The 72,089-nt window shown below is 38.0% G+C and overlaps 2 protein-coding genes and 1 pseudogene across 2 annotated transcripts in view; 2 read left to right on the forward strand and 1 right to left on the reverse strand.

The window, feature by feature from the left end:
• The first annotated feature begins 1,893 nt into the window (after positions 1-1,893).
• LOC121800937 lies at positions 1,894-14,570 on the forward strand (annotated as a pseudogene).
• A 22,258-nt stretch (positions 14,571-36,828) lies between these two features.
• On the reverse strand, positions 36,829-39,967 carry LOC121801571 (NADP-dependent glyceraldehyde-3-phosphate dehydrogenase). Its single transcript, XM_042201091.1, has 7 exons — positions 39,697-39,967; positions 39,288-39,610; positions 38,952-39,208; positions 38,613-38,768; positions 37,976-38,354; positions 37,782-37,898; positions 36,829-37,154 (listed from the first exon to the last, which is right to left on the reverse strand). Exons 1-7 carry the CDS (start codon positions 39,839-39,841, stop codon positions 37,041-37,043), a joined length of 1,491 nt encoding a protein of 496 aa, XP_042057025.1. The 5' UTR covers positions 39,842-39,967; the 3' UTR covers positions 36,829-37,040.
• Positions 39,968-70,749: 30,782 nt separating this feature from the next.
• LOC121799366 (probable LRR receptor-like serine/threonine-protein kinase At2g24230) overlaps positions 70,750-72,089 on the forward strand; it is a 3,169-nt gene continuing 1,829 nt past the window's right edge. The window contains exons 1-2 of the mRNA XM_042198714.1: positions 70,750-70,883; positions 71,006-72,089. The exon at positions 71,006-72,089 is cut by the window's right edge and continues 1,829 nt beyond it. Coding sequence (XP_042054648.1) covers positions 71,136-72,089 — 954 coding nt within the window. The 5' untranslated portion in view covers positions 70,750-70,883; positions 71,006-71,135. The remainder of the gene's footprint in view (positions 70,884-71,005) is intronic.

Raw genomic sequence — 72,089 nt, forward strand, 5'->3', positions numbered from 1 at the left:
TTTAATTTTGGTCCAAAACATTATCTTTTGAATTATTCGGTCCCTCACAAATAAAAATGGGTCACATTTGGTCCATTTTGGACGGTTCCATCAAAAATTTGACGGAAACATGTCGGCTTCCGACTCCCGGTGTTCTTTCGCTGCTGCTCACCGTCAAGTCGTCGTCTCGCCTCCTCTCCCTCTCCCTCACCCTCGACCCCTCCATCGACCACCTCCCCCTCGCCCTCGCCCTCGCCGTCGTCCAGACACCCTCCGCTACGGCTGCCTCCCCCGCCGCAGTTCCACCTCCTCCTCTCAAATCGTGGCTGTGGCAACACCGGAAGGCGTCGTCGTCGCTAATTTTGCCGGAGATGAAATCGATCGGATACACCCCCGATTGCGGCACCTGCAATTACCTATTTCTGACTCTTTCAAAAATCGGTCAATTCGTCGTCTCGTCTCCTCTCCCTCTCCCTCGACCCCTCCATCGACCACCTCCCCCTCGTCGTCGTCCAAGCACCCTCCGCTACGGCTGCCCCCCCTCGCCGCAGTTCCACCTCCTCCTCTCAAATCGTGGCTGCGGCAACACCTGAAGGCGTCTACGGGGGATTGATTGCTGAGTTGAGCGAGGCGAGGAAGGTGGATGCCGTGGGGAAGGTGGTGAGGGAGATGACGTAAGGAGGGGGTGAGGCTGAGGGATGAGACGGTGACGACGGTGGGTGAGGCTGAGGGATGATGGAAGGTGGACGCTGTGGCGGAGGTGGTGAGGGAGGTTTGGGTTTAGGGTTTCAGTCAAATTTTTGACGGAACCGTCCAAAATGGACCAAATGTGACCCATTTTTATTTGTGAGAGACTGAATAATTCAAAAGATAATGTTTTGGACCAAAATAAAAAAATTGCAATATGTTAAGGACCAAAGTGTGACTTTAGTCATTTTAAAATATGGAGTAGAAAGTTTGAGGTGCCTGAGCGGATATTACAAGTTTTTTAAGTTTTTAGGTAAATCTAAGTGGATGCCTTCAACTTCAGAATGCCATTAAGTGGTAATTTTATTTTCAATTTGATAAAATAGCTAAAAGTAAAATACATACATAAAATACTTTATAGTTTATTTTATTTTGTACTTTAATATATTAAAGTAATTAATTATTTTAATAAAAATAGAGATTCTTTTGGTATATGCTATAGTCCACTTTTATTTTTTGGTAATTTTTCAGTATTATATTTGTGATTCTCACGACACTTTTCAACTCATTTCTTACTTTAGAATTAACACCCACAGCTCAGTTTTTATTTTCTATTCAATTCTTATTTATTTTATTTATACGAAATCTAATTAAATTATTTTTTATGTAGAATTGAATTCAAATACGAATTTCGTTTAAATTTAAAATATTAACATTAAATTCATAGATGAACTATTTTCGTCAAGAAATTAAATTTTATGCTAATAAAATTCACATGATAATAAAAACAAACTATTAAAGAAAAAAAGAAAAGAAATTAAATGAAAAACACAATAAAAAGGAGGGTCGGAGATTTACATGTCAAGAATGCTGCTATTTTATTTAAATTGTGGTGGAGAAGTCAGAACTCAGAAGCCTCTTTGGAAAGAAATTGTATGTTCCAATCATAATATTAGACATTTCGACGACCTTCAAGAGGTAAGTGAGAGAACTAAGGGAGCATCTGGGGGCAGTTGACGAATTTTCGAAGCTTTAGAAATGAAATCCAACAAGTGGCTCGAAAAGACATTCAAATCAAAGTGGGAAACGGGGCACAAACACGTTTCTTGGCATGATATATAGATGGATGGAGGGAGAGACTCTCAAGGAATTATTTCCAAGACTCTACATGTTGTCAAATCAGAAGGATAACATAATCAAGGATATGAGAGCATGGGAAAATGAAAAATGGAAATGGATTTTTCGATGGAGAAGAAACCTTTTCTCCTGGAAGAAGAACTCGTTGGAAACCTTTACTCGGTCGTGAATCGCCTTGAGTTGAGAGAAAACACGAGAGATGAGAGGGTGTGGGCTTTTAATAACTCTATAGGTTTCTTTGTTTCTAACTTTGTGCTGCAGGTCACTAAGAGCTTGGAGAATGCTAACACCGCAATGAGTCAAAACTCCCTCGCTTGGAAGAACTCTGCCCCATCCCGAGCTCAACTACTTGTCTGCTTTATCTTGCAAGGAAGGCTTAACACTAAAGATAGATTAATCAGATGGGGCATACCAAGAATTGAGGATGATAGATGTATTTTCTGCAAGGAAGAGCCGGAGATATTAGAGCACGTCTTTTTTAGCTGTAGAATCTCGAGTGGTATATGGTATTATTGTTGTGCTCAATGGAATTTATCCATTTGCTTGCCTAAGGACCGGATGGCATGCCTTCTCTCTTGGCTGGGCACTCCTCTTCACAAAGCAAATAAAAAGGTGTGAAATTCTCTGTTCTTTTTTTATCTCATGTTCGATATGAGATATTCGGAATAAAATGATCTTCCAAGGTTTGTGCCGGATTGGGAGCTTGAGAAGAAAAAAATGATTTGACGACTAAGTGTGTGGACAAGATGTTCGCACCCAAATTCTCCCTTTCCATCATAGATTTTGGGTAAGGGTTGATCCTTTTTCTTGAATGCCTTAGTAAAAAAAAATCCTTAAGGGTTGTTTTGTTTTGTTTTGTTTTTGGTTGGCTTTCTCTATAGTTTTTTGCGTTAGTGTAATGGTCTTGTTAGCGTTAGAGCACTAAGGGAGTTTGCTAGCTAGATAGCTTTTGTACTTGGTTTTATCGCATTGGGAACTTTTGCTCACCATTCATGGTTTGATTCTTTTATTTTATCAAGAGTGAACTGTATGAAATATCCATAACTTTTGTACTTGTTGCACCAGTGACCCCTAACAAAAAAATAGCATCAGAGGGGTCTAATAAAATATATAATCACAAATGAGGTTTTTTCGGACGATAACACCTTCATGCCCTAAAAGGGCATTTTTGTCAAATTACCCACAATGATGATGTCGCCCTGCATGCAACCTGACACAACAACATATGATTTGACATAGAGTTGAGTGGGCTATCATTTTCTTACTTTTTTACATTTCTTTACTAAATGTATAGATTTACATTTCATAATAATAATTGAATACAGACATGAAGAATTATAGATGTAGTTGGATTACAACGGCAAATTTTAAACAAAAACTCAATATGATACACAGTTATTTAAAACTTTTCCTATTCATTTGTATTGATAGTAATTTTCGTACCATGCAGTATATTTTATATGGTCGAATAATTCCCATTGTGAAAAACTTTTCTAATTTAAATACTCAAAGATATTTTAAAATTCAATCTGGTAATAAGCTAAAATACTTATGAATTCATAATACTATCAAATATTATACTAGTATAGTACTAGTATATGTTTTCTTTTTTGTTTTACACTTTTTAATTTTTTGTTTAATATTTTTATTTTATTTTCTAAAAAACTTTTTTCCTTTAAATACTCAAAGCTAATTATTCTAATCTATAACTAATATTTGATGTCATAACTACAATTTATAAGTATATTAATTTACATAATTATTTGAAATTTATCATAATGTGTTATGATAACATCTTTTTATACTCAATAATACTTAGGTTTATACAATCACGCCATTAATATAAATATCTATAATGTAAATAATTCAGTAATTAGTGAAAAAAAATATTGGAATCAACTTTTATAATTATGTATTTATATAGGAGTATTATATAAATAAATTTTCTTTAGAATAAAATGGAGACATGCTCTAGTCTGCATATGATACACTTATTGCTGCATTATTAATACATATTATTATAGTAGTACCACATAACGATACTGAATTTTTTTTTTAATAATTGGTGACAAAATATAATATTAGAAATAGATTTTAGTATTAAAATATATTTATATGTTAGCACTCCGTATATGGAGAGAGTGGCCCACGTGAGGGGGGTGTGCTAGTATTGATTTTAAGTAGAGTGTAATTAATAAAGGGGAAAATGAATAAATTAATAGAATCATTGCTCTGCGTTTCATTTACATTGAACTGCGTTTCATGCACAGCATTGTGTGCTGTGTTGTATGATTTGACAAATCTCTTCATGCATGTGTAGTTGTGCAGAGTAGGTGTACAGAGGTGTGCAAGTTTGGCGGTCATCAGACAGAATTGCCCTTTAATTTATTTGGGCATTTTCGTCTGAAAATTGGCTTAAACATCTGGTTTGTGATTGTATATTTTGTTAGGCCCCTTTGATGCTATTTTTTTTGTTAGGCTTCACGGATGTAATAAGTGCAAAAGTTAGAGATATTTCATACAGTTCACTCTTTTATAAAAAATGACTCTACAATAGTAATCATAATGATAAAAGATGAAGTTAGGCTATATCCTTTATAGCCACTTTCAATATATATTTGGAAAGTTGGCATTTACTCCTTCCATCCGTCAAATAATATTATAATTTGTAATTTTGGGATGTCCGTAATTTAAAGTCTCATTTGTTTTTTTTTCAATTTAGGTAAGGGGACCCACCATTTACCTTACTCATTACTCTCACATTTTATTATGAAACTAATACTATATAAAAGTGCAGTCCAATATCCACTAACTCATTTCCTTATTATTCTTCACTTTTGGATGACTTCTGGTCAATCTCGTAACTTATAAAATCAACCAATTAAATAATAGCTTTAGTATATTTCTTAATTGTCTCATACAATTAAACTTGTGATAAAATTTGTTGTGACTTTTATACTTTTCGTCATCATATTTTTACCAATTCCATATAATAATTTAGAAATAATAGACCATCATAATATAGAACAATGCTAAATTATTCATAAATTAACCGAAAATTATGATATAAATGATAAATTTCTTCAAAACTTTAACTGTATGGAACAATTAAGAAATATACAAAAGCTATTACTTTATAGGTTAAAGGATTAATAGGAAATTAATTAAAAATTATGATTTAATTAACAAATTTTCCATATACTATATTTGACCATTTTTCATTGATTCTCTATCAAGCCCTTTCAAGCCTTTAAAGCCTATTTTGGAAGTTAATAATGAAAATGTGATATCCTTATAAGCTTTGATAAAATAGATATTATTATTGGATAAGTTGAAGGGATAAGGAGTTGAAAAGAGTAGAAGAAAAGGAGAATAAAAGTAGTTAGTTAAAAATAAAGAAAAATGCATAGAAAAGTGTGGACAAAAAAAAAATTAGAAGTTTATATGAAAGAAAAAAGGATGCACAAAATCAAGAAAAAGGTTAGAAAATAAAAGAAAATATTCCCTCCGTCCTATAGAAATTGGTCATTTATGGTTAGCATGAGTTTTAATGTGTAATTGGTGAAGTAAGAGAGAATGAGAAAAAAAAATAGTTAAAGTTGTGTAGTGTATGGTGGGACCCATACACTTAGGGACAGAACTAGAAAAACAAATTAGTCGGTGCTGAAATTTTATATTTAAATAATAATAATATTAAAAAAATAATTTATAAGGAGTATAATTCAATTTTTAAAAATCAAACCAAACTAAAAAAGAAAAATATGCAGTCAAATTTAGAAGAACTAATATTTTATTTGAAATCCAAATGTAAATGATTGTGGATATAGAGAAATACTTAATCCGACCTTTAAAAATAAAAACTAAATTCTATTTTAGTATTTCCCTTAAAATTATGCACTTTGATTTTATTTTTTTTTCTCTAATGATGTAAGCACTAAACAAAATTTCAATTACTTTTTCTTCTTCTCTCTTATTTTATCAATTATACATTAGAACTCTTACCGTTTTAAAAATTCTTACTATTTTTTTAGAGAGAGAGACAATAAAAAATTAACTTAAATGATGTATATTAGAATCAAAACAAATCTATAAAAATAAGTTTAGAATCAATACTAATTTAGTTGTTGTAATTAAGTTATTTATCTTTAAATTTAATTTTATTTCTTTAATATAATAAAAAAATAACTTAAATCATAAAATCTATATGATTGATGATTAGATCGATGATGGGGAATGTGTGCAAAGTAATTATAGTGTTGTACTTGAATTTTATCTATGAAATATTAAGGGTGAGGAGATTGAAATCATAGTATGGGCAAACTTTATAGTACTTTATACTCCTTGAAGAATTAAAATTTTGACAATATGGTGACAAGTGTCCAACCTTGCTTAAAAACTGAAAATAAAATGGGAAGTAAAAAAGGTAAATTTGAAGAAGAGAGCAAGGCTGATGAAAAATTCAATAGAAAATTGTTAAATAAATACGTGGGGTTTAATTTAAACTTGGTACTTATTTTATTATAGTATTAAAATTCAATAGAAAATTGTTAAATAAATATGCGGGGTTAAGGCCCAATAGAATATTAATTGAAGCCCATTTACTCTCATCTCAACTGTAAATATTTTGGATTTGGTGTCGGGGCGTCGGCGCGATTGGTGACCAATGGTGGCAGGGTTTTGGAACCGGCCAAGCCCCCGCTCGAGCGGTGTCTTGGCCGCTAGTATCTCCGTCCCAGCATACACTACACAATTTTGCCACAAGTGAATATAGATTGTTTTTATGAGATAGACAAAAAAAGAAATATGGCATATATCTATGGAACGGAAATAGTCCATAAGAAGAAATCAAAACAAAGTTTGAAAGTTGTTGCAAAGTTGAAGAGTAGAGTTTGTACTTAGAGATGCCCACCGGTTCCGGTTCCGGCGGTTAACCGTCGAACCGGAACCGCCGGTTCCGGTTCCGAACCGGAACCGTGGCAATATTCCCGAACTGGAACCGTCGCAATTCGGGTCGCGGTCCGGTTCAGGTTCAAGATATTTCGAACCGGAACCGTCACCGAACCGGCGGTTCGGGACGGTTCGGAACCGACGGTTAACTGCGGAACCGCCGGTTCGGGTGCATATATCGAGGCATGGGGGATGGGGCTGGCGGCGACAGCTTTTCAGCAGCAAAACCGGCCGGAACCGCCGGTTTTTCGGCGGTTAACCGGTGGTTAACCGTGAAAACCGGCGGTTAACCGCCGGTTCAGTGGCTTTCGAGGCAGCGCGGAACACGAGGCGACAATGGCGCAGCTTTTGCAGACGGTTCGTTGACCGAACCGGCGGTTTTATCCCGGAAACCGGCGGTTTTGTCCCGAAAACCGGCGGTTCCGGCGGTTTTCCGCCAAAACCGCCGGTTTTGTGAAATTTCAAATTTTTTTTTTTTCAAATCTCAAGTTCGAATTCTTCCATTTCCCCCCTCATTTTTATCTATAAATACCCCCCTCTATCCTCATTTACATTTACCCCACTCTTGTGTTAATAAGAGTTTCTCTCTTCAATCTCCCAATTCTCTCTCTTTGTCTCCAATTTCTCATTTGTGCTATTGTGCTTCCATTTAATTACTCAAGTGCTACTCTTATTAAGCATTGTTATACGCTTTATATTTGTTCCCGTAGTTTTTTTTTTTTTTTTTTTAAAAATTAACTTGTCTTTCGTTCTCAATTGCTAAAAAAAAAATTATTCCATATTTCTACATTTCTACTATATATCAAGATGTCTTCATCCCGAGAAGGTCGTGTTGATAAGGGAAAGGGAAAATCCAAGAGTATCTTATTACATTGTTGTATCACTGTATGTATTGTAATTGTAATGTATCGTTGTTGCGGCTAAGTTGTACTTGAAGATCATTAAAATATATTCCCCATTTGATAAGTATCTTATTGGTTAAAAAGTGGGTATCTTTGGGGCAGATGGTACTGGAACACAAATTTATATATGAAATCTGGATGAATGGGGATCAGATTATAGTTTAAAATGGGAAGCAGGGTTAACTGGCCGCCAATGAACCCAGCTTCCCATTTTAAACTATAATCTGATCCTCATTCATCCAGATTCCATATATAAATTTGTGTTCCAGTACCATCTGCCCCAAAGATACCCACTTTTTCACCAATAAGATATTTATCGAATGGGGAATATATTTTAATGATCTTCAAGTACAACTTAGCCGCATCCTGAATGATCTATGAAAATTCTTCTCGGAATCAACCCTTTTTTCTTGCAAAATGTTGCCCATTTTCTAAGCAAACACATATCAGCACGCCATATACACATTGCTGCATTTCTAATAGGGGCAATTTGATCTTCCAAAGCAATCAATGCATCTCGAACACACATAGTCAGAACATTATTCAAGCATCTAGCATGGAAAAAATCAGAACAAACTATCTATTAGTGCTAATTTTTTCCATGCTAGATGCTTGAATAATATTCTGACTATGTGTGTTCGAGATGCATTGATTGCTTTGGAAGATCAAATTGCCCCTATTAGAAATGCAGCAATGTGTATATGGCGTGCTGATATGTGTTTGCTTAGAAAATGGGCAACATTTTGCAAGAAAAAAGGGTTGATCCCAAGGTAAGAGAACTACGTGGGCTTTGATTCCTCAATAAAATTGTGGATACGTAGGCAACTCAACTTAAATTTGAAAAGTTTAACTTTGAAAGTTTAAGTTGATCCCAAGCCCTTTTCAATTTTTCCTTTTTCCCCCCCATTTCATGTTTTTTTTATTTACCTTCCGAGTCCGACGAGGCGACGACACTTGTAAATTATATTACATTGTTGTATGTTGTTGTATTGTATACTTATGTATTGTAAATTGTAATGTATCGTTGTCCGTTACAACTCAAAATCAATAAAATTTATTTCATTTTCTCCTTATTCGTCTTATTTGTGCTTGAATTATGCATTGTCTTGTTCCGATTTGTTGTATAAAGCCAAATTTCAAATTTAAAAAAAAAATAATAATTGAACCGCGAAACCGCCGGTTCGAAAACCGGAAGGCCTCATGGTCCGGTTCCGGTTCCGCCTCCGCCAAAACCGGAACCGCCGGTTTTCGAACCGTGGGCAACACTATTTGTACTAGACTTAATAAAACTAGGTTATCAATAATGATGCAATGCTTACGTGGGCCCCACCGTTGTAGTGGTTCCACCCAAAGTTGCATATATGGGCACATAAATTTAATAAAACTGGCGACTTCGAATACATATAACTGAATTAGCTTTTAGAGGCTATCAAGAATTTCACTTTGTTGCGTGTTAAATTGTTGTTTTGGATCATATGCAGATTTGTTTTAGGTGAAAAAGAAGAAGGGTCCCGCCGGAGTGCGAAGGAGTGGGCGGAGGAGTATAAAGGGAGCGTCACCGCTTACGTCGTCATTTCCTGCGTTGTTGCTGCAATCGGCGGTTCCCTCTGGCGGAAAATCAGGTAATTAATTTATGAGTAAATTGTTGGAAAAAAACGTGTAATTGATGGAAATTTTTGATATGACCATTCCTTTGGCTTTCCATCTCTTGTAACCACCTTTTGCGTAATGGTTTGCTTAATGGTGGATTATGTTCAAGACCTTTCATGTTCTCTTTTGTGCCTATATAAGGCATGTGGATTTGAGAGATGTGTACACACAAACAAAACATTCTATCTTATCTCTAGCTCTCAAGCATTCTAGTTAGCTTTTTAGGAGCATTGTCTAGCTCGATTCTCGGAACTCCATCAAGTTCGCCGGTGCCTAGCGGGTTTGAGGTGCTTCTACACGCTAGGAGGAAGTCGTTTTATCTTTGGGGGCAATACGCCATTCCGTGAGCACTAGCCGGGGCGTAATTTGTCTTGCGGAAAGAGGGCTTTCCTCGACTCGACTTATAAATTTGGTTTGCTTTATTTCCATTGTAATTTTCATTCCTCTTTTTGTTGCAAAGTTTCCTTTCGATTGTAATAGTTAGAGTACCGCCTGTACACGGCTTGGAAATTTCTTCCCACTATTTCTAACATTCGCAAGACAAATTAGTGTACTCTTCTAAGACAGGGTTATACCAATTGAAGTTGGAGGAAACATGAGCACCAAAGCTGGAATGAAGTAACGAACAGTCGCAATGTTCATTGGCTACGAAATGGTTAATTCCCTGAGATCAACTCTCTTGAGAATTGTATTTATCGTTTGTCATTTGACAAGCAAGACCAATTTAGACTTGGTAGTAGTAATTGGGATGCATGGGTTGTTGAATGTACCAATGCACATATGGTTCAATATAATTGTGTACTTATTGGTGGAGACAATATTGTGCAAATTATTTGAACGTGTTGTTATAAACTACAAAGATCACGAGGTGGTCGCAATGGTCTCCGACGTGAACCATGGTATCAATCCAAATGAATGGTTTGTTGATACGGGTGCCACATGTCATGTGTTCTCCGAGAGAAGCGTTTTTTCTACCTACAAATCTGTTGGAGGTAGAAAAGTACGCATGGGAAACCAAGCCTCTTCTAAGGTGGTTGGTGTGGGTAATGTGTTCCTAAAATTAGGATCTGGAAAAGTTCTTACCCTTAAGGATGTACTGCATGTCCCAGACATCCGAAATAATTTGGTGTCAGGCTCACTTCTAGTAAACCATGGATTTTCACTAGAATTTGAGTGTGAAAAGGTTTTATTAACCAAGTATGGAAAGTTCATAGGTGAAGGCTACCTAGTGAATGGACTTTTTGAGCTGAATGTTACGGTCATTCACCGTGGAAAAGGAATAAACAATAAGGAAGATGACACGTTCTCTTATTTGCTTGAGAGCTCTGATTTATGGCATAATATATTGGGACATGTAAATCTAAATGCTATAAAAAGACTAGTAAATCTTAATTTACTAAAAGTAGATAAGTTTAACTCACAAGAAAGATGTGAAGTGTGTGTTGAAGCCAAAACCTCTTGAATTGATCCATACAGACGTATGTGATTTGAAATTTGTGCAAACAAGAGGTGGTAAAAAGTACTTCATCACATTTATAGATGATTGCACAAGGTATTGTTACATTTACTTATTAAGAAGTAAAGATGAGGCAATTGAAGCGTTTAAAGACTTCAAAAATGAAGCCGAAAATCAACTTAATTGTCGAATTAAGTGTGTTCGAAGTGATAGAGGTGGTGAGTATGTAGCGCCGTTTGCAGAATTATGCCATGCAAGTGGTATAATTCACCAAACCACAACTCCATATTCTTCTCAATCAAATGGTGTTGTTGAACGCAAAAATCGAACACTAAAAGAGATGATGAATGCTTTGTTGATTAATTCAGGATTACCCCAGAACATGTGGGGGGAGGCTGTGTTAACAGCGAATCATATCCTGAACAAAATTCCACTAAAAAATAGGGATGTGACTCCTTATGAGTTGTTGGAAGGCAATAAACCTTCGTATTCACACCTCAAAGTGTGGGGGTGCTTAGCGAAGGTAGAAGTGCCTCCTCCGAAACAAGTTGCAATAGGCCCTAAAACAGTCGATTGCATCTTTATTGGCCATGCACTTAATAGTAGTGCCTATCGTTTCCTAGTCCATAGATCAGTTGTGCCTGGCGTGGCTGAAGGAACAACGATTGAGTCAACGAATGCTATATTCTTTGAGAATGTTTACCCTTGCAAGAGGCAAGTGGATCGTTCTAGTGAAAGAATGATGGATGAATCCACTAGTTCTAATCCTCCAAAAAGGACGAGGTCAAGTCCTAAGGATGTTGAACCAAGACGTGGTAAAAGAGTTAAAGTTGCTAAAACATTTGGTCCCGACTTCATAACTTTTATGTTGGATGACGAACCAAAGTCATTGGCGGAAGCTCTGTCTGGCCTAGATGCAGCGTGGTGGCAAGAAGCTATCAACAGTGAAATTGAATCCATCATGAGAAATAACACTTGGGTGTTAGTAGACTTGCCTGAAGGCTGTAAGGTTTTAGGGTGCAAGTGGATTCTGAAAAGGAAATATAAGCCCGATGGTACTATAGATAAGTACAAAGCTCACCTAGTTGTCCAAGGCTTTAAGCTGAAAGAAGGGCATGACTTTTTTGATACCTATTCACCTGTTACGAGAATCACTTCCATTCGGGTGCTTCTTGCGATTGCTGCTTTGCACAATCTCGATATTCACCAAATGGATGTGAAAACTGCGTTTCTGAATGGTGATCTGGAAGAAGAAATATATATGGAACAACCCGAAGGGTTTGTTGTGCCTGGGCAAGAGCGTAAAGTATGCAAACTGGTAAAGTTATTATATGGGTTGAAGCAAGCACCATTACAATGACATTTAAAATTTGACAACGTGATGTTGGCAAATGGATTCACTATCAATGAGTGCGATAAGTGTGTTTACATTAAGAACACAAATAACGGTTTTGTTATTGTGTGTCTTTATGTAGATGATATGTTGATTACGGGCAGCAATAGTGCCATTATCAACGAAACCAAAAATATATTGAAGAGAAATTTCGACATGAAAGATATGGGTTTAGCTGATGTGATTCTCGGAATCAAAATTAAAAGGAATCATGAGGGAATTGCTCTGACACAATCTCATTATATTGAGAAAGTGCTAAAGAAATTTCACTCGTTCGATTGTGAGCCAGCTAAGACTCCATTGGAACCCAACGTGCATTTGAGTAAGCACACGGGTGAGCCTATAGCTCAAGAAGAATATGCATAGATCATAGGGAGTTTGATGTTTATCACAAACTACACCCGACCAGATCTTGCGTGTACGGTGAATAAGCTGAGCCGATTTACGAGCAACCCAAGCAAGGAACATTGGAAAGCTCTGCGTAGGGTTTTGAGATACTTGAAGTATACTCTTAACTTTGAACTGCAGTACACAAGATATCCCCAAGTACTTGAAGGGTACTGTGATGCAAATTGGATCTCTGATTCAAAAGACTCGTTCTCGATGAGTGGTTATGTGTTCACTGTGGGGGTGGTGCTGTTTCGTGGAAGTCGACGAAACAAACGTGTATAGCTCGAACCACCATGGAATCTGAGTTTATCGCATTGGATAAAGCAGGGGAAGAAGCCGAGTGGCTTAGAAATTTCCTAGAATGTATTCCATGTTGGAAGAAGCCAGTGCCGACAGTAGTGATATACTGTGATAGCCAAGCAGCTATAGGGAGAGCACATAGTGGCTTATACAACGGTAAGTCTCGACATATTCGTCGGCGACATAATACCGTCAGACAATTGATCACAAGTGGTGTTATCACAGTTGACTATGTAAGGTCAGTTGATAACTTAGCGGATCCGTTAACGAAAGGTTTATACCGTGATCAATTGCATAAATTGCTAAAAGGAATGGGACTGAAAACCACATCTTAAAACAAGTACAACAATCAGGGGCTGGGCTGTCTGCGTTCACGTCGTCTCTGTATCTCGTCGTCCCTAGTTGCGTCTCCGATGGCGCGCAAGTACGGCCGCCGCAGCAGCATCCTCTGCGGCGGCGTGAGCTTCTTGATCGGAGCGGCGCTTGATGCCTCGGCGGTTAATCTGGTCATGCTCATTTTGGGCCGGATCATGCTCGGTGTGGGCATTGGATTTGGAAATCAGGTATCAATAATTCTTATTTGTTAATTGTTTATAGAATCAATCAAATTCATCATCCCTTCCAAAATTTGTTTCATAAAAGTTTAATTCTCGCATTTGGCCAAATTGAGCTGTTTCTTTTAATTTTTTAAATTCAAAACGAATTCATTTAATCATCCACGTCATCGTCACATTAAAACACAGTTACAACACTATTAGTTGATAACACTAACCTTTCTGGATATAGCCTTAAGATTTACCTACAAGTGGTGATAATTGAAACATCATTGAAATTCGCATCAAGAATTGAGAATGAAATACCATTTTGTATCCCTGACTTTTAAAATCCTCCAACTCGAGGGGCATAAAATAAAAAATACTTATTTCCCACTTGCCAAAACTTCATGGAAACCAAACACCTATGGAATGGTTTAATTTTGTGGGCCCATAAGCCACAATTCTAACAAACTTTCATTTCTAATAAAATCATCTCAAACACACCCTAATTATTTTTTTATAGGAGGGCACTAATTTTACACCGAATTATCATAATTTTTTTAATCAGACACCATTAAAAAAATTTGAATAAATTTGGTGATTTTATAGGCAGTGCCGCTCTACTTATCAGAAATGGCGCCAACTCACCTGAGAGGCGGCCTGAACATGATGTTCCAACTGGCGACGACGCTCGGGATATTCACCGCCAACATGATCAACTTCGGGACTCAAAAGCTCGAGCCGTCGGGTTGGCGCCTCTCCCTGGGGCTGGCAGCTGCGCCGGCCATCCGGCGGAATACTTCTCCCGGAAACCCCCAACAGCCTAATTAAAAGAGGATTCGAACAACAGGGCAGGAAAGTGCTAGAAAAAAATCCGAGGAACGAGCGACGTTCAAGCCGAGCTCCAGGACATAACGGACGCCAGCGAGCTAGCAAACTCAATCAAGCATCCTTTCCGAAACATTCTAGAGCGGCGCAACCGGCTGCAGCTGGCCATGGTCGTCCTGATGCCGGCCTTCCAGATACTAACCGGCATCAACGCCATTTTATTCTACGCGCCCGTTCTTTTCCAGGCTATGGGCCTGGAAGGGAACGCGCCGCTCTACTCTTCGGCCGTGACAGGGGCCGTGCTGGCCGCCTCCACGGTCATCTCCATCGCCACGAGACGAAGGGTTTTCCGATTGAGGAGATGAGTTTCGTGTGGAAGAAACACTGGTTTTGGAAGGACATTGTGATGTAGATGTAGATGTAGATGTAGATGTAGATGTAGATGTAGATGTAGTAGTGTTCAATGTGGTGATATAACAATAGATGGAGGAAATCATATCTGATTTTCCCAATTGCAATTTGGATGAAATGAAGAGATGAAATGGTTACTTAATCATGTTTTAAAATTAAGCAATCTACAATAGGGCTGGGGAAAAATACCGAAATACCGGCCTTATCGTACCGAAAAAATATCGAAAATACCGAATTTTTGGTATACCGTGACTTTCGGTACGGTATGATACCTTACCGAAAAATTTCGATAAGGTAACGGTATGGATTTTCAAATACCGCGGTATACCACTGCATACCGAAATTCTGTATATACCGTAAATTAAGGTATATACCGTAAACTAAGGTATATACCACAAAAATATAAACACAATTATATATAAAATATATTTTATATATTTTTAAATTATAAAATCTATTGTGAAATATAAATATAATTATGAATAAATTATATTTAATTTATTTTTAAAATTATAAAATATAAATAATATTCTAAAAACTCTAATTTTATATTTTAATTGATGTTGAAAGTCAGGTATACCGAACTTCGGTATGGTATACCGAAAATGAGGTACGGTATCGGTATGAAAATTCGTCATACCGAAAATAAGGTATACCGAAGTTCGGTATACCGAAAACTTTGGTAAGGTAAAGGTATGATTTTTTCGCATACCGTATTTACGGTAAGGTATACGGTATGGTGGTTTCGGTAAGGTATACCGTACCTACCCACCCCTAATCTACAATAACAGAAACTCTGAAAATATAAATGGTGAGTGAAACTTTAAATGGTCTACTAATTCTTTTGTGCATACATACTAGAGTTGTCAACTGGCCCAGCCCAGGCCCGGCCCACCAATACCAATAAAACGAAGTGGGCCTGATCTGAGCTCATTAATTGAGATGAGCTCTAATTGGGTCCTTTTGTAAATCTAGATCCAACCCAGGATCATCTGAAACCCAGCCCAGGCCCAGGTCCAGTCCTCAGATATGAGCCAACGTCGGGCCGGGCCGGGCCTCAAGTTATGTAGGCCTCGGCGGGCATGGGCTGGCCGGCCCACTTGACAACTCTAATATATACAAAGGGTTTTACTTATACCAAACATTATTTATAGTTTCATACTAATGATAATGATAAAATGCAAACTCTAAATATTGTACAAACTCCAAATTATGATTTGGATCGTCAGAAAATGTCAACAGATGACAAAATAACAACAACAAAAAATGTTAATACAACATCAGTCGTTGACACTGTGTTGACATTTTTTTTTGTTATTTTATCATCCGTTGACATTTACTAGCGGTCTTAATCATAGTTTACCGTTTTTACAATATTTTAAATTTGCACTTAGATTATATTCCTTTATACCAAACTAATTTTAATATAGGAAGGGTCTTCGGGCTCGTCATCTTGATATGATTGCTCTTGTGCTCGTATCCGAATATCAGTTTATTATTATCGAACAAATTAAGTTTTAGACTTCCTTGAGTCCAGTGGATGCTCTGATTTCATAATTTTTGCACTTTCTCTAAATATGGTGTAACGATTTCAACAATCAAATTAATAAAGGAATACTTATACCTGTGTTAAAGTTTAGTATCAGATTTTATTCATATAAACATAATTTTACTAAGTAATTTAAATACTAGCCATATTTAATATTGTTCAGTTTAATATGCAAGCCTAAGTTATCATGTATAGTGGCACACTTTATTACAATATGTAATTAATATTCATATATTTATTAAGTACTTACTCCGTCCCTGAAATTTTATCACATTTTTTCATTTTCGTCCGTCCCACAAAATTTGTCACATTTCACTTTTTACCATTTTTATAGTGAACCTCATATTCCACTAATTTATTCTCACTCAAATTTTACTACTACAAAACTAATACTTTAAAAGTAGGACTCACATCCTACCAACTTTTTCAACACACTTTCTATTACATTTCTTAAAACCGGTGCTCAGTCAAACTGTGACAATATTTAGGGGACGGAGGAAGTAATATACTATATGTATCATGACACTATATTATATACTTTAATAATTAATAAATAGTAACAAAAATTGTACTCCCTCCGTTCCATGTTAATAGAGTCATTTTTCTATTTCGGGAAGTTCCAAGTTAATTGAGTCATTTCTATTTTTGGCAAAAAGTAATTCTCCCTTTTACTTTATTCTCTCTTCGTCTCTCTTACTTTATTTTCTCTTACTTTTTCACCATCCATCTAACACACTATTCTTAAACTCCGTGCCGAAAAGAAATGCCTCTATTAACAAGGAACGGAGGGAGTACTATACATAAGTTCATTTTAATATAATACTCCCTATGTCCCAAAAAAATATCTTATTTTTATTTATGGAAAGTTCTCCCCAACTCAGTGAGTAAAAATTTAATGGTTGATAAGGCATATTTCATGCATCGGTTTAGGGGTAAAATGTATGCTACTTGATCAGTTTATCGCGCAAAGCAAATGTTAAAAATGCAGGAATGCCGCTTGACCAAGGCAACAAGGCCAAGCTGATCAAGCTGGTACAAAGGGCGAAAAAGACCAAAAATCGGGTGAACTAATCAAAGAGGGTGATCAAACAGTTAGGCGGGGACCACTGGTTTCTAGAAGAAGGACGCGTGAGCTAATGAGCTGGAGGGGAATCATCATTCTGTTATCAAGGACGCCGTTCTAGAAGGGGACACGTGCTGATACATAAGACGCGTCATTCTAGAAGGAATGCACGTATCAGTCGATGAGACGCTCGATCACAGCGTGAGCGAATATTCCCTTCCAAGATCGTCATCCAGCTGGAGGACGTCACAGCGAGCTTATAAATAGAGGATGTATCACCATAACCAGGGTACAAGAGAGAGTTTTTTGGAGAGTTCCTTTTCAGCATCTTCCTTTTAGTTTAGTTTCCAGTTCAGAGGTAGCTTAGTTAAAGAAATAGTTAGAGAGAGAGCGACCGAAGGGAGCGCGACAGAGTACTCAATATCTGTTCGGCGTCGTCCCAAGTTTCCAACCGAGAACTCCTCGGCCTTTAGTTTCCGGCCTTACTCACACTGTTCCAGCTATAAAAGTCGAAGTTGTATTGTTTTCATCATCCTGATTACTATTCCAGCTCAGCTTCGCTTTTAAGTCTTCGATTAATTGTCCGAATCTTTATCATGTTGAATGGCAAAATGTTTGTGTTTTCCATAGTATGCCTAGGTAGTTAAGATCTTATTTCAGCCTGTCGTTTACTTGATCCATTGATTGTGTCAGCATGACGAGAGCCTTGATCAAGTAGATAGTTTATATTTTGCCTAGCGTAAATCTAGTAGCTTAGAAACTCCCAGACTAAAGCGTGGCAGCTGCCGAACCCTGTTCACTACTCATACACTCGATACACCGGTTTCTCTGTGAGATCGACCCCGTACTTGCCGCTTTACTGTTAAAGTAGTGCGAGTCTGGGAGTTATAAATTACATTGGCGGCGAGCGAGAGCGAGAACGCCTTCATCAAGTGGCAACGACATTTGCTAACTGATCCATCCGGTCGGTTATCTTCCATATAACTTGATCAATCCCAATCACATTCTTCTCTCGATCAGTTTCTGACCAAAATGGCGTCGTTGCTGGGGAAGCATGGTGTTATTTTATGTTTGTGTGTAGTGCATAGGTGTAAATAGTTTTATTTTTCTTTCTTTTCTCATTTGTTTTTCTTTCTGTTCATGAGAAGGTACCAACGCGGTGGACACTGGAGTCAACCTCATATTTACAGAGACACTAACGCTCATTGGAGAGTCTAGGAAGCCGGTGTTGTTACCACGCGATACAGAGCCGCACTAGCAGCAGCCGCTAATCAACTGACCAGCGAAGAAGAAGGAGAACAGAACGCACCACCCCAACCACCACCACTAGAACAATCAGAAGCAGAGATGGCCCTCGTTGACAACGACTCAGGAATTGGCTCTCTACACGCTCATGACGAAAAGGAACCCACCCATGCCATCACCATCACTCGTGGGATGCGGACCATCGCGATCAAATCAGGAGTGCTGGCCGTTTTGTCTAATTTCTACGGCCTCTCGAAGGAGTGTCCTTACGCCTTTCTGGAGGAATTTTGCCGATATTGCGATATCCAACCCGTGCCGGCTGGATCCACGTCTGAAGATTATAGGCTGAAGGTTATTCCCTTCGTCTTAAAAGGCGATGCGGGAGTCTGGCTTACGAGGTTGCCAGAAGGGTCAATCAGAACCTGGGCCGATTTCCGAATGATATTTTTAGATCGCTTCTTCCCAGCGTCGAAGACAAGTGCCCTTAAGCGGGAGATTACAGAAGCCAGATAGGAGTACGATGAGCCCCTCGGCCAGTACTGGGATAGATTCCAATGGCTGCTTCAAGCATGCCCCAACCACAAAATGGGAGAGAGGGAGATCTACTCCACCTTTTACGGCGGACTCACAGTAGACAGCAAGAACGATCTCAACCCAGCAGCTCAAGGGGATTTCTCGAAAACCCCATTCAGCCAAGCAAAGAGTATACTAGAGAGGTTGATTGAAGCCAAGCGGTCGTATGAGACATCCCGTGGCCAGTACAGAAGAGGTGCAGCGCACGCAGCGGAGGCACGCAGTGATGAAAAGTTGGAGGCTCGGTTCGAGCAAATGGTGAAGAAGCTGCTAGAGGTAGCCGAGAAGTCTAGAGCGCCTCCACCGCCTACACCAAAGGAAAAGCATAATGCGCCGCCACCGCCACCGCCAGAAGAGTACCACTATTATTATTGCGAGTTTCCCCCTGAGGCGGAGCCGCAACCCCAGGTGAATGACGTCGGCCACTGGAATGCGAATGGCAACTGGATCCAGGAAAAGCAAAGGGAAGCCCCGTGGAGAGACCACCCCAATTTTAGGTGGACTGATCAGAATCAAAGCCATCCACCTCAACCATCGACGCCGCAGATACAATCCTCTGAAGGGCAGCCCAACTAGGCCGCTCGGAACCAGGAAAGATCCAACAACAGAGGAAACCGAATGCAGGGAGGTCAGGCAAGTTGGTCAAATGGATCTCAAGGGAACTGGTCCAGTGGAGGACAACCCAACTGGTCAAGTAGACAAAATGAAGGAAACTGGGGGTACAGACATCAAGGCCCCCAGACAAGCAATCAGGGAATGCAACCAATCAACCAGATGGTGAGTTATGCCCCGCCACACCAGAGAGGCAACCAGCAGCACAACCAGCCACATTACCAGCAAGAGCACTCTGGGCAGACCGACTACCCACAGCCCAACCACGGTGGAGGGGCCGCCAAATCAACGATATAACCGGCACCCCAACGAAGGTCAAGGAGATATGATAGTCCCGCACCATCCCAATGATGCGATGCGGGAAATTCAGGAGGCTCAGAAGGAGCAAAGGGCAGTGTTGGATATGCTCACGAAGCAATTGTCTCAAGTTGCGATGTCGCTGGGAGAGCTGAGGGGCAATGAAGGAAAAATCCCTGCCACTGTGCAGCCATTTGGTCGTGAAAATATTAGCGAAGTGTCCCTGAGGTCAGGGAAGGTTTATCAAAGCCCAAGCCAACCTACGGTGCCTCCAATGTGTATACCCGGACAGAGCCAGAATGAAAAAGGATAGTCTAGTTCCCCTGATCAAGCAAAAGGGAAAGACAAAGGCAAACTCAAAGTGGGAGGTGGATCCTCAGAAGAAAGCCAAGAAGCAGAAGCAGAGAAGGTCAAGCCATATCCATACCGTGGAATGGTGACCAGGAAAAGAGATGCCACGATTGACGTGGCGAGCATGTTCAAAGATGTGGAGGTCAAGGTGCCACTCTTGACTGCCTTGAAGATGCCCTCGATTAGCAAATTCATCAAGGACTACCTGGCAGAGAAGATCAAGGAGGAGGGAAGACTAATTGCAGAGGAGAATGTCTCTGCCGTGATCCAGATGAGCGACCTCCCCTCAAAGAAGACCGATCTGGGGATGTTCACACTCCCGATTTCAATCGGAGATATCCAGGTGGAGCACGCGATGTGCGATCTCGGGGCATCGATTAATGTTCTGCCATACTCGATTTACAAGAAGCTGGGGGAGGCCAAGCTCGTTGATACATATATAATGATACAGCTGGCCGATAGATCGTGTATTCACCCAGAGGGAATTTTGGAAGACGTGATCGTGAAGGTGAATAACTTTCTATACCCAGCCGATTTTTTCGTAATCAAGATGACAGAACCAGCAGCAAGAGAGTCGAGTAGAGTCCTACTAGGAAGGGCGTTCCTGTCTACGACCAGCACCATAATAGACGTCCGTAATTGGACGATCAGCTTGGACTTCAATGGAGAGTAGTTCACGTTCAACATTGATGAGGCTATGAAGAAACCAGCTGACAACGAGAACGTATACTCAGTAGATGTGACTGAGCCTTTAGTGCAAGAGTATTTGGAGGAGGCTATGAAGAAACCAGCTGACAACGAGAACGTATACCAGTTCACTAACTCCGCTGCTGATGAAGAGGTCGAGAGAGAGGTAGCAGAGTGGTACGAAACCATGAAAGTCGGAGAAATGGACGACCAAGCCATCGCGAAGGCCAAGATGGATTTTTGTGAGCGCCCGAGACCAGCTGGGTCAAGTAGGAAAGCTCAAGTATCTAGCCTAGCGAGAAAAATTTGTTGCCTGCTGAGACGCCAACACCAGCGAAGGAGTTGAAGCCCCTTCCAGCACATCTAAAGTACGCCTACCTGGGGGAGGAAGAAACGAAGCCTGTCATCATCAACAGTCAGTTGACCCAGGGGCAGGAAGACAGATTGCTGGAAGTGTTGAGGAGAAATCAGAAGGCTATCGGTTGGAAGCTGACAGGCTTGGTAGGCATCAGCCCAGACTTGTGCATGCATCATATCCGATTGGAAGAAGGATCAAAACCACACCGCGACCAACAACGAAAGCTCAACCCCAACATGAGGAAAGAGGTGCTTAAGGAAATTTTCAAGTTGGTCTCGATCGAAATTATCTACTCAATCCCGGACAGCAACTGGGTCAGCCCAGTGCACATGGTACCAAAGAAGGGAGAAATCCAGGTCGTGAAGAATGAGAAAAATGAATTGATTCCAACAAGGCCAGTTACTGGGTGGAGAATGTGCATAGACTACAGGAAGCTAAACGCAGCTACGAAGAAAGATCACTTCCCTCTGCCATTCATTGATCAGATGTTGGAAAAGTTGGCAGGGAAGAAATATTTCAGCTTCCTCGACGGATACAGTGGTTACTTCCAGATCGCAGTGCACCCAGATGACCAGGAGAAGACTACCTTTACATGTCCCTTTGGCACTTACGCTTATCGAAGAATGCCTTTTGGCCTCTGCAATGCCCCAGGCACTTTCCAAAGATGCATGATGAGCATTTTCTCTGACTTATTGGAAGACTGTATAGAAATCTTCATGGACGACTTCACTGTCTATGGGGACACATTCGATCAAGGGCTGCACAGCCTGAACAGAGTATTGGAAAGATACCGACAGAAGGACTTAGTTCTTAACTTTGAAAAATGCCATTTTATGGTTACCGAAGAAATTGTCCTAGGTCATGTGGTGTCGAGTAGGGGAATAGAGGTCGACCAAGCGAAGATAGTGGTCATTGCAAAACTCCCGTATCCCACCAACCAGAAGGAGATCAGAGCCTTTTTAGGACATGCTGGCTTTTACAGAAGATTTATCAAAGACTTTGCAAAGATAGCCCAGCCCCTGACAAGACTACTCCAGAATGATGTGGAGTTTGAATTCTCTGATGACTGCAAGGCCGCATTCCAGCTGCTGAAGGACAGATTGATAAGCTCTCCAATTATACACGCCCCCGACTGGAGTCACCCCTTTGAGGTGATGTGCGACGCCAGTGACTATGTTGTGGGGGCAGTATTAGGTCAAAAGATTGAAGAGAAGAGTTACGTAATCTTCTATGCTTCCAAAACTCTAAATCAAGTATAGAAGAATTACGATACGACCGAAAAGGAGATACTATCGGTGGTATACGCCTTTGAAAAATTCCGTCCTTATCTGTTGGGCTCAAAGGTGATAGTCTATACTAATCACGCAGCCATCAAGTACCTGCTGGCGAAGAAGGAATCAAAGGCGAGGCTGATCAGATGGGTACTCCTTCTACAGGAGTTTGATTGGAAAGCAGTGGATAAAAAGGGAAGCGAGAACAAAGTGGCTGATCATTTGAGCCGAATTTTGCAAGAAGACAACGGAAAGGCCATCTCTGACGCTTTCCCCGAGGACCATCTCTATCTGATCAAGTCAACTTCTGAACCTCAATGGATCAACCGAGTGGAAGGGGTTGATCAAGCCAACCAAGGAAAGGGACAACACAAGCAACAGGAGCCATGGTTTGCTGACATGGCTAATTATTTGGTGACAGGCGAGCTGCCCAGAAGTGATGAGATTACGAGAGCCCAGAGGCTGAAGCTCAAGAGCAACTCCCGATACTTCTATTGGGATGATCCTTACCTATGGAAGATGGGGGCAGATCAAGTAATCCGACGCTGTATACCAGAATGGGAACAAGAAGACGTACTGCCCACTGCCACACACTAGCTTGTGGCGGTCACTTTGGGCCAAAGAAAACAGCAAGGAAAGTACTTGACAACGGGTTCTACTGGCCTTCCATCCACAGAGACGCTTATGAGTCCTGCAAAAGGTGCCCTCGATGCCAGCTTACTGGGGAAATTTCTACAAGAGACGAGATGCCTCAGGTCCTCATAATTGTTTGCGAAATATTTGATGTATAGGGGATGGATTTCATGGGACCTTTCCCATCCTCTGAAGGCAATCTCTACATCCTAGTGGCGGTGGACAATGTGTCTAAATGGATAGAAGCAAAGGCGACGAGGACGTGTGAGTCCAGGGAAGTGGCGAAATTCTTAAAGTCAAATATCTTTACCCGATATGGGGTGCCACGGGCCATTATCTCCGACCAGGGAACTCACTTCGTCAACAGAACTATCGAAGCCTTGATGCGAAAGTATGGAGTCCACCACCTGTCCACACCTTACCACCCGCAGTCCAATGGCCAAGCCGAGGTATCGAACAGAGAGATAAAGGCGATCCTAGAAAAAACGGTCAACCCTACGAGAAAGGATTGGAGCCGTCGTCTGGAGGACGCGCTCTGGGCCTATAGAACCACTTTTAAGATGCCAATCGGGATGTCCCCATACCGACTGGTATTTGGGAAGATGTGCCATCTGCCAGTGGGAGTTGAGCATCAGGCTTTCTGGGCAGTTAAAGAAATGAATTTGAATGCTGAGGCAGGTACCGAGGAGAGGAGAATGCAATTACAAGAGCTTGAAGAGCTCCGCCTTGATGCCTATGATTCAGCCATGTGGTATAAAGAGAAAACGAAGATGTGGCATGATAAGAACCTTCGCAAGAAGGAACTCAAGGTGGGCCAGAGAGTGTTTCTCTTCCAGTCCAGACTCAAATTGATGCCCGGGAAGCTGCGGTCGAGGTGGATTAGCTCTTTTACCATTGTTGCCATCAGAGCAAACAGAGCAGTCGAACTCCAGGGGAGCGATCTTGACTCGCCTTCCTTTATGGTAAATGGACACGGGGTAAAGCCATACCGAGATGGAATGGAGGAATTTGTGGTGGACGACATTCCACTACTCGTGCCTAACTCTCGCCAGTAAGCAGGTAAAAGGAGTGATTGGGTACTCATAGGTAGTCTGCTTGATCAAGCAGATCTATTAAACTGATCAAGTGACGTCCTAGTGGCACCCGGTCAAGTCCTTAGTAATTAGTGTAAATATTTTTTCATGTGTTAGTTTTTAATTCGTAGAAAATTAAAAGTTGGAAAGTGAGATAGCAACTGATCAAGTGGTACTATTTGAGTTTTCATCTGAAATTAATTGTCCACTTGATCAGTTGGAATGTGAATTTAATTGGTGGGTACAGTGTTTGAGTTGATCAGGGAAGGGTGAAGAAAGGACGTGTACGTTCATTGAAAGGGTGCCAGAGAGTACTCACTGCTGCATTGGAAAAGATGTACTGGAGAGAAGTAGTGTATCGAAGAAGCTTAGCCAGCTGTCACTCTGAAAAGACGCGCCTGTACGCGAAGAGTCGCAGGGATCTCAACAGTCAGGATCTGGTATAAAAGGCAGCCTTCTGATCTGTATCTCACTTTTATCGGAAACGCCTACAATACATCCTATTTGCTCTCACCCACAATACCCAGGTTCAAAACCCTCCCAAATTATCATCTTCTCAAACAGAATCACCCACATCCATCACCAGAAAAATGCAGATAACTCAAATTAGCACTTCATCCTCATCCTCCGATGCCGGCACCGACAGTGGTGACCGGAGAACCTCACCCCATTCCCAAACAGTCCCAGAAACCGCCGGCCCTTCTACACCAACCACCACCGTCCCTCCAACACAAACCAGCGCCGCCGCTCCACTTCCTGAAGTGGACGAAGAGGCCATACGGCGCCTAGATAGAATCCTCCGGAGTATGACCTCCGAGATAGATAACGCGGCGGTCTACGCCACCCTCAAAGCCCGACTTGGAAATTTCCGGTCGAGGGACCCCGCTACGACCTCCGCACCCCAAAATCCTCCCCAAAACCCTCCATCTCCTCCCCAAACACAAGCCCCCCTTCACGAACCTGAACCTACACCCGTCGTCCCACTGGTACAGTACAGTGGGGATGACTCTGAAGAAGAAAATGGAGGGGCACAGCCTGCCTCCACTCCAGCCGACGAAGCAGAATCCGTGCTGCCACCACATGTTGAGGGCACATCTGCTGTATAGGCATTTCATTTGGGTAATATTCGGTATTATATTATAATATATTGTTTTATTCTATCGTGGTTTATTCTTACTAATGTAAAATCGGTTAGTTCATGATCGTGGGATTGGAATTTGTGAAAAACTTTCGGGATTGTCACCCAATATGTTTTCAGTGCTGTATATACAAATTTTCAAATAATATATATCTTGTAATCCTAGTATAATCTTTCACTATATGACACGAATCATTATGGAATATTAAATCAATTCTTTACTCCATTCATACATCCACAAATATCTAAATGAATTCAATATACTCAGCCTCAGTAATATTGTTTTTCTTTTTAAATTATCATCATTCTTTCTCCTTTTAATTTAACTCCCAACCACCAGCGGGATTTGCGAAGCCATGTATACACAGGTTCACACGCCACACTTTATTTGCTCATCCACCGATTCAGATATCATAAATTTTCTCCACCTTCCTCGCCACTTCTCTTTAATGCATAAGGTTGTCTTCTCCATTTGAAGCCTAACGTTGTATACGTATCTAGTCGGTTAAACAACATTCAACACTTAGTCGAACCCTAAACTAAATCTGCATCACATACAACTTCAAATGGGAGGTGAAGGTTCTAACACCATCCCGAACGTCGACCCAGACTACCAAAGACTCCCTGCATTCATGAAGGTGTTCCACCAGGAGCGATGCAAGGATGACATGGTATATGGCTTTCTATTTTGATATATTACATATGAAATTGTTACGTTGTTTTCGCTTCAACTTATATCTTGCAGCGACTTCCTCCCGAATTTGTCGGGATTCACGGGTATGACCTACTGTTCGACTGTAGGCTCGTTTGGCCGAATGGAATACGATATAGGGTACGAATTCTGAAGCTTGCCAATGGGTTCTTCTTCTCCTCCAGAAGGCGAGAGTTTGTTCGTGCTACTGGCGTCGTACATGGCGATCATCTTACCTTCACTTTGGTGGATGTTAGAATTTTCAATGTAAAGCGGTTTGATAGTGCAACGCATTGTCCACCGCAGGGAGACGTTGACGGTAAACTCACTTGAAATCATCTACTTTGTTCATGCGGGACTAATACATAAACTCATTTTATTTGTAGTTGTTGAAGACGACGATGTGGAAGGTAGCTACTCCTCGGACATTGATACGTCCGACGATTACGTGCAATCGAAGACTGAATCTGAAACAACTATGGATGACGACTACGTGGACAATAGCGGGGCACTAAACGTCGACGGCTACCCAACATTCGTCATTTTGCTCACCCCGACGAACATCAATCGCAGCATTGAGATCCCATATGGCTTTTGGCAATGCCATATCCCGCTGGGGGCAATTAAAGCTGGATTTGCGAGAAGCCATGTATACACAGGTTCACACGCCACACTTTATTTGCTCACCCTTCGATTCAGATATCATAAATTTTCTCCACCTTCCTCGCCACTTCTCTTTAATGCATACGGTTGTCTTCTCCATTTGAAGCCTAACGTTGTATACGTATCTAGTCGGTTAAACAACATTCAACACTTAGTCGAACCCTAAACTAAATCTGCATCACATACAACTTCACATGGGAGGTGAAGTTTCTAACTCCATCCCGAACGTCGACCCGGACTACCAAAGACTCCCTGCATTCATGAAGGTGTTCCACCAGGAGCGATGCAAGGATGACATGGTATGTAGCTTTCTATTTTGATATATTACATATGAAATTGTTATGTTGTTTTCGCTTCAACTTATATCTTGCAGCGACTTCCTCCCGAATTCGTCGGGATTCACGGACATGACCTACTGTTCGACTGTAGGCTCGTTTGGCCGAATGGAATATGATATAGGGTACGAATTCTGAAGCTTGCCAATGGGTTCTTCTTCTCCTCCAGAAGGCGAGAGTTTGTTCGTGCTACTGGCGTCGTACACGGCGATCATCTCACCTTCACTTTGGTGGATGTTGGAATTTTCAATGTAAAGCGGTTTGATAGTGCAACGCATTGTCCACCGCAGGGAGACGTTGACGGTAAACTCACTTGAAATCATCTACTTTGTTCATGCGGGACTAATACATAAACTCATTTTATTTGTAGTTGTTGAAGACGGCGATGTGGAAGGTAGCTACTCCCCGGACATTGATACGTCCGACGATTACGTGCAATCGGAGACTGAATCTGAAACAACTATGGATGACGACTACGTGGACAATAGCGGGGCACTAAACGTCGACGGCTACCCAACATTCGTCATTTCACTCACCCCGACGAACATCAATCGCAGCATTGAGATCCCATATGGCTTTTGGCAACGCCATATCCCGTTGGGGGCAATTAAAGCGGCCGTGTATCTGGTGACCGAAGGGGGGATGTGGCGATGTGGGTGAAGCATGGGTGGGCTCGATTCAAACACGAGCACAATCTGGTGGAAGGGGTGCGTTGCCATTTCAAGCTCGTTGATGCCTTTGTTGTCCAATTTTACGTGTGGTTTGAACGTCCTTAAGATCGTTGGAAGTAATTACTTTAGCTATATGCAGTTGTAGTAAGCTTTTTATTATCGTAATGTAGGGGATACTTGCGTGGTGTACGCCCATTTGATCCTGGCAAATTTTCATATTACTTGCTTTAATGCTTGATCATTGGGTTTAATGTATGGTATTTTGGTGAATGTTTCTTAATTATGTTATGGCTCTAAGGTCCAATCTATATATGGAATTTGAAAGGGCTACATATATTCTGGGCTTGTTTGACTTCTGAGATATACATGTACATAATTCAATATGCGCACTATACATGGGGTAAAAATATTTGTTAATAAATTATCAAATATTTAGTCAACACTAAAGTATCAAAATATATCTGAAAAAATGTTGCATTTCTTGGCACAATATCTGTCTATTTATGAAAACAAAATCTTTTCCATTAATGTCGTTAATGCTTCATCCATGTATGCCGTCATTAATAATAATTAACCAAAAAAATCAATAATTAACAAAACCAAACAATTTAGTTAAAAGAATGTCATATGTGAATTACGTTATAATAAGTAATTTTTGCCTAGGAACGGAAATGATGTTTACGTTTATTATTATGGGAGTTAATGTGGGAATTTAAAACCTCACCAAACTTGTATGATGTGCTGTCCCAAACTCAAAATAGTATACATATAAAAGGAAGACATCCAAATTACAAATATTAGACAAACAAATGCACAAACTGACTCGTATTCAAAATTGAACAGACCCTAACCCATTCATATCATTAATCCAGAATATAAATTATGCGCCTAGGCCATACATAACAAAGTATCACACAAGAAAATTTAATCAGTTCATACACATCATTTGTTTGTCGAATAGAAAACTGCACGTACATAAATGCAAATCGAATTAATTCATAAACTCATGTTACTACGTTCACCCGATCATTCTTTGACCCCACATTGCAGCCGCCAAATCATCCCTCTTCTTCGTCCACAAAGCTGTTGGCGAGACAGCATTGATAGTAGGCACTACCGGCTCTTCGTTGTCACTGCCATACCCGTCATCCGGTTTAGCGCTTAAGACGTACTCACAGGGATCCACTTCCACATTAGTACGAATGAAATTGTGCAGTAGGAAGCAAACAATTATCAACCCGGTTTGCAAGTCGATAGGGTAGAGACTCGGGCTGCGCAGGATTCCCCAACGCATCTTAAGCACTGCAAAGGAACGCTCAATCACATTCCTTACTTTAGTGTGCTTCAAATTGAAAAGTTCTTCGGAGTTTGCGGCGCTTGTGTTCCAGGACCCCACTCTTTCAAATGCTATCAGACACCTTTATATGGTGTGATGAATCCCTCGCTGTTGGAATATGCATTTTCGCAAAGGTAATAGCAATCTATGAAATGAGAGCGACGGTGCATGATAATAATCACATAAGGACACTGTGTATTCAAAATGTTTTGAACTATAAGGGCAAACATAGGAAATAAATGAAAAATCATAATGATCTACCTTTGGGAACTTACAGTCCAAGCAGCCGGCTTATAGCATCACATAATATCCTCGAATCACCTGCTGATCCCTCCCATCCTGGCAATACATACACAAAGCGGAGTCGTCGATCGCATACCGCAAGTGTGTTTGTCGTTACCTGGCACTTCCTATTTTGGTACCTAGGGGTGTCCGCAATGGGTACCCTGACGTTGATATACGTACCATCCAAAGCTCCAAGGCATCCCTAGTTATTTGTTACAAAAATAGGGTCAGACATGGGGACATTTAGAGAACTGACATAAAACAACATGGCATTTCACAAATTTAACAGACCTTAAACCATGTCCATCTTGGGTCAGTGCAAGCATCATCAACTGGCCCGGGTTTCACTAAAAACACCTCGTGTAAAGTAAGGACCCCACGGAGCACAATATGCATATATTTAGACACAGTTTGCGAAGAACGCATGAAATTGTGACCAACAATCCGTGTCTTTTTGTGGTGGGATAGAATGCATAAAAATATAGCTACTTGTTCTTCAACCGTAACAAATTTCTGATCTATTAATCCAACTCGGTCACGCAGAAGACGACATAATCTACCAAATGTGTTTTTATCCATTCGAAGATTGTCTATGCATGATCTATCAGTTACACGGACAAGCCTGTCTAACTGTTTTACATGGTCTGGAATGGTCTCAATCAGTTTTTCTGGTGTATCTCTACCACCCCGTTTCCTTTTTTCGGGTTAGGTCCAATCGTAGTGAGTAGCATGCTTACCAAGAGGAGATTGATCCGAAGGTTTTTCAGTACTTCCTCAAGCATAATCAGAACTGTGGTCGGTTCCTCACCCTTCCGGTCATCCTATACGGATTACAATAGCGTCAATTTTAAAGCTAGCAGATTTGCAATCAGACATGAATTTTTATATGGTATTCACAGCAAACAAACCGTAACCCTGTTCAGACTGGCCAATATCAAATCCACTTATCAAGTGAAACTGTAAACAAGATTTTCAAAAATGATGATGCTAAGTCAGAGCATACAGACTTCTATCGATTATATACAGAGCAACAGAATATCAATTAGAAAAATGAAATATAAATAGAAATTACATCAAATCACATACATCTTATAACATGCATATTACATACACACGCAACGAAGAACTCTAGCATCCACAAATTGTGTATTATGTGCATAATAAATCGAAGCCCGGTCACGAATTGAAGATGGATAGTATTCCAGAGTTTTGTAAAACATTACCCTCAGAATATGATTTTGCTCGGCCATGGATCCTATGCAATTGGATTGAACCTAACCAATTAAACCCACAAGCTTTTCTGCCTACCCAGATCTCTGAATTCCCTTCGTAATTGAATCAGGATTTTCGATTATTCCACGAATTCGTGAAATCACAAACTACCCGCAGTTTTTGTTTGATTTGGATTTCGTAAACTCGCCGCAGATCTTCGATTACTCCACAAATTTTTGAATGCTTGGGTTGGGAATTTTGTCGGTGAAGAGGATGGTGGTTGTATTAATGATGGGGGTAATTATGTCTTTTGACTCAAGGGGGTCCTATAATTTTTTTGCTGATAAAATTCTAACGCAGCCTTCAACATGTACAGAGTTATCAAATATTTTGCCCTAATAAACACCAACAAAAGCGGGTTGTGGGATTCAACACCGGGTCTCGTGTAATACAAACATGTCAATCAAACACAGACATAAGGGTAGATAGTGGGCTCTATCTACCCACTAACATACCAAACAAACGAGCCCTAAGTGTGAGAAGGTTATGCATGTTTGCCCGTTTTTGTCTGCCTTTGTGTTTTGGTTATTGTTTTCTGTGTTTATCGGCATGTTTTGATTGTTGGCACTATTCCCACTTAGCCTAGTATCTTATCTAAGTGTGAGAAGTTTTCCTTGGCTTTTTTTGTTTGTGTCGTTGCCTGTGCCTAACCCTTTTTCCACTGCATCCAGTCCCTCGAGGACGAGTTCATATGCAGTGGGAGGGGGAAGGGTTAGTTCCAGTGAAATCATACATGTCAAATTTATAAAAATGTAAATATCAGATAGTAATAATAGGGCAGTATGCATGCAATTGGATAAATGAAAGACTTGATTGCTTTGGGAAGAGTAAGAAAAAGGAATCAATATGTTTACACGAAGAAACTTGATTGCTAAAACTTGATCTGTTTGAACGACGCAAGTATGATGGAAATGCTTAATTTTAAAATCATCTGTGAAGCCTCTCTATATGTGAGTTATAAGCCAAAGTAGAACACTTTCTACTATTTTTACAAAGAAAAAAATTACGAGAGACTACTCTTTAATATTTAGATGAAAATTGCACAAGTAGTAAGGACTAAAGGCATTAGGACTTAACCATTTGAACCTTTCTTCCTTCGTTTCATGAACCCGCCTCATCAAACAAGGCACCCCCTAGTTAACCACGTTGAGCTCATATACACTCTTACCCGTTCTTTTGAAACCGAAACCCACATCCTTATACTTTTTTTACAAACACATGAGGAAAAGAGGTCGAGAGATGAATCATTTCAAAAGAAAAGGGGGGATGGCGGTAGAAAGTCAAAATAAAATGGTAGCCGGGTTGAGCAAGTTAGTCAATCAGGTTGATCAAGTCAGAAATCAAGTCATACAAAAAAAAATTGGAAAATATATGTCGAAAAAAAGAGTTGAGAAAAATTTGAGAAAAAGAGGGCAGGAAAAAGTTGTAACCTGACCCACTAAATCGGAAGTTAGGGAATAAGCCAAAAATTAAAGGCTAGAGGTCGCAACTTGACCCAGGGAGATATCTAGTGGCGAAATAAATCGCTCAGCAAAGCTTGTTCAGATCTTTGGTCTCTTGACTCATGTGTTCTTCTTTTTACAGTTTATAATTTTGACTTAGAACCCCTAGGACCCTACCCTAACACATTACTCCCCTTAAGCCCCATTACACCCGAAACAAACACCTTAAGGAACTATCTTGTGCAGTCCGATTCGAGGTATTAAATTTATGGCAATACTTAGTTAACAGTCCTAACATCTCTGGTGATAAATGAGTGACTGAGTGAATCCAACAGTTGGTTTTAATTGAGCAATCTTGACAAACTGACACCATGATCAAGTAAACGCGAAAGGGAAGAAACGTAAGCTGTTGGCAAATGGATTGACCTCGACCTCGGTTATGATTGTGGAAGTTTATTCGGTCTAATGCATCTATGTGAATATGTGTTTTTATTTTGAGTCTTGTTTTATTTTCGTTTTCTTTTACTTTCTTGAAACTAGTAAACCTTGCCTGAAATTTGCCTTATCTTTTTCTTTTCTTTTTCTTATACTTGAGGATAAGTATGTTTTAAGTGTGAGCAGTTTGATAAAGCCTATTTCATGCATCGGTTTAGGGGTAAAATGTATGCTAATTGATCACTTTATCGTGCAAAGCAAATGTTAAAAGTGCAGGAATGCCGCTTGACTAAGGAAACAAGGCCAAGCTGATCAAGCTGGTACAAAGGGCGAAAAAGACCAAAAATCGGGTGAACTGATCAAAGGGGGTGATCAAGCAGTTAGGCAGGGACCACTGGTTTCTAGAAGAAGGACGTGTGAGCTAATTAGCTGGAGAGGAATCATCATTCTGCTATCAAGGATGACGTTCTAGAAGGGGACACGTGCTGATACATAAGATGCAAGGACCGAGCTGAGTCATCATTCTATTATTGAGGAGCGACGTCATTTTAGAAGGAAGGCACGTATCAGTCGATGAGACGCTCGATCACAGCGTGAATAAATATTCCCTTCCTAGATCGTCATCCAGTTGGAGGACGTCACAATGAGCTTATAAATAGAGGATGTATCATCATAACCAGGGTGCGGGAGAGAGTTTTTTGTAGAGTTCCTTTTCAGCATCTTCCTTTTAGTTTAGTTTCCAGTTCAGAGGTAGCTTAGTTAAAGAAATAGTTAGAGAGAGTGCGACCGAAGGGAGCGCGACAGAGTACTCAATATATGCTCGGCGCCGTCCCAAGTTTCCAACCGAGAACTCCTCGGCCTTACTCGCTTTTTTATTTTCCGGAGTTGATAGCTTAGTTTAATTTCGCAGTTAAAGAATCGATCTTTTTGTATTCCGAATGTTCACCGCATTGTTCTAGCTATAAAAGTCGAAGTTGTTTTGTTTTCATCATCCTGTTTACTATTCCAGCTCAGCTTCGCTTTTAAGTCTTCGATTAATTGTCCGAATCTTTATCATGTTGAATGGAAAAATGTTTGTGCTTTCCGTAGTATGCCTAGGTAGTTAAGATCTTATTCCAGCCTGTCGTTTACTTGATCCATTGATTGTGTCAGCATGACGAGAGCCTTGATCAAGTAGATAGTTTATATTTTGCCTAGCGTAAATCTAGTAGCTTAGAAACTCCTAGACTAAAGCGTGGCAGCTGCCGAACCTTGTTCACTACTCACACACTCGATACACCGGTTTCTCTGTGGGATCGACCCCGTACTTGCCGCTTTACTGTTAAAGTAGTGCATGTCTGGGAGTTATAAATTACATTGGCGGCAAGCGAGAGCGAGAACGCCTTGATCAAGTGGCAACGACATTTGCTAACTGATCCATCCGGTCGGTTATCTTCCATATAACTTGATCAATTCAAATCGCATTCCTCTCTCGATCAGTTTCCGACCAATGGTCCTTCCATACCAAGTGGCATGATAATTTGGTATACCTCACTAATAATTCCTTGACAAATGGACACAAAAAATAGTCCATATGCCACGTCTATTTAACATCAATTCACTAATCTAACGGTTTCATTAATCAATTTATGGAAAGTAGTATAATACTATTAAATATGGAATTATCATACCATAGAATTAGATTGAAATATACTCCAATATCTCTCTTATAAAATAAAAATATTCTTATATCTATTCAAATTTCATTTGGTGTTTTTTGATATAATATTTAAAATACTCTTTGTTTTTTATTTTATAATTGAAGTTCTTCTTTTGTTAATAAGTTCATTTTAATTGCATAAAGATAAGATAGTGAATCCTCATATTAAATTTTATTAATAATTTTTAACACAATAATAATTGAAAGCTACATAAAATATAAGTTATAGTCATAACTTTTATTTTTATAGATTTTTTGTATATATATGAATATAAAAAAAGAAAAAATACTACTATCAAACAATTATAATAGTATAATTTTTTTTTTCTTGACGTGAAAGAATGTAATACTATGATTACTTTTTTATGAATGAAATATTACAATTATATTATGAAGTTAATATACATATATATTATTATATAACGTTGCCAATTCTAAGGTATGATAATTCTTATTTAATAGTATTATACAACTTTTCATAAATTGATTAATGAAATCGTTAGATTAGTGAATTGATGTTAAATAGATGTGGCATGTGGACCATTTTTTATATCCATTTGTCAAGGAATTATTAGTGAGGTATACCAAATCATCATGCCACTTGGTACGGAAGGACCATTAAATTTTTACTCCAACTCAGTAGCCGCATACATTAATTTATTTACAACTTATATCAATAGAGTTCACCATTAAACACTAATTATAATACGTGTCTTACTATCCACTAACACAAATTTAACTTTCATTCTCCTCGTATCTCTTTCTTTACCAATTATGTCATAATTTCTATATTATCCTGAATGTTCATAATTTTTTTAGGATAAAGGGAGTATAAATTAGTCAATAACTCAACATGATTCAAGAAAGAGAAAGTGGAACACAAAAATCAATAAAAGAAAACAACTACTAGAACTAAATCTATAGCAAAGGATAATAATGTAATTTTTTTAGTATTTAATGAGAAAATTAAATTATTATTGTAGTCTACATTTATTGAAACGTAGATATGGCTGCATAACTCTATAGTTATTGACATATTCGAGACTAAATAAAATTTCCCCCACAATTTCAAAATCTAAAACGCAATTTCACATATCCCAACAATAAGAAACCTTGACTAACAAAAATTCAGAAACTTAGCTAAAAACAACAATGTTTTACTTGTATGATTGATATTTGGGAGCACAATATAAATGCATAAGAAGCAAAGCAAAGAAATGACTAACTACTTAGACAAAATGCATAAGGGAACACGTTCAATCATGCTTGATCAACGATGTGCTTCCCCTATCGGGCCGGGCCACGCCACCGGTCGGATTCGCAATTGCAGCTGCCTGAACTAGTGCGCTCTCGGTAACAGATACGAAGCTACCTTTATACTCAATCATCGACCTATTGGTCAGCTTACACACAAATTTACGTGCACGATAATCGTACACAAATGAGTCCCTCTGAAACTCAATAACAACAAAACCAGTACTCCATCGGGGTATTATCCCAATCCCACATCCACAGTTAACATATAGTTCCAACTCAATTTGCTTCCTTCACATCTCGATTCATAAATATGCACTGATTTATCGGGCAATGTAGAAGGGAAATCAAAGCGCCAAAACAGGTGCTCATCTATTTCAAAAATCGTACTATGAAGATAAAAAGATTCATCCTCCGGCAACATGATTTTCTTAAACCCTGAGTAAAAGTCAAGGTTTATTAAGGAGGAGTTGACCATTGTATCAGTACCAACGATCCATGAGCCATGAACAAGCTTTGGTGTCTGCACCGATGCATCAAGGAATGGACTAGATTGAGTTCTAATGCAGAATGTGAAGGTGATCGCCTATACATCACGACATCGCAGACCACACAAGCTAAATTAATCTAGAGTTAATTGGCGTAGCGCATGCACTGCTAATGGTGCAATATCACCCCCATGGAGTTCAGTGTGAAATTATTTTTTTTAGATCACAAAAGTCTCAAATATTTCTTTGAGCAACAATATCTGAAAATGAGATACTCAAACTAGTGAGAGAGACTACGAATGTGGTATAAACTACCATCGTGGTAGGGCAAGTTTTGTAGCGAAAAGACTCTGCACTTATGAAGATTCATTCATTTATTTTAATTCTTTTTTGAAACCTTTATTTCGTTTTTGTTTACTAGCTTGGAATGACTTTTTTCAATAATCTCATAAATTTCACGACCAACTATTATTTCCTTAATGTAATTAACTATATGTCATATACAATTCACTATTTTGATTTCCAGTAGATATTTAAAATACAAATAAAATTTGAGATTCTTAAGCTTTAGTACAATAAACGTTATGTAAATTTTAGTTGATGATTTTGCAGAATCATTCGATCCATACTCTTGATATGATGATTTAAAATAGAAATATTGGTAAACATCAAACATATATTTATCATGATAGCAATATGTTAGAAATGAATTGCTTTTTAGTTACTACTATTTGATGTGTTTAAATGCAAGAGAATAATTTAGTTAACAGATGCTTCAAAATTACTCGTGATTTGGTTACGGACACGATGGTTCAATATTTGGCATTGAACACAGTTTATGTCACAATACACATTTCCTACTCCCATTTTTCAAATACTCCCATTATACAAACATGGATTAAACGTAAATTGCAGAGAAAAATTAAGAGTATCCCATAAAACAAGAGTCCTTTTAAAAAATTATTATTATTTAAAAGTAACTTGATATTGAAGCAGCATATGTTTAGCCCATCGTGTATGATGGAGTTGGCAAGTTGATGACAGTGCTCTTCACCTTTGTCATCATGTTGATGCTGTTGGTAATTCCTTGTGATCCGATCCCGCTGTCCTTAATACCCTGTTACAAAACTCAATAGTTAATTGATGACTCAATGTCTCATATCTGTTGTTAAAGTAACTCATGTTGGTTTTACACACTAAATGAGTCATCTCTCCTAACATGTTAGTCGGTTTTGATGACTTTCTTGTAACATTTATTGAGAAATCAAATGACTAAGAGTGGTGGCACCGAAAACAACTATGACCAATGAGTACGTTTGGGTGCCGACTCAGAGTGGTGCAAAGAAGCCGCCATGACCAATGAGAACTCAAATTGGTGGTCTGGTAAGAAACTAGCATGACCAACGAGGACGTTGACCCTTAAGTGGAATCGATTATTATGAACTCAATGTCCCACATCAGTTGTGGGAGCAACTGGAGTTGGGTTTATAGACTAAATGAGCTTCTTTTCTAACAGACTAGTTTTTTTTATGAGTTCTCCTATTTGATCCTTAATAATACTCCATTTGTCCCATTCAAGATGTCCACTTTCTATATTTGGAAATAAATCTCTCCCCTCTCTCATTATTAAAATATTCAATGACCTTTTCCAATCTACTTTATCATACACAACTACTCCACCTAAAATCAGCGTGTCATTCAATAATGTGGGCATCTTAGTACTCTAAGGTAATGAGCTGAGTACCTGGAAAGGAAAATGGTCCGGGCCACGAGCCGGGGCGGAGTTGATCTGAACGGTTCCGGATTCCATGGCATCACTAATGAGCATTGCCTTGTTGATATCTTTGGTGAAAACACAACCCTGTAATTCACAAAAATTAGAGATGTCAATGTCATATAACACGAAAAAATGTAGAGAGACATGGAACTCTGCTCTACCTGGAGGCCAAAATTACTGGCATTGCAGTGGTGGATTCCTTCCTCGACTGAGCCGATTCTGATCACGGGCAGCACGGGGCCGAAAGGCTCCTCCCAGGCGATGCGCATGTCCGGGCGCACATGATCGAGCAGCAGGGGCCAGATGAGGTTGCCTTCCCTCTTGTATTCCTGACAGAAGGTGGCACCCTTTTCTCTAGCATCCATCACCAGGCCCTCAATGAAGTTGGCAGACGACTCCGACACCACCGGGGTTATGTCGCAGTCGTCCTCGGGCGCACCCACCGTGAGCTTCGCCACCTTCGCCTTCACGGCCTCCACTAGAGCGTCCGCCACGGACTCCATCACCAACACCACCTTCACAGCAGTGCACCTCTGCCCACTGCCACACAATTAACACAACACATGTCCATTTCCCAATTTCTGAATGGAACAAATATTTCCTTTGTCTCATTAAAAAAAATGAAACATTTTCTTTTTTTTGGATTGTGCCACTAAAAATGAAACGTTTCTAAAATAGAAACATCATTTCTCTTTCTTCATCAACTCACAAAACAACACTATATAAAATCTCATGCTGAAAAGCAAATGTTTCATTTTTAATGGGACGAAGGGAGTACTAGTTTTGATAGTAACCTACCTGTAAGAGAATCCTCCCTTGATAATGTTGGCTGCAACCAAGCCCAAATCCGCATCCTCGAGCACGATGCATGCGTCCTTCCCTCCCAGCTCCATCTGCAGAGGGATCATCCCCGCTTTCTTCGAGATCGCAATGCCCGTGTCCCCACCGGTGAAGCTGAGGCAGAGTGAGATCAAATCAGAGTGCAACAAACTAATCATGTTCGTATTTGTGACAGAAATCCATGAGTTCCATCTTAAAACCAATTGATGATAGAGACAGAGGGCTATGAGACTAGTGATGATCACCGATGTGGGATAGTTATATTTGTATATTTAGTTTCAATTGCCAACAGTTTACCTTATGCAATTCACACCAGGATGCATTGTAAGGAAATCACCAATCTCAGATCCTCTCCCTGTGATGCAGCTGATGAGCCCCTTTGGGAAATTGGCCAAGTGAAAGCAATGCACCATGTGAAGGCAAGCCACCGCACCCTGAGTCGGAGGCTTCAACACAAGTGAGTTCCCGGCGATGAGAGCAGGCGCGATCTTCGACACAGCAAGGTTCACCGGGTAATTAAAAGGCGGAATCGCCAGAACAACACCAAGCGGAATCTATAATTTAACCAAACAAACAAACTTAGCTCAGAGCAGACAATATCATACTAACATCATAATTATAAGTCATAACTACCTTGGATGTGAGGCAGTACTTAGTCCTCTCGTTGCCCGGGAAGCTATCGGACACGAGGAACGTGCCCTGCCCGAGCAGCCTCACCCCTTCCTCGGCGCAGTAGGAAATCAGATCCCCGGACCTCACCACCTCGGTCACAGAGTCCTTAGACGGCTTCGCGATTTCCTTCACAAGCGCCTCCGCGATGGGGGACTTGTGCTCCTTCAGAATGGCCGCGGCCCTGTGGAGGAGCTCCGCGCGCCTCCACAGGGGCGTCTTGGCCCACGACTTCTGCGCGGCTTTCGCCGTCTCCATCACCTTGTTCACCTCCTCTTGCGTGCAAGCTGATCAGTCATTATATAACGATATATACTGATATTATCAGCTGGTTCCGATTATACAGACAAAGGGAAATCCGGGTTTTTGTTACCTTGGACTTTGTAGTGAGTTTTCCGGGTGGTGGGATTGACGATGGCGACGGATTTGCCGGAAGAGGAAGCCTTCCATTCGCCGTCGGCGTAGTACTTGAAGACGTCGCCGTCGATGATCTCAGAAAAAGCTCCGGTGCCGGCCATTGATTGCTTCTGCTTCGCAGCTAAGAATGCTGTTTTATAGGAGTGTGAGAGAGGAATGAAGCAGCAAAAAAGTTGGCTTTCTTCAACTCAGCTAGCTGCCCTGCGTATATGTAGTGGTTTCTGTTTCTCTCATGGAATAAGCTTAGCCACAATTCTCCTTCCATCATTTTTGGACCATATCCCTTTTTTTTCTTTTTTCTTTTTTCTTTTTTCTTTTTTCTTCTTTCTTTTTATCTTACTTATTACTACTACTACTACTTCTACTTCTACTTCTACTTCTACTTCTACTTCTACTCTCAAGGTTCTCCATTAAACATCTCATATTTGATAGGTGCGTGTTTTAAAAAATTATACTATATTAATTTTGTAAGAAAAAATAAGTGGAAAAAGTTAATGGAATATGAATCTCTCTTTTATATACTCCCTCTATTCTGCGAAAGCGGAAGCATTTCTTTTCGACACGAGATTTAAGAAAAAATGTGTTAAATGAGTTAAGTAAAAGAAGAATAGAGTAGATAGTAAAAAAAATACAAAGATGAAGAGAGAATATAGTGAGAATAAAGTAAGTGAAAACAAATGTGTTGACTTTTACTAAAAATGAGAAATGATCATACTATTAAGGAACGTCCAAAATGTTAATGATTCTACTATTATGAAGACAGTCTACATAAGAAAACACACAATATTTAATGAGGACGGAAGGGAATATAGTAGGGGTGTCGAAACGGGTAGCGCGTAACGGGTACCCGTTACCCGAAGGAATCGGGAAACGGGGCGGAGTCGGGTATTATAATTTTGGGTTTTGCGGGTATCAGGATACCCGATACCCGACCGGATAATCCTGATAGTCCCGAAAATACCCGATATATATTAATATTTTATAATTTTTAATTTTTTATTTTAATACTTGCTGACTGGGCTAGCTTAAAAATCATAATGTAATTTTTTATTAGTAATATATTACAAAACTTATATTTTAAGTTTTTAACTTTTAATTAGGGTTAGGGTTAAGATCACAAATCTTTTTTCCGTCTTTTCTCTTACTCTACAGTCTACGATTCAACTCCTTGTCTCCTTCCACCCGCCTCCTCCCTCCTTCTATCCGTGATGGTAAGTATAATTCTTATTTATACACAATTTACATTTCCTTTTCATATTATAAGAATTAGAATTCTTATTTGTTTCTGTTTATTTGTTTAGTGGATAATGGGTCTCACTTATGTATATTAGCTTTATATAAAATGTGAGCAGAATTGGTTGGTGGAATGTGGGGTCGGTCTACTCACCATTTATGGTAAAAGTGAAATGTGACTCTTATTGTGGGACGGTCTGAAATGGCAAAATGTGACACTTAATGTGGGACGGAGGTAGTAATTGTTTTTTATTGGTAATTATAAACTGGAGTGTGGAGTAATATTTATGATGCGTGATAATTTATTTTTTGGATGATTTACTATTATTGTGGGGTCGGTCTACTCACCATTTATGGTAAAAGTGAAATGTGACTCTTATTGTGGGACGGTCTGAAATGGCAAAATGTGACACTTAATGTGGGACGGAGGTAGTAATTGTTTTTTATTGGTAATTATAAACTGGAGTGTGGAGTAATATTTATGATGCGTGATAATTTATTTTTTGGATGATTTACTATTATTGTCTTATAAAAAGTAGTTATAATTTTCAATTTGAGGTTATTTATTAAAATTAGTTTAAATTTTTCTTTATGATAAGATGGGTATTATTTTCACAAACCAATCAACTACTTTTTCAATGCTCTCTTTGTATTATCAATTTTATATTAAACTTATGCAATTCACTACAAAGATTATTTTTTATAGACAGAGATCTAGTTGACATCAAGAAGTTAATTAAGAGATAGACAAGGCAAAATCACCCCTTATGTGCAAAGAAAAATATACTAGATTTCAATGAATCATATTAAAGTAATATCCTAGTTGTTGTTTTGTTGCGCTTTTAACTTAGAGGTCTATGGACGGTTCGGTACCTCATTGAGAGCACTTTTTCTTCTCTAAACCTTTCTTTCTTTCTTTTATCAATTTATATTACCAAATCAAACCGTTAAATAGTATAATAATCAATATTTTTATTTGTTTACACATATTATTTTGTTATACTATTTCTTTTTTAGTTAAATAATTTTTTTCTAATATTTGATACTCTTATTTTATTAATTACTATAAAACACTTATTATCTGTGATTTTTATTGTATCTTATTACTTGTATATCAAAATAAACATTTGAAATATTTATGAGGTCTAAATGATTATTCTATTTAACTTATTGTATTACTTTTATATTTTAATTAATGTATTATATAATTTTTTTATTAAAAAATATATTAATTTGTTTTTAATATTTAATTCTGCTCCATCATGTCCTGGATCCGCCACTAGTCACGACCTTGTTGCTTGACATCACGGCACGGCTCACACTCACACATGGTGGCTCAGCCAATCGTATATTGCATGCGCTACACGTTACTGCATGTCGCCATTGAGTTCCAATTTTTTTAATATTTTTTTAGTTTAGCTTTTCTTTTTGTTTCACACTATTTGAAATTGTGAGTTATGCGTTTCTTTTGCAAAAATCGCCTAGCAAATGCCGCGAACGATCTTAAGAATATTTACTATGAATTTCATAATGTAAATAATATAATGTTACATAGTTTCTATTTCAATCCGCTCAACTACAAAGAAAATTGAGAAAAATTTAATTTACCATCATAAAGTCCACCTATTTGCGTGTACCCAAGTGTGCCAATTGCTGGAGTATTAGTTATTAGTACGTGCAAAATGGTCCCACCCATTAAATCATTCGAGGTGCAATACAAAAAATTTGTTTTATGGGAAAAAAAAATAAACACAATTATTTGCGTGGAAAATTTTAAAAAATAATACTCCATCCATCCCAGTTCAAAGTGATTGGTTTCTTTTTGGTCATTATTTGTGAAGAAGATAATAAATAGTTAAAGTGAATGGAAAGTAAAATAAGAGAGAAAATAATATATAAGAGAGTCGTATCTACATTATTCTATTACTTACTTTACTTTCTCTGCATTTTAACTAGTTATTATCATTTTCCCTAAAAACGTGCCCGAAAAACAGTCAATCACTTGAGATGAGACAGAGAGAGTAACAATTTATGAAGCAAGAGAAAGGTTTCAGATGAATGACAAATTAACTTAATCTTTTATTTTTTTAGGACGCTTCTGGTTGCATCCTCTAATTTTAGTTGAGACGTCAATAATAAACATATTTTTTAAAGCGTTGGTTGTATATTAGAAATACAAATTAGCATACTTAGTCGTATTAAAAATGTTCTTAATGATTTTTTGGTTGTAGTGGCGTGATATGATTTATTTAAAACAATAATTAAAGAAATAAAATTTTAAATTATAGTACTATTGTAAATTGGAATAAAATAAACTAACCCAATTTTGTAAATTAAACTATTTATATATAGGTATAGATGTTTTCCTAAAATCATCCAACTAAGCACAACAAATTACACGTAAATAATTGGTAGATTGAAATATGAGTCGCATAATTATTATTTCTAATTTGTTGAACCCCCATAATTTTAGCGAGTGCGATGAAATCAATCTGAATATATAGGTGGGCAAAGTACAGGAAAATTGATGAATTTTAGTGTAGTAAATGGTTTGAGTTCCATAACTTTTGAATTCGATGGTAAGTTATATTTTTTCTCAACTAGTATTAACACTCGTACTATGCACAGGACATAAAAACTTCAAATAATAAATATAAAATATAATAAATATATGAAAATAATAAGAATTCAAGGCAATATGGAGATTTAAAAAAACATAATTGTAATTATCTTGTCTCACTGTAAACGAATGGAGTATAAACAATAAAATTAATGACTAAAAAAAGAAGTGTGACTAATGATCAAAGAGTATTAGTTAATTAGAATAAGATATACAAATAAAGAAAATATGTGTGAGTAAAGATGTTTATTATTAGTGCTACGCAAGTCATTAATCCAAATAAAACGTAAATTAATATATAAATATAATAGCTTAATTTAAAAAAAATAATTTGAAAAATATATATAGAATATTAAATATATCCACATTAAATATATGAATGATTTATATCATATAAATTTAAAACTTCTTTGAGAAGTCAAGGTAAAAAAATTTATTATCCAATAATCACATTTTAGTTGACTATTTATTTATTCCATTTAATTTCAGATCATATCATAACTTGATATACATGGCCAAAGACTAAATAAATTTTTTGTATTGGAAAAAATAAATTTCTTACTTCCCGCCACATACACGTACAAAAAGTAAATTATCACTTAAAATAACGATAATATTTTATGCATCTTGTTTGTTTTGAATAATGTGACAATTTACACTACTCTTTATATTAAGAAGTTATACAAACTTTAAAAGTTATATTTAATTTTTAAATATATAATTTCATTTTATTCCTAATTTAATCTATAAATTTAGTAGTACTAGTATTAACACCCGTGCTATGCACGGGACATAAAAGTTTCAAATTATAAATACAAAATAAATGAATATATAAAACCATAAACCATGTATGGCTATATCTTTCACCCAACTATTACATTAGTACGCACAAAAATATGGTCATTTTCATTTATGGAAAGTTATCCCAATTTATTACTCATATACACCAAGTTATTTATAACTTATACCACCATTAAATCATTACTTCAACTACTCTTCTCCCCTCTCATACTTTACAAATTTTATCTTAATTTCCATAGCATATTATATGCCTATATTTTTATTGAACGAAGAGAGTAATGTACATAAATATAATATTTTAAGAAGCATAAAAGAGAAATAGGAATCAAAATTATAAAGAACAAAATCTTATCTCATAAGAGAAATCAAAATCAAATAAATTGTACCTTTCCACAATCTTATCTCATGACGCAAATTATTTTGTCACAATCTCATCCTATGAATATCATCACCCAAACACTATTATTTTACTTAATTAATATTTTAACATTTCTTGAATATATGTACTATGAAAGTTTAGAGAATTTGTTTTTCTCTCATCCAAAATAAAATTATAATAAAATTTTATATAGTTATACTATCTTAATAATAACTTATAAAAAAACTAAATGTCTCAATAAAAAAATACTTAAATCGCAACAAATATTATACTTAAATCGCAACAAATACTGCACAATTATGAATACTAAATTTTGTATTATCCGATAATCACATTTTAGTTGACTATTTATTTCTTCTGTTTAATTTCAGACCGTAGCATAACTAGATATATATGGCCAAAGACTAAATGAGTTGTTAATATTGGAAAGAATAAATTTCTTACTTCCCACCACATACACGTATAAAAAGTAAATTGCCACTTAAAATAACGATAATATTTTATGCATCTTATTTGTTTTGAATAATATGAAATTTACACTACTCTTATATTTAGAAGTTATACAAACTTTATAAGTTAGATTTAATTTTACATATATATATATAGGGGAGCGTTATTCTCCTTTTCACATCTTAGATCCTTTTTCCTTCTTAATATTACGCGTTAGATCTAAGGCATCAACGGATCAGATTGATTCTATAAAACTGGTTCCGTGTTGCATTATAGAAGGTGGTTGTATGCATTACAGGGTTATTATTGACATTTGACGGAAAAGTAACTGCCACATTTTGGTATCTGCGAATAATGCACCACATGGTCACGAGTAATGCATATAATTGACTATATAATGCACAATATGTTAACTGCAATGCATACGAATAAGATGTACCATGTTTTGATGTTTGGACACACGTTTCTTGTTTCCCCTAAGGGTTTAATAAGCTTAGGGGCTAGGGTATAGTACGTAGACACGTATGTAATCTTCACATGGTAACGAGTAATGGATATAATTGACTATATAATGCACAATTTGTGAACTGCAATGCATACGAACAAGATGTGATGTGTTATGATGTTTGACACACGTTTCTTGTTTCCCCTAAGGGTTTAATAAGCTTAGGGGCTAGGGTACAGTACGTACGCATTAATAACAAATTATAAAACGATACGAATAATTCACCAAATTGTCACGAGTAATGGATGTTGTTAACTATATAATGCACAATATGTGAACTGCAATGCATACGAATAAAATGTACCATGTTATGATGTTTGACACACGTTTCTTGTTTCCCCTAAGGGTTTAATAAGCTTAGGGGCTAGGGTATAGTACGTAGACATTACTAACAAATTGTTGTTATTGGAATATACGTATGTGCATTATTTGGTTTAGGTAGTGCATTATGTAGCTGTTAATTGTCATTATCTCAGTATATTATGCATTATTAGAGGTATTGTGTATATGGGTTAATCAACGGATTGAAGATTACATACGTGCATTTAGTAATGTCTACGTACTATACCCTAGCCCCTAAGCTTATTAAACCCTTAGGGGAAACAAGAAACGTGTGTCAAACATCATAACATGGTACATCTTATTCGTATGCATTGCAGTTCACATATTGTGCATTATATAGTTAATAACATCCATTACTCGTGACAATTTGGTGAATTATTCGTATCGTTTTATAATTTGTTATTAATGCGTACGTACTATACCCTAGCCCCTAAGCTTATTAAACCCTTAGGGGAAACAAGAAACGTGTGTCAAACATCATAACACAGCACATCTTGTTCGTATGCATTGCAGTTCACAAATTGTGCATTATATAGTCAATTATATCCATTACTCGTTACCATGTGAAGATTACATACGTGTCTACGTACTATACCCTAGCCCCTAAGCTTATTAAACCCTTAGGGGAAACAAGAAACGTCTGTCCAAACATCATAACATGATACATCTTATTCGTATGCATTGCAGTTAACATATTGTGCATTATATAGTCAATTATATGCATTACTCGTGACCATGTGGTGCATTATTCGTAGCGGTTTCCAGCCATTATTAGATTACTATTATACCCTCATAATGCACAAAATAGGACAAATAATGCAACACGGGATTAATTACCCAATGTTGATCTGGACCGTCCATTTCTCTAATCTAATGGCTGATATTAAGATGGAAAAATGATGAAATATAGGAAAAGGAAATGAATGCATCCCTATATATATATATATATAATTTCATCTTATTTCGTAATTTATACAACTCTTTAGTGGTATTATTTAATTAATTAGAGACTAATTAAAATATATGAACTGAAAACTTTAATTGAGTAATTATAGAATGAAAATTGTAAACATTACATATTTGTGTTGTCGTTTAGCTTGTGAATTAATTCAGAAAAAAATATTACAATAAAGGATTAAATTGCAAGTTTAACCTAAATAAATGGAAGGCAAGCTAAACTCTATAGCAGTCTCTTAGTTAAGAGATGAAGTAAAAAAAAAAAAAAAAAAAGCTAAACTCTATTGCACAATTCCAATTTTAATCCAAATATAAGGCTAATTAACATATACTACTACTTTTATAACTAAATTGTAAAAAAAATAAAAAATATATATGAAGTATATACTAAATCCAATAAATTAATAGTCCAAATTAAATCTAACTTTTAAGACACAATAATACCTAATTTAGGACTATATTCAATTAAAAAGAAAATCAATCACTGGAGTATAAAATTTTTCAAAAATCCAACTCAATAAAAACCTGAATAAACCCTACCAACCCTACGATAAAAGTTGCGCCTCCCTATTCTCCATCTCTCTCCCAATCACGCCTCTCTCTTCCTCTCCTGAGCCTCCACACTCTCTCTCAATCGGCCTCGCCACCTCCCTCTCTCTGCCAATCGACTCCGCCACGCCCACCGCCGTGCTCGCCGGGTTTCCTTCCATCCTGCTTAACTGTCTGTTTGGTCGGCCATGGTGTCGACGGATGGCTCTTGCAGAGTTGCAGTTCCTACACCGCCGCCGCTGCCTCCGTCTCTTCCATCGGATGGTTCTCTTTCAGCCGCCGCTGCTACCTACGTCTCTTCCGCCGTCGCAGCTACCTCCGTCCCTTCTGCCGCCGCTGCCTTTACTTTCCGGCCATGCATCTCCGGCGCTGGCCTCATCCCCGATGAAGTATCTTTTTCATGTTTTAGAATATAGAATTTAAAACCAATATTAAGTTATTCAAAGTTTCAGAAATGTATAAATTGAAAGATTCTACATAGGTTTTGCTAATTTGATATGTTTGTTCCTTTGCCAAAGCCATTACCGGAGTTCTCGCCGGAGCCATCACCGGATTTCAAGCAGAACCACCCTCTATCTATTTTGCAATCAGAAAATTAGAAAATTAGTCCATGATACATAAATGTAGATTCAACTAATGACAGACTTTATTTAAAAGTGTTTCAAAACTTTCTCAAGAAGCTAGAATTTTATTGAACAATACCCAAAATAAAATAAAGAAATAAAAGCCACTTCATCTCTCCATTTTCCCTCCAAAAAGGGTATCATTGTCTTTTCACCAAACTGACACTTTAGATTATGATAGATTATTTAATTAATTAGAGGTGAATTAAAATATAAGAATTAAAAACTTTAATTAAGTAAATATAGTATGAAAATTGTAATCATTACATATTTGTGTTTTCTTTTAGCTCGTAAATTAATTCGGAGAAAAAGTATTGCAATAAAGGATTAAATCTAAATTTTAACTTAAATGAATGGAAGATAAATTGAATTCTCTATTACATTTTAAACCTACATATAAGGCTAATTAATATATAAATTTAATAACTTAATTATAAAAAAATAATTAATGGTATTGCTTTATTTAAATGTGTTTTAAAACTTCTTCAAGAAGCTAGCATTTTATTGGACCATTATTTGTCCAATTGTTTTTGTCTTCAAAAATTATTTTTGGATAGAAGACACACCATCTTTCTATTTTCCCTTCAAAGAGGATATTAAGGTCTTTTCACTCAAGTTGCATTTTAGATTAGAATAGATTTCCTAATAGGACCAAAATAAAATAACAACAAAAATTGTTACTATTAGGCTATCCACAATGGCGCCTAGCGCACCGCCTAGCCGAGCGCCGGCGCTAGGCGGTCGCTAGGCGAACCATTGCAGCTTCCGAAAACCGCCGAGCGGTTTTTCGGAATTAAAAATCGCCTAGCGCTAGGCGGTCGACGGGCGCTGGGCGATGCGCTGGGCAATCCGCTCGGCGCCATTGCAGCGTCGGGATCGCCCAGCACATCGCCCAGCGGTTTTTTTGTTTTTTTTTTTAAATTTTCGAGACACTATATATACGCGATTTACACTTCATTTTCATTCGCACCACTTGTATTAACGAGTACTCTCTCTATCTTAATTTCTATACAAGATCAACACCGAGAAGATGAGTAACGCGGGTGATGGTAGTGGAGGTAGTGGGGGGGACGCTGAGGAGTACGAACGTCGAATGGCCGAAGCGTTTGAGGCATATACCAACCGCGGGATAGACCAATGGATGCAAAGAGCCTTGCAGCCGGCGGTACCTCGACCTCGGCCAGTTGTCCATCGCCGACAAGCGATTGATCGTGATCACGTAGCTGCACATCAGCGCCTATACGAAGACTACTTCGCAGAGGAGCCGCGATTCAACGCCAACATTTTCAGGCGACGTTTTAGGATGAGCAGAGCCATGTTTATGCTTATTGTTAACGCCTTGGAGCAACGATATCTGTATTTCCGCTTCAGGCACGATGCTGCTGGCAAACCCGGCCACACACCAATTCAAAAGTGCACTGCGGCAATCCGGCAGTTGGCTTACGGAGGCGCGGCAGACATGTGGGACGAGTACCTCCACATCGGTGAGACGACTTCCCTGGAATGTTTGAAGTATTTCTGTCAAGCCGTGATTGAAGTATTCGGTGATCAGTATCTCCGAAAGCCTACCCGCGAAGATTGTCGGGATCTGCTGAGGATGCATGGGGAGCAGCATGGGTTCCCGGGAATGTTAGGCAGCATAGATTGTATGCATTGGGAGTGGAGGAACTGTCCCGCTGCCTGGAAGGGGTTCTACACGACCGGCTACAAGGGAAAGAATCTCACGATGATCCTCGAGGCCGTAGCTGATTACCGGCTGTGGATTTGGCATGCGTATTTTGGGATAGCCGGTTCGAACAACGACCTAAACGTCCTTAACTCGTCCCCCCTATTCAACGAGCAGTGCCAGGGCGTCGGTCCGGCCATCAGTTTTGTCGCCAACGGCAACCGGCATGATATGGGCTACTACTTGGCGGATGGGATAGACCCTAGGTGGCCCGTCTTTGTGAAGACGATCCGATGCCCAGGAGATGAGAAGAAGGCCTACTTTGCGGCACGGCAGGAGTCCGCGCGCAAGGACGTGGAGCGCGCATTTGGTGTGCTCCAGGCTCGATGGGAGGCGGTTAGGGGTCCAACGCGTTTGTGGCACGTCGACTGCATTGCTGATACAATGTACGCCTGTATTATCATGCACAACATGATTGTCGAAGATGAAGGTGTACAACTGACGGATTGGGCCAACGACGATAATGAAGCCGGTCCAAGCCACGGCGTGGCCGTCCCCAACGCACGGAGTGGGGTACCTCACGATGAAGCCGGCCTCCTTCAAGCACATGCCGACATGCGCCAAACGGAAGCTCATATTCGACTCCAAAAGGATTTAATTGAAGAGTTATGGGCGCGGAGGACTGCTCGGAGTTAGTTTTTTTTATTTATGTAATTTTGTAAAATGTACTTTTTTTAATGTAATTTTTATTATTAATGTACTTTTTAAAAATTTTAGTACTTTTTAAAATTTATTGTACTTTTTTAATTTATTGTACTTTTTTTAAAATTAAAATAGTATTATTAATGTTTCCCGTATATGTCTCGTAAATTAAATTCCGTATATTGTGTTATTAGTGATGTGGCTATTGATGTGGCTGGGCTATTTATGATATGGCTAGGCTATGGCTGGGCTATTTCTGATGTGGCAGGAGGGTTTTTAGTATTGATAATGTGGTAGGAGGAGTTTGTGGCTGGGCTATGGCTAGGCTATTGCTGGGCTATCATCACTGTGGATACCCTTAGAAATACTACGTACTCTATGCAATGAAGAGATAATCCTAGGAAGTTGGAACTCCAAGGTATGGCATTCTCAACAGTACTTTGTCCCATTCTTTATTAAAGATTATCCTATCAACATGTTTCTTTTTTCTAGTTGCATCTTTTAATGTTTATTATTTTATAAAATAAACTTTATGCATTTACGTACGATATAATTAGATCAAAACATGCAAAACATCCAATATCAAACATTGAAGTAATTACTGGTACCATATATTTTACCTAGATTATAAATTTCTTTCCTTTATTTGACTGATATAAATAATTGTATATTTAATCCACGTGAGATATGTATGTAACGACCAATTATAAATTTAGATTATAAATTTATGAATTAGTAAGAATATACTCCCTCCTTCTCAAGATAAGCGAGTAGTATTTCTTTTTGGGATATCCCACTATAAGCGAGTCATTTCGAGTTTTAGCAAAAAATCATATCTCTTACTTTATTTTCCACCTACTTTATTCTCTCTTCATTCCTTTACGTTCCCATCTCTCATACTTTACTCTCTCCACTTTAACTTATTTAAATATCAATTCCTTAAATCTCGTGCTAAAAGAAGTGTTTCACTTATTTTGGGACGGAGGGAGAACACTTACCATAAAAATAGCACACTTTTATTTTTGGGTAACTTGTTTTTCTGAGTGAGTCTCATTCTCCATTAGTAATACTTCGGTTTCATATTCTTTTTACTTCTCTCTTACTTTACCAATTGTGTATTAAAATGATTTTTCAAAAATTTTTATTTCTATTGGATGGATGAAGTGGCATTATTATTGAAATTAAAATATGGATAAGAAAGCAAGAGACCATCTCCAACTATCAACAAATCTCATTTTTATGCAGAAAATTTCTCCAAACATATTGTGAATCCAAACTCGTGTTTTCATTTTTCCACAAAGTAACACCAAATCGAGATACTGCAAAAATTTTGTGATACATATACTAAAAAATGATACTCCATAAATTTGAGTTTGATGTAAATTGTTGGAGTAAAATTACTTTTAAGTGTGACATATACTCAAAAATGAGTTTTAGTTTAGTATAAATAGTTGAAGATGTTCTGAAGTCATTACAACGGATTCCTCTTATCAAACCTCTATCTCCACCACATTGTCATTCTCTTCAATTTCTATATCATACAACAACTTATATAGCCATATCTCTCTTTATACCTCTATTCCAGTACTTTTAATCTTAATTTTGTAAATTACTTATTTACTACTTTATAACAATAAATAACATTATAATTAACAAATTATTTCACTAAAAATAATAATTATATAAAGTGAAAGTTGCTGATAATTATAGAGTTTGAAAATTATAAAATCATATACTACCAATTTAAATTTATAAGATGAATTTTTTATTTAAACAATTAATTTTAAATTAAAAATATATTAAAATAAATTATGTTTATAATATATTTATGAATGTAAATTATTAAAAAATTCATTAAAGTTTGGAATGGTGTGCCACAAAGGAAGCCCCTCACGGTGTCGCACTCCCTACCATACCTAGCACCCTCCCTCGCTCCTGCGACGGCCACTGCACCACACATTTCTCAATGGTGCGGCGCCCCTCAGGCCATCCACAACGCTGTTCCTATACCGTTCCTTAAACCACTATTTGAGGGCCCCACTGTACTTTTTTACTCCATTCCTTAACTAAGGAACGGAACCTGCAACCCTCCGTTCCTTAACCGTTCCTTAACCGTTCCTTAAATTACTATTCATTCAATTTCATTTTTTTTTATTTCCAACCCAATTCAATTTAAATAAACACACTTTAAAAAACAAACACACTTTATTAAAAAAACACACAACATTAAAAAAAATTACAACTTAAACGTAAAAAAATAAAAAGCACACAATTAAAATCCTAAAAAAATAAAAGTACACAATTTTAATAATTTCATCCGCCAAAATTTGCCCAAATGTGTTCAATTAGATCATGTTGGAGTTGGGTGTGGGCACTAGAGTCGCGTGTCCTTGCACGAATAGATAACCGTTCTTGTATAGACGGATGCGCTCCACTTCGAGGCGGACTACTTGCGGTTGAGCTTCCGGGGGATTCGTCGTCGAACAAATTTCCCACCTCAGGGTCCTTCGTCTTGGACAATCATGTTGTGCAAGATTATGCACGTATACATGATGTCGACCATGTTTTCCATGAACCACGTACGAGCCGGGGCTTTGATAATGTTGAAGCGCGCTTGGAGAACCCCGAACGCCCTCTCCACATCCTTGCGAGCAGCCTCCTGCTTCTGCGCAAAAAGAGTCTGCTTTGGGTCCGCAGACCCACTGCACGTCTTCACGAAGGTAGGCCACTTCGGGTAGATGTCATCGGCGAGATAGTACCCCATTTTATAAAGCCGGTTGTTGGCGACGAAGTTGATGGCCGGCGCTTTACCATCCAAAACTTCGGTCAAGAGGTCGGACTGGTGGAGCACGTTTATGTCGTTGTTCGACCCGGGGACCCCGAAGTACGCGTGCCAGATCCAAAGGCGGTAATCGGCAACGGCCTCAAGTATAACGGTTGGGTGGGTGCCTTTGTGGCCGTTCGTGTAGGACCCCTTCCACGCCACCGGGCAATTCTTCCATTGCCAGTGCATGCAATCGACGCTGCCGAGCATCCCGGGGAATCCGTGCACTGTTTCGTGAAGGTTGAGCAGGAACTGACAATCGGTCGTGCTTGGCCTTCGGAGAAATTCGTCGGTGAAGGCTGCCCGGACGCCTTGGCAGAATTTGAGCAAGCACATTCGCCCAGTGCTGTCTCCGATGTGGAGGTATTCGTCGAACATGTCGGCCGTTTGTCCAGTCGCAAGCTGGCGGATTGCTGCAGTACATTTCTGCAGCGTCGTGTGGCTGGGACGGCCGACCGCGTCGAACCCTTCCTGGAAGAACTCTTCCCGGGCTGCCAAAGTATTCGCGATGTGGAGAAATAACGGTTTCCCCATGCGGAAACGGCGACGGAAGTACGTATCTCCCCAAACCGGGTTATCGCAGAAGTAGTCGCGTACTAACCTTGCGGCGGCTTCCTCCCGGTTACGATGGATGTACGTACGGGAGCGTCGTTGGGGTGGCGCGGCTTCTTCCGCCTCCCGTCGTCGATCTTCTTCAAGTGATTGTTCCAATATTTGACGCATTTGTTCATAAGGATCCATTAGTTTGATTAAATTTGGGAGAAGGAAAATATAGTTGATTTGAGATGAAAATTGGGGTGGAAATAGAGAGGAATAGATGTGTGTTTGTGATTGAAATGAGTATGAAATATGAGTATTTATAGAGTAAATAAATAAAATAAAAATTAAAAAAAATAAAAAACGGATATAAAAAAAGCGGTCTCATTACCGTTGCAAAATTTTTTTTTTTTATTTTATTAAATTCGAATTTTTTTAAAAAAAATTAATTATTGCGTCATCGGACGAAGCCCACTCGCGGGGCAGCGAGTGGGCTTCACGCGTCGAATGGGAGGCCGCCACGTCGCCTCGGCGCGTGGCGGAACGTTCCGTTCCGCGTTCCTCCGGAACGGAACGCGGCACGGCATAGGAATGGCGACGGCACGGAACGGCGACGCGTGCCGCCGCGGAACCGTTCCGCCGGAACGGCATAGGAACCGCAACGGCACAGCGTTGCGGGTGCCCTCATGACCTTGAATTCGGGAAAGACATGAGATGATTTAACAAATTAAAATTAAGAAAATCACCACCTTTTCTTCCTTTTTTTTCACTCATAAAACTCCTACTCATTCCTAGAGGTGTCCACGGTTCCAGAACCGCCGGTTACAGTTTTTAAAATTGTCGAACCAGAACTGAACCGCGAGGGTGTTTCGTAGTTACGGTTTCGGTTCCAAAACCGCCGGTTTTGGTTCTAAATCCCCGGTTTTTAAAGGGTTTTCACTGTTCCAAACCGCCAGTTTTCGGCGGTTTTTTGCGGTTTCGGCTCGGTTTCACGGTTTTTTAGCAATTTTTTACGGTTCCGGTTTGGACTGTTTGGACCGGCGGTTCCTGCACCGTTTCAGTTCGGAAATTATTGAACCTAAACCGAACCACGGTTCTAAAATCGACGATCTCGGTTTGGATGAATTCTCACGATTCCAATTCAGAACCGTAACTGCCAGTTATGATTTCACGGTTAACCGACGGAACCGTAAACCTTGGGCACCTGTACTCATTCTGTTTCATAAAAATAGAGTTATGTTAGACGAGATGAGTTTTAATCTCATTTGCTTCTTTTTATGTTTACTTTATGCTCAATTAACGCGATTTATCAATTTAATGTATGAAATTTAGCTTATGCCGTTTTATTTTCGTAATTATTTGGAAAATATATTGACTTTTAAAAATTATACTAGTATCATTTTTTATATAAAAAATTTAAACAGACACTATATTTTAAGTTCAATCATTTTGACTTCATTTTGGTCTGCAAATTTTTTAATTTCATCACCATTCACCAGTTCCGTCCTTTGCTATCATTTAACCTCCGACTATGTTGTTTTCGATGATATTAACTTCGTAAGGACAAGAGATTGTTTTAGAAAATATAATAAATTTAGAAAGAGAAAAAAATATAATTGGTAGCCGTAGGGGCTTAAGGCTCTAATCTATAAATGCATTTTCACCTCTCCTAATAAAATAATCATTCATATATCACTCTACTATCTAGTCGCGTGAGGATTAGAGTATTTATTTTGAATTACATGTGGAGTATATATATATATTTACTTGCAAGTTCTCTATTATCTTATATATCACTTTGAAATGATCAATTGCTAATAATTATAATAAGTATTCATTAGATTTAAATAATTTAGTACTGTAATATTTATTGGTGTTGTATAGAAATTTATTTTATTAATTAATTCGAAAAAGCCCTATTAGTAACTTTTTATACATGTAAATTGGTGATTCTATTAACAAAATATAGTAAAAATGCAACTTAATGACTTAAATATGTCAGCTAAATTTTATTGATGTTCTAAATACATTAGATTGGCATTTTAAGTAGTATGGGTTGATGTTAACCATATTATTGAAAATACGAAAAATTCAAATAAAATTACTAGATATATCATCCGCACATATGCAATCTTTATATGTTCTGTGAAAAAATAGTTTAAATCTAGATATTTATATGAGTTCAAAGTTTTGAGATATTTTTAAAAAATTAGTTATAACTAATAAAATTCTGTTTTCATTAGTACTCATAGTTGACATTATTTACATCGAGAATTGATACCAGTACATTTTAATAACAACTAGTTGACAACGCGTGAAAATTGATCTTGACCGTTTATTTTTAAATCAGATGGACTAAATTTGATACTCCATATGTTCCATAAGAGTATGCATTTTTAGTTGAGCACGAGTTTCAATGCATAATTAGTAAGAGGGAGATAGAAAAAAATAATAATGCATTGTTATTGGAAAATGGATCTCACTTTGTTAAAAAAAGTTTCTAAAATTAAAAAATGCATATATTTATAGGACAAAATAAAAAAGAAAGAATTCATATATATAAGACGGAGGAAATAGTAATTTATCAATTGAGGGGTAGTTAGAGTCTAATAGGACACTCCCAATATATATATATATATATAGGTCCATGATCAATTGAGATTTTTTAGGCTAATTGAGAAATGAGATGCAATCTCATCCACTCATTTTTATTAAATGAGTGGTCCAGATTTTGCCACACAAAAAATATTTTTAGATTAATTAATTGTGAAAGGGCATAGTGGTAATTTTATATTCTAATTATGATTTAATCAGGGTTCTTTCAATTTGGGCGATTTCTGTGACCAGTCGCTAAATCCACCGCCCTTTACCACCTCTCCCGCCTAATCCTCCGCCGCCCTCCGCCGTCTGGACCCCCACTCCGCTCGTCAAAGTCTCCCCCGTCGCCGAATCGTTGTTCCTCGTTACCGTCGAAGTATCGAGCTCCCCCGAGCTCGCCGCGTCCTACACCAGCCCCGGCCAGTACTTGCATCTCCGCCTCCGCGACCGCCGCACGGTCCTTGCCATCTCCTCTCCTCCGTCGCTCGCCGCCTCCAGCGGCGTGTTTGAATTTCTGGTGAAGCCTATCGCCGGCTCCACGGCGGAGCTCCTCTGTGAGCTGCAGAGATGCAATGTGGTCGAATTGAGTCAAGCGGTTGGTGACGGTTTCGATGTGGATTGAATCTCGCCGCCGGAGAAATATCAAACGGTGCTCATCTTCGCTGGAAATTGAACGGAACCACTGTTGCTCTTCCGCGTGACTATTTTGGTAATCGTGATTGCCTTTTTGATAACCTCAGATTTCCGCCGTTTTTATTTGGTTGATTTTGCGAAGAAATGTTTGAAATATTGTGTGAATTGAGTATTGAAAGATAACCTGATTTCTATGCCCAATTTGTTCGTGTGATGATTTCATAATTTTGGAATTTGTGCTTTGATTCAACATTATCTGCTTTTGAACCGATTTCAAGTGATATGAAATCTGTAGTATAGAAAAAAGCTCAATTGGATTCTGCTATAATCAAATTTGATGCGAGATTTTGAAACTTTTCTTTTTTAATCACATTTAGCTTCAAATGAATGTGCTATAACTGTATCGCTCTTTCTAGGTTTCATCATAGGAAAGAAAGGTCGTGATCAAGGGAATTATAAGTGTTATTTTTTAGTTGTTGACATTTTAATACAAGTTGTTGACATTTGATATTCTCGAGATTCAAATGTGAATTGTAAGTGTTATTTTTTAGTTGTTGACATTTTAATATGAGTTGTTGACATTTGATATTCTCGGTATTCAAATGTGAATTGTAAGTGTTGTTTTTTAGTTGTTGACATTTTAATACGAGTTGTTGACATTTGATATTCTCGGTATTGATACGTGAATTGTAAGTGTTATTTTTTAGTTGTTGACATTTTAATACGAGCTGTTGACATTTGATATTCTCGGTATTGATACGTGAATTGTAAGTGTTATTTTTTAGTTGTTGACATTTTAATACGAGTTGTTGACATTTGATATTCTCGAGATTCAAATGTGAATTATAAGTGTTATTTTTTAGTTGTTGACATTTTAATACGAGTTGTTGACATTTGATATTCTCGGTATTCAAATGTGAATTGTAAGTGTTATTTTTTAGTTGTTGACATTTTAATACGAGTTGTTGACATTTGATATTCTGGCTATTGAAATGAAATGACACTTATACCCCCGTGTTGACATAATGTGATAGCTGTTGACATTTAGTTAATCTTGTGAATTAGTGGCTGATATTGCATCTCATTTCTCAATTTAGCTAAATAATCTCAACCTAACAGGACCCTATATATATATATATAGGATTGTGATCATTACCGAACCACTCTTAAACCTTAAACATCGAACAACATCATTATATGATAACATGGAGTTCATTATAATGAACTAATAACAAACATATAATGAATTTCAGATTTTTAAATTATGCATGATGATGTCATTGTTTTTAAATCTCAGAATTCCGTATAATGAACTACAAATAAAGTTGTAATGAACTCCGCGTTATTATATAATGATGTGTTTGGCGTTTAGTGTTTAAAACTAGTTTGGTATATAATACAACCCTTATATATATATATATATAGGGATGTATTCATTTCCTTTTTATATCTTTTGTTCTTTTTAATCTCAGCCCCATGATTTTGTCATCCGACGGTTAGATTGGTGTCACGTGTCATTTAATAATGCAGATTTTCAGTTGAATAATGCACTCCGACTAATAATGCACCATTATTGTGTAATAATGCAGATTTTCAGTTGAATAATGCACACCGGCTAATAATGCACCATTATAGTGTAATAATGCAGATCATCTGGACCATTGATGAATGAGATCTAACGGCCCATATTAAGAAGAAAAAATGATCTAAGAGATGAATAGGAGAATAACGCTCCCATATATATATAGGTCCATGATCAATTGAGATTTTTTAAGCTAATTGAGAAATGAGATGCAATTTTCAGCCACTCATTTTATTAAATGAGTGGTCTAGATTTTTCCACACAAAAAATATTTTTAAATTAATTTATTATGAAAGGGTATAATGGTAATTTTAAGGTAATAAAAATTCAGCAACTCTCATCTCTTGCTCTATGCTTCTCGATCTCTCTCCATCTCTGAGGCGTTCCTTCCATACGCTTCCGTACACAAAATTGTACCTCCAATTCGAGCTCCCTCTCATCTCATGATTGTATTCCTCCATCAGAGTGAGAATTGGAGATCAGAAAATACAGAAAATCGAGAAGAAATGAAAATTGAAACCCTAGGTAGAATCTGAACGCCGTAGAATGTGCAGCAGCTGCCTATCGAGATCGGTGAAACCGAATTTCCGACGAGTCTGGGTGCGGAGTACAAATTCGAAGGCGTGGAGAGAGGATCGGAGTCTGATAAGCTCGATTCAGGCGGAATCGGAGGCGTGAGTGAATATTCGGCGCTGGATAATGTCAGCGGCATCGACGATTCCGTGTGTAATAAGGAGAACGAGTGTGTTGCGGTGGCGAAATCGATGTTGAGTGCTGCTGAGATTAGTGATGGAGTGAATTTCGTGAAGCCGCTGGCTTCTGCGAGGTTTACTCACCGGTGCGTTTCGGAGAAATTTCGCTGATTTGATTGCAATTTCGCTTTACCTTTCTCAGTTGTTAGTAGTTTTGTTCAATTGTTTGGCTTTGCATTTGAATAGTGGTTTGGCGATTGGCGGAAATGTGTGTTGTTTATGTAAATTGAAAGGCTTTCATTGCTGGAAATGGATTTTAAAGATTGAAGGAGAATAATACTGTAGGGATGGTTAATTTCTTGTTGCATAGCTTTGAATTTTGATAGTTAATCACTTAATTATAGCTTTCTCCTTCAAGCAGCCTATTTTGTGATACGCAGCCATCTTTAGAATATAGTGGCAGTTTCCTGTGGATTAGTTCTTTGTGTGTGAAGCTAATAAGCTGAAATCTTCTTAAATCTAAGAAAGCATTTACTTAGATCTAGGTGGAGACCGTAGAAATCAGATTCAAAGGTGGAGGAGGAACGCGACTGCGGCGGAGGCAGAACGACAGCGAAAAAGCAAGCGCCGAAGGATAGGGAATCGATGAGTTTGAGTAAGAAGGCGGTGGGGCTGTATGTCGGCAAGAAAGGGCTGCTGTTTTGGCTCAACAAATTCGCCTACGCTTCCATCTTCATCGTGATTGGGGGATGTATTCACTTCTGGTTTGTGGGTCCCGCTTTGAACTTGTAGATGAATTGTGAAATATGTAGATGAATTTGAGAAGGCGATTTATTTGACGTCCAACCATCACGATTAATTTGTGAAATATATGGATGTAGTTTTTAATTCGATTGTGTTGCTGGAATTTGTGAGTTGTGTAGATAAGGTGGTTGTGATATTGCCTAAAATATTATTGTTGACATAAATTATATAAGTTGTTGGCATGAAAATGTTTGTTGTTGAGTACGAAAACAATGTCAACTATATATATACAATGTCAATTATATGTAAAATGTTGTTATTTGACATAATTTATACATAAAATGTTGATGTTGACATTAATTATATGTAAAATTATATAAGTTGTTGACATGAAAATGTTTGTTGTTGAGTACGAAAACAATGTCAACTATATATACAATGTCAATTATATGTAAAATGTTGTTATTTGACATACTTTATACGTAAAATGTTGCTATTGACATTAATTATATGTAAAATTATATAAGTTGTAGACATGAAAATGTTTATTGTTGAGTACGAAAACAATGTCAACTATATATATACAATGTCAATTATATGTAAAATGTTGTTATTTGACATAATTTATACGTAAAACGTTGCTGTTGACATTAATTATATAGGTCGTTGACATGAAAATGTTTATTCTTGACATGAATTATATAGCTCGTTGACATAATAACGTTTGTTGTTGACATGAATTATATAGGTCATTGACATAAATTTTATGAAAAATGTTGTTGACATAAATTATATGTAAAACATTGTTGTTGACATGAATTATATGTAAAACGTTGTTGTTGACATAAATAATATAGGTCGTTGATATGAAAATATTTGTTGTTGACATTATTATTTGTAAAATGTTGTTGTTGACATAATAGTTGACATAAATAACGTTTGATGTTGACATCGTAGTTGACATAAATAACGTTTGCTGTTGACATCGTAGTTGACATAAGATCAAGATGTTTCTCTCTCTCTCTCTCTCACTCTTTCTTTCAAATAGATCAATATGTTTCTTACAAGAACCAATAAGCTATGAAAATCTTAGTTCAAGAGGCAAACAGAGAGAGAGATTACCTATGGTAAAATATCAAGACTACTAAAAAATCAGCAGAATAACTAAGACAACTCCATTAAGAACAATTTCAGCTCAAGAATAAGAAAAACAATCCACCAAAAAAAATCCCTCATTTAAAAGAAAGGAAACATTTGCTAGAAAAACATAACACATTCAACCATCACTATAAACAAGAAAAAAGAACATTTTTTCTGGAAAAAAAATCGAATCTTAATAATTAGATTAGCCAGACAAATCACTCTAAACTTTGACACGCACAAACACACACACCTTCTGAATCAATTCATCAAACACCTGGAGAATCCGATCGAGCTCCACCACCTCTGCCGTCTCCTTGCGCTGCTGGTGGCTCCGGAACGACACCAGCGCTCTCTTCACCTACTGCAGCACGGAGAACAGCTCCGGCGTCACGCCTTGCGGCGACTGCTGCTGCTTCGAGATCCACCACGACGACATCTTCTCCCTCGAAGCCTTCCTCCTCTCCAACGGCTTCATCGTCCCCCTCAGCTCGATCCTCTTGAATTCGCCATGGAAATCCTCACCAACCTCCAACCACCGGAACAGCCAGAGCAGGAGCAGGAAAATGATATGACATGGTGGAGGGTGGCAGGTGATACATCACAAAAGGAAAGTTATGATCAAGAAACAGGACATCCAAAATTTACATGAGGATTTCTTTATTATGTTAGTATCCTTTATCTCAAATATATATCAACATGCTCTGCCATACAAATATTTTTAAGAAAAGAAGCATAGTTTTAAAGAAAATAGAAATATTTAGATTCAATAAACTGCACTTTCATGGGAACATGAAAACAAGGACCAAACTCAAGAAAGCAAACCAAAGGAAGCATGGTATAAACTGCATTTAAACTTATCTAACGATATTCATAGGACAAAAGGATGGATAATAACTAGCTTAACCTAGAGAAAGCATGGTAAATTTGAACAGCAGATGTACCAACATCAAAATAACTACTATTCTTTGGGCAGTATACAACAGATGTCAATTGAATCCATCTCTCCTCCTCCAATTGAACACAAAATCAGATCTGGAAGCTCGAGAATCCAATAATTCACACTCCTATCCTTCCGATTCTGGAAAATCATTTACAAAACGAAGTAATTACTCGTCACCAACACATTGCAAGCTGTAGGAGTCGGAATCGTGCTCGGCACGATCTACATCAACATCGGATTAGACAAATTGGGGATCGAGAAGCGATTAGGTCTCTTCGCGTTCACGCTCACCTTCCTTCTCTCCTCCACCACCGAAACCCTCCCGATCTTCATCAACGAGCGCCCAATCCTCCTCCGAGAAGCCTCCAGCGGCGTCTACCGCCTCTCCTCCTACCTAATCGCCAACACGCTCGTCTTCATCCCCTACCTTCTCGCCATCGCAGTTGTCTTCTCCTCTTCTGTTTACTTCCTATATTCATGTTTCAATTGCTCAAATTCTTCATCTTCAATTTGGAGAAAAAAACGGTATTGCTCAAATTCTTCAGCTTCAGCTTCAGCTTCTGTATACTTCATAGATTTTGAAGGTCTTCGATTTTGCACAATTGTGCTAATTGTATGAAGATCAACAGATTTTTAAGAGAGACTTTTGGATAGGGTTTTAGAAAATGATTTCAAATACAATTTTATTTTTTTCTGCCATATTATTAATGAAATGACGCTTATACCCCCGTGTTGACATAATGTGATAGCTGTTGACATTTCATTAATCTTGTGGATTAGTGGCTGAGATTGCATCTCATTTCTCAATTTAGCTAAATAATCTCAACCTAACAGCACCCTATATATATATATATGTATATATATATATATATAAAGTGAGCGTCTTATGATGCCTAACTAAGTTATTAGCAATAAATTACGAATAGAAGTGCCCTTTTATGAGTTCTTCGATATTATCGAGCTCCGTCGTAGCATTGATAATTGCATTTGTACCACTTTTAAATTTCAATTAATGTGATAATTTAGAAAAATCATCTCTATTAATTTGGAGGGTAAAAAAGGGCATGCAGTGTTACCCTCTACAATTAATTAGGTTGTTGTCCACTAATCCTGGTTTGCCACCGTACGCAAAACTTATCTTTGGGCACAAAAATTAGACGCAATTTATAACTTTTGTAAATTAAAAAAAATAATCATAATTTATGACGTAAAAGAAAATGTTCTTAAATTGATGACAAATTATCTTAATCTTTTATTTTTTTTAGGATGTTCTATTTATGTCCCCTAATTTTAGTTAAGACACTAACAATAATGACACTTTATAAAGCATTGATAATATAATTATACACACAAATTAACGTCTTTAATAGTATTAAAAAGCGTGATTATCCGAACTTTTTGTTGTAGTGCCAGTAGCTAAAAAATTATATATCTGTATTAGAAAAAAAGCAATTTTTAAGAGTATACAAAATTTACCTACATTTATAGATAATTAATTGATACTATATACTTTAAAATATTATTAAAAATCAGGGGATTAGGGGTTCAAATTCGTAAACGTTTTCATATGTTCGATTTGAACCAACAATATTATCTCTATCACCACGTTTTTGCGGCAAAGAAAAATAACGAATCACATGTGACAAGAAATGCTTATACAAATTATGTACGTACTTGTCTCCTAGTTTCTAGTAATGACTTATTTATATAATTATGTATGAAGCATTCGCTCAATATCTAAAACTACAATAAATGCGTAAAGCCGAAATCAATAAGGCCAACCTATTAAAGTATCCGTATATAAATTGAAATATTAATACAGGCTAATTTTACTTTTAAGTCTATAATTTATATTCATTTACTCATAAAAAATACAATTCAAAATTACATTACAATATGTGTAATGATATAATATGATTCCCAGCTGAAATCCAACAATTTTTTTGAAGTAAAATAAAGAATGGGAAGTTAAGAGAAGGTGGCAGCTGGGAAAAAAATTTGTGGCTATGATTTACTTTTTTTTCTTAAAAAGTGTAGCCTTCATTTTTTTCGCAACCATCAAGTTGGCTGAAATATAGCCACAAAATTTTGACTATAGAGAGCCCACTTAATCAATAACATTTTTGAAGCCCTATAAAACTAAAGATTGGACCACATATGAAAAAAATGTAAATCACTTCTAACACCATGCCATGGACCCATTTGATTTTGACTCATTGGTGAATGTGATTGGGTTATTCATGATTTTTTTAGATATATGGTTGGCAATTATTTATTATAACTAGTAAATAATTAATTGAGCTATAAATAAAAAGTTAGAGTGTGTTAAGAACGCAAATTTATCTTTCTAAATATTCAGAAAATGTTACTATTCTTGGTGCATGAACTAAATTAAGATATACAAATGGAAACGTCTTAGAAATGCAAAATATTAAGATATACTGTAATTAACGAAAGTGATCTTGATTGAAGGACGTTTTTCTTTGAGCACTAAAACTTGACTATTTTTCAAATATATTATGACATATATAATTGTGTCTCCAGTTTTCCTAATAAAATGAATATTAAAATATGACGTGTTTACGTGTTTTTTTTCATCCTAAATTTTGATTAGTTTTTAAAAAATTTCTAGCATAAATGTGCCTCCTTGTAAGATGCGATTGTTGTTGTTGCAATATGCGATTAATTTTTCTCCATAAATTGTAGTAGTATGTATGAAATTGACCTGACAGGTTTGAATTGAATTGAGATGGGGACCGAATGTTGGTGTGGTTGTTAGTGAACTCCTAGATAGAGATAGTGAATCGTGAATTTTTTTTTATTTCTTCTTTTTAGTGGAGTAATAAAATAGAGTAGAGTAAATGCTCATTTTGGTCCTTTAACATATTGCGATTTTACGATTTTGGTCCAAAACATTATCTTTTGAATTATTTGGTCCCTCACAAATAAAAACGGGCCACATTTAGTTCGAATTGGACGGTCCAGTTAAAATTTAACAGTCAACGAATCTTAATTGGATGTTGACCTGATTAAGTTAATAAATTCAAATTTTTATTTTTTTTCAAAAAAATTCTAATTTTATTTGAAATTATTTTTAACTAAAGGAATTGCTTGTCATTTATTTTTAATCCAAAACAAAAAGATTATTGATTGCAATTCTTTGCAAAATCAAAAACACAAAAAAGACCTTCTCTCCCGCAATGAGGAACAGCTCAGAGCATCCACAACCGTGCTCTTGCCAGCGAGCACGGTTGTGGGCCCGTCGCCACTATTTCTGCATGCTCTCTGGCAAGAGCACAACACCCACAGCTGTGCTCTTCCGCAAGGACGAGCCCATAGCTGTGCTCTTCCGCAAGGACGAGCACAATTCAATTTAAAATTCAATTAAACAAAAATATTTCCATAATATTAAAATTCATTAAAAAACCACAATAAATATTACAAATAAAATAAAAAAGACATAATTAAAATCCTAAAAATTAAAAATTACATAATTAAAATACTAAAAATTAAAAATTACATAATTAAACTCCTAAAAATTAAAAATTACATAATTAAACTCCTAAAAATTAAAAATTACATAATTATTGGCTAATATTACCCGTGGAAGACTACTGATCTGGCGGCACTAACCCCAATTGTTTTTGGAGACCCAATATCATGGCCTCGTGCGTTTGAAGTTGCATGGGGGTCATAGTTGACCTATCGGCCATATTGAGTTGGCCTAAGAGCATCCACAACGAGTTGTTCGGGGGTGGAGGTGGCGCATAGGGAGCAGCGGGTCGGCGCGACGGCGGTTGGCCGCCGCCTTCTTCTTTCCTTGCGGTCGGCGTTGGGAACCGCTCGGTCCGGCGAGTTGGCTAGCCACTTATTCGGAGCCGGCATCGGATAGGGATATCAACCTTGACCGTTTGGAGGAGCCGCTAGAGGAGGATGTTACGCCTCCCATATACTTCGGGTGCGTCCGCGTATCCTGCCAAACGTTGAGGTACTTGAACGACTTGCAGTTCATGGATTGGTAGGTGCTCAGCGCGGCAGTGATGATGTCGACCTTGCTCCGGCCGCTCCCGACATTCCGCTGTTCCTGGAGGAAATAGCCATTGAACTTGCCAAATTCATCGTTGGCTCGGCCGATGGCGTTGCTCACCATACTCTCGTTGCGCTCGATCGTTCCCGGCGGCCGGTTTTCATTGTACCAGCGAGCGACGCGCCACCAAAAGTGCACGCCGGATTGGTTCGTGCCAACCACCGCATCTTCGGAGATTTCCAAGTACGCCTTGAACAATTTATCCATCTCCGCCGGAGTGTATGGTGTGCGGACACCGCGAGTAGGGGGAGTCGGAGTTTGGGAGGGGGCGGTCGGCCTAGGCTCCGGTGTCCACCCGTATCGCCCTTCGGAGGCACCTTGATCGTCGATTGGGTATGGCCGGTAGCCACCCGAAACGCCCGAACTTTGGGTTTGAGGAGGGGCCGAATATTCCGTTTCCGGACTAGGAAATGGTTGTGAACCGAACCATTCGGGGTTCCAACCGTGAGAGGGCGGGTGGTCATCGCCTTGACCGGACATTGTTATGTTGTAGGGTGGAAGAAAGATTGAGAATGGATATGAGAGAATGAAGATGAGAATGGATATGGGAGAATGAATATGAGAATTGTGTAGTTTGATGTGAATCTTTGGGTGTGAAAGTGGGGGTATTTATAGATGAAATTGGGGGTATTTGGGGGAAAAAAAAATAAGTGGTAAAAAACGGTAATAAACGGATATATTTTTTTTGGGAAGTGAATTTTTTTTAATTTTTAATCGGTTTTTTTAATTAAAAATCGATTTTTAATAAAAAAAATATTCAAAGGCAACGGCTATGCCTTTGCCCAATCGCCGTTCGCCACGTGTCCTGCTCGCTGGCACGGCGCTGCTCGATGCATCGAGCAGCGCCGTGCCAGCGGCGGCGAGCCTCGTCTTTGCCAGCGGCGCGGACGGACGCGGGGCCCGACGCCACCGTTGTGCATGCTCTCAAGCTTCCCTTGAGCAGTTTCATCACTCTTTCTCTTATGTCTCACCCAACCTGCACCTCCAACCCCAGCAAGCGCTCCTCCTCCTACTCCTCCTACTCCTCCTCCCCTCATTCTGCCGCTGCATCTCCAATTCTCCCCGCGATGAAGTAGGCCAAGTCTCACAATACTCTCCACGCCCACTTCTCCAACTCCCCCGCCCTCTCCCCGATGATTGAGGACGATACGTATGCCGCTCTCGTGGCCTCGTCCCCCTCGAGGCCGGCTGATGAAGCTGATGACAACGCTGCATGACTCCCGAGGCGGCGGTTCGGCAGCGATGGCGAACACGAACTTCAGCGACGAAGACAAGAGCCTGCGTTCACTGGAAAGCACGAGTTGCTGACGACGGCAACCCGAAGAGGAGCAGGTGGAGGAGAGTTACAAGCGACAGTCGGCGACCTCGAGAGGGAAAAAGGAGAAGGCGATGGAAGTTCTGGCGTCCCAGTTCGGGAATGGGAGAAAAGAGAGAAAGAGGAATTGGATGAACTGAATGAGAAAGAGAGCGTGGGGATGAAGCGGGCGGCCCTAGTTCTTATTTGGGTTAATTAGATATTAGACATTAATAAACCCTAATTATTAACTTAATCCGGTCAACATCCAATTAAGATTCGTTGACTTTTAAATTTGAATAGTACCGTCCAATTCGGACTAAATGTGACCCGTTTTTATTTGTGAGGGAGCGAATAATTCAAAAGACAATGTTTTGGACCAAAATCGTCAAATCGCAATATGTTAAGGACCAAAATGGGCCTTTAGTCAATAGAGTATTACAATTGACAAATTCCTACGAATATTCCTTTTACAATTATAATGATAGAATAACTCAGAGCCCGAATTTAAATTTTTGAATGAACTAGACCTTTCAACATTACGATTTCTATTAACTTTTATAAGAAAAATGTAAAAAAATCAACTTTTGAAGAAGACACGACTTTTAAGTACTATTTATAAAGTTATGTTATATGGCATAGTTTTAGGAGACTGAAGAAAAACTCAACAATACTTTAGTTGGAAATTAATTGTGGCTATGTATATTGGGAACAAATTATATGCTCCATCTTGAGGTTACGGGTTCAAACCTCTGCCACTTGTTGAGAGACTTTCGGCCTTAAATGCAATCCAGGTCAAGCAGGATTAGTCGGATTCTGCCAAGGCGGGTTCTGTACACATATGGTCAAACTAAAAAAAATAAAAAAATATATGCTCGATCTTGAGGTTACGAGTTCAAACCTCCGCCATCCGTTGAGAGACTTTCGGCCTTAATCTGCAAACCAGGTCGAGCAGAATTAGTCAGATTCTGCCAAAGTGGGTTCGATACAGCTATGATTAAACCAAAAAAAATTAAATGCTCGATGTTTTTGATGACGGAAATACGCTATTGTAGTAATCAGGTAAATCCTCACGTATAATATATTCCAACCACATAGTAAAATAAAGCACATGAATTGCTTTATATTAGCCCAACATTCGCAACCCAAAATCTTAATGGCCCACAACAGAAGCCCATCTTAATTTATCTCAATATATATAATTCGAGCATCCCTCCATCTAAGGGTGAGAATTCTGGTATCCATGGTGCCCGACTCGAAAAATTCAAGTATCCAAACCTAAAAATCGTCTAAATGCACACCCAATACCCGATCTGATATGTTTTTTGAGTATCCAAATATCCTCCACTGGTATCCAAACCCGATGATTGGGTACCCAAATACATAACTCTTTACATATATTAATAATTACATTAAAAAAAAATAGGAATTAAAAAATTATTTGATTTTTGAAGCTAAAATTCTCTTTTATTCATTGAGAATATTTATTTTATTTTTGTTTTGTATGCTAATTATGCCTTTTTATGAACTTAAAAATGTCAACTGTATTGTTGAGGGAGGCCAATGACTAACCGAGATGCAACAACAGGGAGTATCTGTGTGCGGCAACGTAATAGATACAAAGACTTGAAGAAAGAAAGTGAGGGAATGAGAATAGAGTCACTTTAATGGAGAGTTGGATAATTGACTTATTTATAAATGTTAGAGAAAAATAACCTAATTATTGTAATTAGATAAATAATATATCCCACCCTAAATGGCTAAACCTAATTAAAAATTACCCTAAAAGTAAATTGGGTATTCGGGTAATAACGACACCCGATTGGGATACCTAATACCCAACTTATCTTAAATTTCATTACCCGATCCCATACCCAATACCCTTTTATTGGATATCGAGTATTTAGTACCCGACGGATATCGTGTCGGGAATAGGTAAACCCAATATCCATATTCCCACCCCCGATCCCATACCCAATACCCTTTTATTTCCTTCATCCCACGATGCTTCATTTTTGAACTCGTTTTAGAAAAACAATATAAAATAATTGAGATAATGTAAAGTAATTGAGAGAATATTATGGAGAAATGAAGCACCTCGATTATGATGGGACGAGCGCCTTCACAATATTCTCTCTCTTACTTTTGATTATCTTCACCTTAACTATTTTATAAGTATTATTTTTCTAAATCGAGTGAAAAAAAAGAAGCGACTCATTTATGGTGAGACGGAGGAATAATTATTTACTTGACTCTATAGGTTTGTTTTTCAAGATGAGCACAAAAGAAGTTTTCCTACTACTTTGATAATAAAAGCATGAATAACACTTGTAACACCATTCCACACATTATTCCATTTATTATTCACTATGCACTTTTATCCTAAAGAACCTAAAACACAAAAATTAATAATAGTGGGACGTCACATTAATTTTTATTTTAAATCAATAATTTTGTTTGATTAAATAATATAGTGTTAAAAACTATCCAAAGTTATATACTCCTACTAAGAATAAATTAGTCATAATAGTATATCACTAAATATTAATCCAAATTTTATTCTATAAATTTATTTTTTCATTTTAAATATACCATCATATAAATCACAAATCTCGAAAAGTAGTTATTATTGTAAAATAAGTACTATACTATGCACCCAATCCTTTAAAGTTTACTCCTTATTTTCTTTGGTACTATTTTAATATTCATATTCTTTCGTATTTTAGGCAAAAGTATCCTGATATTAATCTTGATATCGATTTGCCAAAATGATTATAAAATATTTTCACAACATAGATCCAGCACTAATATGATATCTACTTCCTAAATTACATGATTCCCAATCATGGTATACCATTAATTGCACAAACATTTTTTTCATCTTATTAATGACATTATCACAGAATCACAATATCCCCAAAAACATAGTAGTAGTATATTTGATTTTCCACCTAATTCTCATTAATTATTTGATTGCCAATCCAGAAAATGATGTGTTTCTATCCCTTGATATTTCAGGCATTTATGAACCCCAACCAACAACTCCAAAAGCGGTAAATTTATTTCCAAAAATATACAAGTGTGTAAAGTTTAATACTATCAATCAAACCCAACTCACACTAAACTGTAACTCATTATTTTTATTGCATTAAAAAATGACTATTTGAGAGGAGGTTTGATGTTTCTTTGTCATAAAAAAATTCAGTCAGTTAGAGCTGTTGGCTTTCTTGCAAGAAAACCAGGTAATCTCTCTCCACACTCTATTGTTGGTTGAATTTTAATGACACTGTGAATAAAACTCTTTAACTTCACTATTTTATCTGTTTTGTGGCGGTGGAGGTGGGCTTATTGGTGTTTTTTTCAGGCTGCAGAAAAACTGCTACATAGCCATTAATGGGGCAAGATTCTTGGTCTTGAATCTTGATATTGTGAAGATTTCAAGATTTGATTTTTCTTGGTTTTTTTGTGTGCTTGGAGCCATTTTGTATCACAAAATGGGTGTTGGGATATTTTGTTTCTACTCCTTTTTAGTGGTGACTCTAGTAATTAGGCCTTTGGTGTGCCAGCAACCCAACACAGATGAGTCATTTCTCCTTGAATTCTTTGAGAAAATGGGGTTAAACCCACCCCACAAATATGGATATTCTGGCTCTTTCTGTTCATGGAGAGGTGTGGTTTGTGATGATGGGGGAGAAAATGTTGTGAAGCTAGAAGCTTCTGGAGTGGGTTTATCTGGTGTGATTCCTGATACAACTATTGGGAAATTGAAAAAGCTTGAATCTTTGGATCTTAGCAGTAACAAGATTACCACCTTGCCTTCTGATTTTTGGAGTTTGGGTTCTCTCATAAAGCTTAATCTTTCACACAACCAAATCTGTGGGAGTCTTTCTAGTAACATTGGAAATTTTGGGCACCTTCAAAGCTTGGACCTTTCGTTTAACATATTTGATGGGAGCATCCCAGAAACATTCAGTTCTTTGTCAAAGTTGGAGTCTTTGAACCTCAGTGACAATGGGTTTGAATCCAGTGTCCCATCAGGAATCTTGCAGTGTTTGAATTTAGTTTCTGTTGATCTGTCTGAAAACAATCTCAATGGCTCTCTTCCTAGTGGCTTTGCTGCTGCATTGCCAAAGCTCAGGTTCTTGAGCTTGGCAGAGAACGAGGTTGTTGGTCGGGATTCGGACTTTAGTGGGATGAAATCGGTGAGCTATCTGAATCTCTCTGGGAACTTGTTCAAGGGTTCTGTTTTAGGTGTGTTTGAAGGGACATTGGAGGTGGTGGATTTGAGCAGGAATCAGTTTCAAGGCCACATTCCTGAGGTAAACCCCTCCACTTTCAATTGGTCGAATTTGCTGTATTTGGATATGTCTGAGAATGAGTTGAGTGGTGAGATTTTCTTCACCGGATTGCATCATTCAATGAATCTTAGACACATTAATCTTGCACAC

Source organism: Salvia splendens, chromosome 4 (genome assembly GCF_004379255.2).
Source record: "Salvia splendens isolate huo1 chromosome 4, SspV2, whole genome shotgun sequence".
Taxonomy (NCBI): Eukaryota; Viridiplantae; Streptophyta; class Magnoliopsida; order Lamiales; family Lamiaceae; genus Salvia; species Salvia splendens.

Excerpts from the sequence above, each read along its gene's own strand:
- LOC121801571 (XM_042201091.1), bottom strand. The coding sequence starts at position 39,841 with ATGGCCGGCACCGGAGCTTTTTCTGAGATCATCGACGGCGACGTCTTC. Across the intron at positions 39,209-39,287 it reads AGTACTGCCTCACATCCAAG|ATTCCGCTTGGTGTTGTTCT; the intron begins GTAGTTATGACT and ends GTTAAATTATAG. Across the intron at positions 37,155-37,781 it reads CGGACCATTTTCCTTTCCAG|GGTATTAAGGACAGCGGGAT; the intron begins GTACTCAGCTCA and ends GTTTTGTAACAG.